We start from the raw sequence: 71,635 nt of genomic DNA on the forward strand, positions 1-71,635 counted from the left end.
CACGACCCTTTCAGGAACCTCACCAACCTGATATCCCCGGAAAAGTAAAAGTCACCATTTTAGCCTCGGAATGGGGATCAAGTAAAGGAGGACTTTCTACCTTGAACAGAGAGCTTGCCATACAATTGGCTCAATTCCCAGAGGTAGAAATCACTTTCTTTTTGCCAAGATGCAGTGAAGGGGAAAGGAATCAAGCTCTCAGTCACAATGTAAAGGTTCTTGAAGCAATACCGCATCCTGGGTTTGAAGAACTGGACTGGCTAAGCTTTCCACCAGACGATTTGCAAATTGATATAGTTGTCGGCCATGGCATAAAACTCGGTCATCAGGCACAAGTTATAAGAAAATTTAAAAACTGTCAGTGGGTGCAAATGGTCCACACAGACCCAGAGGAACTAGGAATGTTTAAAACGTATGACGAGCCAATTTCAAAGGGCGAAGAAAAGCACAAGACGGAAGTGAAACTCTGTAAAATGGCAGATCTTGTTGTAGGAGTTGGACCCAAGCTGAGTGAAGCCTTCCGTTCATATCTCCGTGGAGAAGGTAAAAATGTCATTGACTTTACCCCAGGAGTGTTTGATGAGTTTGTGGGTGTAAAACAAAGTCCTAATGAGGGAAAACATCGAAGCGTCTTGATATTTGGCCGTGGTGATGATGAAGACTTTGAATTAAAGGGATTCGATATCGCTGGAAAAGCTATTGCTAAACTGCCCAACACTCTTCTCGTGTTTGCTGGGGCCCCAGATGGAAAGTACAAGGAAATTGCAAAGAAGTTGAGTGAGTGTCATGGTGTTCCCAAAAGATCCTTGAGGGTAAGAGGGTTTGTGCAAAGCCGAGAGGATTTGAAATGCTTGTTCCAAGAGGTTGACCTTGTACTTATGCCGTCAAGAACTGAGGGCTTTGGGTTGACAGGACTAGAAGCCTTGTCAGCTGGTCTCCCTGTGCTTGTCAGCAAAAACTCAGGGTTTGGGGAAGCCCTATACAACGTGCCATTTGGCTCATCGTTTGTGATAGACTCAGAGGATCCTGAGGAGTGGGCTGCAGCCATCAAAGAAGTCTGGAATAAAGACAGGCAGGGACGTCTTGATGAGGCTGAGACCTTGCGCACTTCTTATGGAAAGAAGTATAACTGGGCCAAGCAGAGCAGAGATCTTCTCGACAAGATGACCAGCATGGTTCATGGTATGGCGTTTCAATTTTGTTGCATGTACACTGTAGCTTTTATAACTGAATTGGTTTAAAAGAAAAGTTGGAATGAAGTACTGTGTATGAGAGCCTCAAAACAAATATTGAAAAAGTGTTATTCTTAACACCTACAAGCCCAAGAATTAAACGAGATCCTGAAAGACTCGTGAAGAACGAGGTCATTTATTTTGTACAAGTTTTGGATTTTCAATGTGTTATTGATAGTAAAGTCATCCTTAGCTTTGCAGTAAACTGTTGCATTTCATTTAATGTATCATGCTTTTATGGAGGTGTGATAACCTAATTGAAAAGTTATTTCTTTACTTCTTGACCTGAAGCCATACAACAGTTTTTGTTGACATTCCTTTTCCCTTTAGGTACCTCTGAAGCTAAGACAGATCTACAGCAACTAGTTGCAGGCACAGAGTCTGTTGTAAAAGAAAATGTAACACGTCTGAACCTAGACCACTCTCAAGCGGGGCAAAGAGTGATGCCATTGGAAGCTGGACTACAGAGGTCTCAGTCTGCATCTCAAATCAGTCGTGGTAATGAAAAGTGCAATTAATCCCTTACCGTTATTGAAATATCAACTCCACTCCATGTGAGAAATTCGCTGGAACAGACCCAAAGATGAAACGCCTCAGGGTTTGTTCTCCTCGCTAATGGTCATTTGAATTTAAACGTGCAAGCCCTGGCCAGTCGTTATTACCTAGCTACTGAAGGTGACGTTGTGCATAGCTACAATTTCTTGGTAACGACGGTTTCCTCTTAAAGATATTGAAAATACGGCCTTTTAGTCTCTTCAGAGTACTTTTAGATCTCTAAAAATACATTCTGAACGTTGCTATAAAATTTGTAACTGTTCGGTCATCCAAGGGGAGCTTGAGTGTTTTAGAAATTACAAAGGCTCCAGTATTATTTTACCGAAAATTTTAGATGCAATATAACGTATTACGAAAGTGAACTCTTTTTCTAAGTCCTCTCTCCATGACATTTATGAATCCGAAAATTATAGGTTTTCTTTTTTCTACAAAAATAGCCTAACCTGGGCAGTGAAATGTGAAAAATCAAACTTAAGAAAATCGTAGGGAATTTACTAGATACGCTTCGAAAAGTGTACATGAATGGAACGTCATCTAGAAATTTTTTAGCCGTCCTCAACTATAGAAAATTCTACGCGATATTTTCGTCTCCGAACAGATACTTTACAGAAAACAGTCGTTAGGTGCCCCTGATTATTGATATCATTCCACGTTATACTGCTTAGTGATTAACATAATCACAAGAACTCTCCCAACCCTACCTATTGTGTCGTGTCGTACAGCATTACTGTAAAGACTAGAGCTTTGCGTTGAAACGGGGGAGATACACTATGGTATTGCAGGAGACTTTTGACAGCAATCATAAACTTCTCTTCGTATGGTTTAAAAGATATGAAAATGACTTGTCGTTGTTTTTCTGCAGAGTTTGCCTACTGTGAAGCAGACATCACATTTTTTGCCGCGCGTCATGATGAAGATACAAGACAATGGCTGTTTAAGGATTTTGACAAATGGTTCAGTGATCCTGGCGACTCCAGAGCGTATGTTCTCCTTGGTGACGCAGGTATCGGAAAGAGTGTGATTGCGGGAGCTCTAACACAGCGGGCAAGAAACAAAGGACATTTAGGTGCTGCTTACTTTTGCCGTCATAACGATGGAACTAGAAATAATCCCAGGTACCTTGTCGGGACTATTGCATGTCAGCTCTGTGACTGCAATAGTGAAATTTCTACCTTAGTGGGAGGGGAGGATGGTGTAAAAATGATGTTAGCTGATTCTAAGTTGGGAGTTAAGGAACTTTTTACGAAACTGTTAGAAGAGCCGTTAGGTAAGTGCACCCCTTGCCAGCAGCGCAAATTAGTCATCATTGACGCTTTGGATGAAACAGAGTACGAGTCCAGGGAAGATTTTCTTTATGTTATAAAGAAAGCTCTTCCTCGACTTCCGCAGTGGTTGTTGTTCTTCATCACCAGTCGTCCTGAAGACTCGGTACAGAGCAGATTAGAGAAGTACAAACCATGCATCCGGATTTGCGCAGGTGTTAGCGGAGAACGAGGTTTTTATAAGCAGCACGAACAAGACATTAAACTTTTTTTAAAAAAGGAAATAGATTTCTCCTACATTTCTTACTCTGTTGAGCAAGTCACAAAGAAGTGCAATGGATTGTTTTTGTATGCTTACTACATTGCAGAAGTTCTAAAAGAATCGAATTCTCACCGGGTGAGTCAGCAGACTGACCTCTTTCCCGGAGATATTGACGAATTCTTTCAGGAGAATTTCCAGCGTGTGTTTGACAAGATAGGAGCAGACCTTTACAGGAAGTTGTTTGGCTGTATCATAGCCGCTCCATCTCCCCTTCCTATATCGTTTATTTCGTATATTCTTAACAGAGAAAAGTCAAATCTTGATGAGCAGGAGGCTATCGATGCCGTGTCTCTATTTGTTGTGCGAAGTTCTGATCGGACAGTGAAATTTCTTCATAATCTGATTCCAATGTGGCTAACAGACAAGAAGAAAGCTCCACGAAGGTTGTTAATTGATAAAAAGGTCGCGGTTGAATATCTCAGAATTGTGTTTATTGAAATTCTTTCAACTGTTGTCGAAGAAACACGAGTAACACTGCCGCTCAGAGATGAGGATTTGGAAAGATTTGTCATGCACATTGCTGTTCGCTTTCTGTGTCATGTTGACCAAAATTCACTGACAAGTGTTTTTAACTGGTTAACAAATTATCGGTTCCTAGAGAAAAGGATTCATAGTGGGAGAAGTGAGATCTACCATGTTATTGAAGATTTTAAGCTTGCATCCAGCTGTCTTCCCGCCAAGGAAACACAGCAACAAAATGTTCTTCAAGAAATCTCCGTAGCTCTTGAAAGCGATTTTCATGTCCTCGTAGAATGCCCTCACCTTTTGCGATCATGCTTCCGCAACACCTTAGATGATGTCGGTGGGATTTTTTCGATCCCACAAGTATCAGCACCGTGTTTAGAGTGGAGTATTTCTAATATTAATTCCGCTACGAAAACTCTTTTTCAGTCTAATTGCTTCGCCACTTCTTCTGACAAAAAAACGTTTGCTGGCGCAAAGGATCGTTCCCTCTTTTTCTTTGATGCTTCCACACTAGAAGCATTGGGCGGACCTTTTGAATTGAGCCGAGATGTGATTCAAAGAATAAACTGTTTAGAGTTTTCACCAGACGACAAGTTTGTATTTTTTGGACGACTAGACAAATGGTTTTCTGTTGAACGAGGTTGTGTCGAGGACTTTCATCAGTTCTCTGAAAACCCTGGTCAGCATGACTGGGGTCGGATTGTTTCTAATGGGCAGCACATAGTCGTGAAAAGGAATCATTTTTCAGATCTACCAGAGACCTGTCAAACGAAAAAGTGTATAGAAGACCTTCTTTCTCTTTGGGCTCTAAAGGAGATTGACGGGGGCCCAGACAAAGAATGGACTTGCTCTTTTCTTCAGTTACCACAGATGGTAGCCGAGTTCAGTAACATGGGCATTGAAACTATTTCCTTGCTCGGACGTCTGGGTATAAATCTTTCCTGCACTCCTACTCGGTTTCATCCAATGTTTTGTGAAGAAATTGCAATGCACGGATCAAATTATCGTTCTTGTTACTTTTGTGACCAGTTAAAACAGTTAAAAGAACTAACTTTTTCAAAAGAACTAACAAATCCAAACAAAGAATCTTCTCTGGCGCCTGTGCGCCAACTTGTCATCAAACTCTACCGTTGGATATTCCGATATCAGGTTTGGAACCTAGAGACTGGAAGACCCCTGCTGCAGGATGTATTTAATCAATGTACTAAATTCAATCCATTTACCTATTTTTGTCACGTGACCAGCGCTTTTGACAAGTGGGGGAAAGAAATAGGTTGTGCTGGTGTTGATCAAGTGATGTCAGTGTGTAATATTGCCGTGGTTACTGCTATTGACACTTTCTTCAGACTAAGGGTTGATTGGTCTAAGAGGACATACGTGCGGTTGAGTGAGAGGGAGATGGAGTCGTTGAGTGAGTGTTTGGAGGAGTGGATGCTGGAGAATAGACGAAGTTTTAAATTTTTTTTCCTATTTCAGGAGCTGGGGCGGAGTTTACAGTGCACAGTGATGCGGGAGTGGCTGTTTAAGGAGACGCACGAGCAGACGCTAAAGCAGGAAGATTTGGAGGAGGAGAATAAGTTGACTGAAATGGTAGAGAAGAGGCTGAAGGAGGTCTGGAAGCGTGGATTGGAGGACTCACATGGGGAGGAGGAGAGGGCATTGGGTAAAATAGTAAAAAGGAGGCTAAAGGATATCTGGAAGAATGACTCGCATGGAGAGGGGGATCGGGGAATTTATAAAATTGTAGAGTGGGGGCTGACGGAGATCTGGAAGCTTAAGGAGGAGTTGCATGGAAAGGAGGAGAGGGAACTGAGTGAAACGGTAGAAAACAGGCTGTCGAGTATCAGGCAGCTTATGAGGCACGTTCATGGGAGTGAGGCGAGGGAACCGAGAGAAATTACGCTGACGCTGAAGGATGGCGTAAGGAAGATATTGGATAGACTACGTCCTGGCTTGTGGCAACTAATTTGGAAGTGGACTTTGCAGCTTGACCTTGAACTCTTCTGTGATTCATTCAAGCGTGATGTTTCTCTTAACTTTCCAAAAGGTTTTCTTGATCTTTTCGGCAACGAGATTTCTCATTGTCTGTCACCCAGAAAAATGTGGATGGTTAACAGCAACGAGATGGGAGAAATTCATTTGCTGCGAACAGGTTTTCAAGAACAGGATTCTTTCGATTACAGTTCCGAAAAGCAAGAATACAGAATCACCCAAGTAAAGTACCTGACCTTTACTTATGATGATCTCTATGTTGTGTATATGTCTCATGAAGATTTACTACATGCCTTATCTCTCCAGACAGGTACTATTTTCACCAGTGTGTCCGGACGTAACTGCTGTTATTTTGCAAGAGAGAGGCGAGTTGGTTATTTGTTCCGTAGCGGAACGGAAGAAAAAGTAATCTTTTTGACAAGTTTACTTAACCCTTGCAAGTTTTTTCCCGACTTACCTGGACAAGATGGAGAGCTAGGAGAGACGACTGCTGCGATATTCTCTTCAAGTGATACTGTAAAGTATATTAATTCGGAATCACTGATTACGTCGTGGCGACTGGTAGATCAGAATCTTGGCTTCTCTTTCGAACCATTTTCCGAATCAAGCTCGGTCGGATCTCGCTCGCAGGCGATCAAGATTCAGAATTGTGTTTTCTCCACGGACGGAAAATTACTTGCTTTTCAGCAACACACCCAAATAAAACAATGCCTTGTGGAGGAGTTTGAGAAGTCTCAGTGTATAGTATTTGAAGCAGACTTTAGTTTCACAGATTTGTGCCTGACATTCTCATCAGACGGTGTCTTTCTTCTTTTTAGTATCCGGGATAACTTCAGAGGTCATCTTTTCTATGTGTGGGATGTTCAAGGGAAAGTTTTGTCAAAATCATTTTCTTCGCCATCGTTGCTCTCCATCGACAGTTTTTGTCTTTCTTCGGATAACAGAAACCTCTTCTTGTGCGGCGGCGAGTATGAGATTGAGATCTGGGAGTTCGGCTTGTATCCACGCCACTTACTTGAGACAATTTGTGTGGAGAGATCTTTCAACCCAGTGAAATTCAGTCATTGCGCTGTTTCTCAAGACTCGGCGCTGTTAGTGTGTTGCCTCGGAAACGTAATCTTTGTACACAGTCTTCAGGTTGCTAATATCCACTCCTCTAAGCGTGTTCTCCATGGCCATATTGGTAAAATTGAGTTTTGCAAGTTTTTGAAAAGGAACCGTTATCTCATTTCCTATGCTGTTGATGGAATGGTTTTCCTGTGGGATATTTCTGAGTCTAAAGCTATTGGATTTGCGAGAATTGCAAAAGGGCGGGAGAAGATCCTGTGCATGGCTGTGTCACCTGATGAGGACCGGGCTGTTTGTTTTATATCCCCTAGCGGGGTATGTGTATTACATTTTTGCAATCTAAAGTGTGCTCTCCCCGAGGATTTTTTTACAGCTCAAAGAAAAGGCAGAATAAGTACAGCAGAGACAAGTCTCCTTCCGGTTGGGCAGATTCCTTCAACATCTAGCATTCCAGCTTCTCGGCTTGAGGATGATCAACATGGAGGTTTCAGAGGTCCGTTTTTGGAAGAACAGTTCTTGTTAAAGCCCGAAGATTTATTTGATTCTGATGAATCTGACGACTGTGAGGATTATGACGATTTTGACTGAACTATATGGTCAACACTATCGAAAGGCCCAACGCATGCTCAAAATGCGTATTCCCTATTATTTTCCAGGACTTATAGCCCAGTCTAAGAGAACTCGATCGTTAGCTTGTTTTGCTGCATTGCAGTGGAGTGTCAACGTAATAGCTGTAAATTCCGAATGAAAAATAATTAACGTGGTATTGGCATCATGTACGATCGCAGCTGATTACATCATAGGTCAGCGAAGTAAATAATCAAATAAGTTCTTATTGAGCTTTTCCATTTTTTATCCCTTTCCCATTTGTTGTTCTTGCCTATTAGCCCAAACCGTCATGATTAACCGACCAGTAATTAGCAGGCCATTATCTTCCACCTACACTGACTACAAATCGTTCGCTGAGGGACTGTTATAATCTCTATTATCTGCTTGAAGGACAACATTTAGTGTTACTCCGTGATGTTTCATGGTAAATCTTATCTGGACGTTAACTCTGTTTCATTCGACGATGCAATAAGGCTGAGCAAAAGCCTCCCACCAGTGTGACCCAGGTTCAAATCCCGGCGTGGACGCAGTACGTGAGGGTCTCAATGGCGTTAACCGTCAGCCGTCAAAAAAGGTTATTTTTTACCGTCAACCGTCAAAACGTTTCAAGGTAGTCCAAATCTCACTATTTCAGCTGATCTTCACGGACTTTTGGCTTCTGAAGAATCTCTTCGCTTGAAAAACCACGAGCCATGTTGTCAAAAACACCCTCTCTTTTCATTACAAGACCTTCCAACTTTGCTATATCTTAAAATATTTGGATATTTTATATGTGAAAGGCGAAGGCAACCTCCAAAACACAATTAAGTATTAATTTATACAGAAGTTAATATTTACCTTAACTCTTGAACTAAATTTTCACTAAATAACCGTCAACCGTCGAGGCTGCCACCCCACTGAGACCCTCGTACGTGGGTTGAGTTTGTTGTTGGTTCTCTTCTTTGCTCCGGGAGGTTTTTCCCCACTGAAGTACTCCGGTTTTTCGCTGTCCTCAAAAACCAACACTTCCAATTTCCTATTCGACCTGGGACTCTTGCATGGGTAAACAAATTACAATTTTGTAGTTGAAACCAGATTACTTACCTTGCGGCTGTCTTCACTATGCAGTCTCAGCATTATCACCTCTTCGTTGCCTGAACACTGATGCGCTTAATTGAGACCAATGGTACTCACTGTTTAGCCTAAAATTTGGGAATTATCGGCGAAAAATCAAATGGTACAGCACTTTTCGGGAAATTATATTCCAAAATTTCGGTGTACCTTATTTCTCGTGTTCGAAACGAGAAGTCGGAAAATTGTGTACCATTTGATCATTTCTTCTTTTCAAGTCTTCTGCGTGTACGAGGTATAAAGGTTACGTCCGCCATCTTGATAAAAAAAAAATCGGAAAACGGTTTGAATATGATAAACGCCATCCCTCTTCCGGTTGGAAAAACCCTCATCATTATCAAGCGTTCACCCCAACCGGGTCTTTGGGGCAAAATTTAAGAAAAAGGGCAAATTTGATTTGTAAAATACTAAAGAAGAAATAATACCAAGTGAAAGCAATATTGAATAGTGGATATTGCATGGTTGTGTGGAGATACGAAATTTCTCTTTCAGTGTTGAAAAGTATTTTACGAGTGAGCGCAGCAAACGAGTAAAATATTTTGCAACAAAGGGTGTTTACTTTTATACAAACATTAATGAAATACTAAACCATTTCGTCTTAGTTTTTTTGCTGCGAAAGGGGCGATTCATTGTGCAACCATAGCATCGCTGATCTTTTCATTTGTAAAGTTTAGATAACAATGTTTTTAGAGAGATTTAGAATCACGTTCACTGCGAAATAGTTTCGACAGCTTTTATCTGCCTTTTTCCCATTTTGGAGATTATCAATCTGAAGCTGAATTTTTCTGTATTCGGTGCACGTGATTCTTAACCTCTCTATTGTAACGTGTGAGGATATGTTTTTTCGCTAAAGCTCACAGGTGTACTTCATAGGTGTTTTCATAGTAAGAGGTTCTTTTAGAATGTTAGGGCGATGCTCGATATACCAAGTCAATATATGTACTAGCAGTGTCGTTCTTTTGTGGGAAGTTTATTATGTTATTTTGTAAGAGCAAGTGTCATATGGCTCTTGATAAGGGCTAGGGATAATTGTTGTGTTGTTTGTGACGTAACTCGAGACATGCTTTCACTTGGTATATGGTGCACCAGCTGACTGTTAGCACCGAAAGTTGTCGCCAGATTTTAACGGTTGCTATCTTGCTATGCGATGATTTTTCCGTCTGGTTAATAATTTTCCTAAATATACTTAGTGTCAGCAATTTTCTAAAGTAAAAACGTTTTAACTCAGCCATCTTTATTGGAATTACAAGAGCTAACTGGCCTGTGGGTAGTTCTAATAAGTCAAATCATTAGAGTTAGCTTCGACGCATGTGAAATGCTACATCTAAATATATATTTTTTTCTGATTTTCACCATTAAATCACGAATTCGAATACAAGTATATGGGGTTGAGGGAAAACAACTAGATGTAGGAAAATTTTGCAGTGAAATGTGATTAAGAGGTCCGATATTCAGTTGCTTGTTGAAGCATTTAACAGGGAAAATTAAACTTAAAAACGTTACCCGATGTTTCAAACATCATTCTCAAATTCAATTCAATATTTGTCTTTGGAGTTTTGTTAAAAAAGGAAGAAAACAATTAAAATGAAAAATGTTCTCCTCTACGAGGGTGGGTAGGATAGGTGCTAAGGTTTTAGTTCGTTACATGTAGTATCGGGTAACTCTACTCTAGCCTTATAGCCTTACAGGAATCAACAGCGTGATGTAAATGAATTTGTAATGTTTTACTAGATAATTTCGTTTAGGTATATTTGTACTCAAAAATGTTTATAGGTGGATACTATTTAGCAATAAAGCGTCCCTGTAATTTTATTAGGCATGTTAAAATAAAACTGTAAAATTATAAAAGAAATGACTCTCCGGTGTCCTGACATAAATGTTTTACTCGCTATTTTTTTACAGTTTCTCTTTGTCACTGTTAGGTTGTCTTCCCTCACTACAACGGCCAACGATCCCTTCTTCACCGCGGACTTCTGCGAGTAGAAAAGCAGCCTCGTAGTCTAATTAACAAGGTAGAATTGACTCATAAGTTTTTTAAAATGTGTTATAGCAGTCGTCACTAGCTGCCTTCGAATAAAAATTGTTGTTGTACGTTTTGAAAGCTAATAGTGTTTTTAAGTGAGAAGTTGACGTGATTAAATGAAGTCATTCATTTATCTCATAGATCACAGGTAATAACTCATTTTTTAGTGTAGAGGAGACCATTGATATTTTGAGGGGGAGGGGCTGGGTGATTTCGGAACTAAATATCCTGCAAACCGACTTCAAAGAAAAACTCTTGCATCGAATTAGTCTGATATAGTCTTACATTTAACCAAAAAATAGATCGCAGGTAGGTCTGGAAATAGATTCTTGCAGCCCTCCTCCTTGACCTGCTGTTAAAGGAGGGTTGTTTAGAGACAACACAGACAATCCCCATACAGTGCAATATTTTCAGTTTAAAGTCTGAGCGAATCATACCGTTCCGACAAGACGTAAAATGTCTCTGAAGATGACTACCATACAGGTTGTCGAAAAGTCAGTCACTGTCAACAACAACAGTCCTATTCAGGACTACCTTCACCCGGACGATCAAACTAAACCTACTTTTGAAATGACTCCTGGGTTCAAACTTTTCACACATTATTTATAAGCGTAATAAAGCCAATATTAAAGCGAAACCTGAATGCTCGGGTCATGTTTTACCTGTTATAGGAAATCCGGAAACAGACTGATCCAGCAAATGTATGTACTTATCTCTTAGTCAAGTTACATTATTTAGCAGCAGTTTATCTTACAAAAAAACTTAGTCCATTGTGTAACCAGTGTGAGAAGGTTATCAAGTCTATTTGAATAGAAACTCCTGATTCACTAAGATAAACGGTTAATGCCAATAATCACTTAGTTCTGCGGCGTACTTTTCAAATCAGCTGATGTCGTCAGTCGTTGCTTTATTTGGTTGAGTCCTTCGTTGATTCAAAGTCGTGTAATACAATGGTTGTTGGCAGTTCGTTATTCAATATGTTCATATTGCCCATAATGCACCTTGTTTACCCCCCAAATTTTTGCACAATTCAGGGGCGGATCCAGGATTTTTTTTAGGAGGGGGTGCACTCGTCTCTTGCTCTACTTCAACACCAATAAACCACATAGTTTTTTTCTTTTTGCAGAATACCAGTTGTATTAAAAAACCGCAGGTCATCTCAGGGGAGGGTGCGCACCCCCTGCACCCTCCCCCTAGATCCGCCCCTGCAATTGTCGTTTACAATTTCTGATGGGTATTACAGTCGTACAGAGAGAATTAAGTAATGATCCAGGTAAGAAGGGAAGCAATTTCTTTTGTTGTGGCGCAATACGCTTTCCTCACATAGAAATGTTTTCATTTTTACGCAGAGAGTGCATAAATCTACAAAAAGGCTGTTTACGAAAGAAATTGTATTTAAACTCCACTATTAAAGGGTGTATTTTTGTGTTAAAACATTTCGACCAATCACAAGAGTTGCAAACGATGGCCAAGAAATGTTCACAATTTTACACGATCCGCACATACGATTTCTGTGTTACTTAGACTCAGACGAGATTTTGTTATAAGGAAGTTGGATAGAAAAAAGGGATTAATGTACATGCTGCTTTGCGAAGATTGCGTAAAATCTGATCTTTAAACCAATCAGAATCATAGTAGAGACAATAGTAAAGTTAGCACCTTTTTGCATTCCACTTTTGTGTTCACTGCGTTTTGGTCCTTTCCTTCTTATCTGGACCATTACTTAACTTGAACACAATTGTTATGCAAAATCAGTTTATTATTAACGAGTAAGCAAAGTGCATTATGGGCAATGTGAAAATGGTGAATTTATGAAAAAATGCGGCAAAAAGTTAATTACATGTCATCGGAGAAATCTCTCGGTGTCGACGCAGTAGGCACAGATTACGTACAGCAGCATCAACAAAACCTTTACAACCAATGAACAAAGTTCCAAGTAGTATTCTATTGTTTGGTTCCTTTGTTTCTTTTGTGATGACGGTACGAGCCGAAAGGCCTGCCGGGAAGAAAGGAGGTTAAGCCTGGTCCTGATTGAAGAAGTAACCATAAGCATAAGCATTAGCATGCATGAGCTTGTAAGGACGGTCTTGACATAAACTAAAAAAATATAGAAACCTTGCATTCTTCTTATGCTTATGGTTATGCTACGGCCGTCCTCTTCAGAGCATAAGCTTCTTGTATGCTCATGCTTATACAGTATACTTGCGTTGTGCTTACCATTATGTTGATGCTAGCTTGTGCCTGCGTCGCCATTACCAGTGATCAGGACCAGGCTTCGAACCTCCCTTTCGAAATTACCATTACTTAGTAAGACAATTTTTGATCATGATTGAAACTTTTTTTCAAAATTAAAACAGTCGTCACCGTAGAGTTTTTTTGAAACTGTGCAAAAAGAACCCATTCGAATCATGTACGGTGGCGCTCTCTGACCAATTTCTGACCAATCATACTTACTCACTATGCGTTATGTTATAGTTATGATTATGAGAGGAGTATGAAGTACGAGACAAAACATATAACATAACAAAGGATGTTTCCATGAAAGAAGGAGAGGGGAGCGGGGAATTAACGAATATACGGGGAACGGGAAAATGAAAAATGGGAACGAAACAGAGAATTGGAAATGAAGTGACTAATTCGATCCCGCTTTAGTAACATCCCATAACCAACATAAACAATTACACTGGCAAAGGAATCAAATCACGATATTAATAGGATCAATATATATTTTCGGCTGAAAACTTCCGACTTTGGAGTCGGTCGTTCAGCAAATAGCAATAGGCTCGAGAAATAGGCCCTATATTTTGAATCTAGATGTTTGCAACATTTCAAAGTTTAATCAAAATCCCAAAATTTAAGCAACACTTTAATGTTATTATGTTATCACCTGAAGACTAGGAGTTGTTGTACTTTCGCGGGTCGATAGTAAGCTTAGTTGTAAAATATTTAAGTTGTCTTTAAAATAGCTTGTTTATCAATTCATTGTAAAAGCAACTTGAAACAGAATATACTTCCTTCTCAACCTGGGCGTCTCTTTGTCAATAAAAGTGTTATTTACAGAGTATTAGTTTTCACTAAAGTCTACTTATGTAAAGTATTACGGCTTATTTTTTTAACTATGTAAAATATTATTAGTTTCAGTATTTCATCTTTTCGAACTCAATAAAACAGCGACCGGGCAATTAAAACAGAAACTTCCTTCTCGACTGGGATTTGTATTACTGAATTCGAAATAACAATATTGGGCAATAAAAGCATTAATTACTTAAAGCCAACACCCGTCTTAGAAAAAAAAATGTGGCCTTAAACACAAAGCGCCACCAGCTGATTAAGAGCCGGATGTCCGACGCTTCATTTAGTAAAAATAAAATATGAAATACCGTATTTATTCGATTAACCGCCCTGGGCGCTTATTAAATTTTTGGACCTTGAGAGTGGGCGCATATTCGAGGTGGGCGCTTATTCGAGGCTGGGCGCTTATTATATTTTCACCATTTTCAGCAATTAGTGTAGTATTTTTATTTTGCAACAAAACACGAAAAAGTAACAAAGCAAGGTTTCTGTAAAATACTCGGAAGAAGACTCCGTCTTCGGGGAAGTCTCCTATTAGTACTTATTCCATTTCAATTTCAATCTCATTATCGCTCAACTAGGTGGGGTGGAGGTGGGCGCTAATTGAGTTTGATTGGGAGGGGGAGGGGGTTGGGTGGGCGCTTATTCGAGGCTGGGCGCTTATTAACTTTTTCTGCCTTTAGGATGGGCGCTTATTCGAGGTGGGCGCTATTTTGAGGTTGGGCGCTTATTCGAATAAATAGGGTACTTTAAAGAACAGATCACTACAAAATAGAGCACCATTAGCCACCATTGTATCCAGGCGCGGATTGAGAAAATGTTTAGATAGACAGGGTCTATAAACTCTTAAGTCACCTAATAAAGAATTGGGTTGAGGGAAATAGATAAACTACTTTTGTTCCTTTCCGTCATGTAAATAAATAAATAAATAATTCCTTTGTTTACCTTCGCCAGATTTTACAGCACTTATGCTAGTGGGCCGAGTAAATAATTAGCTAAAACAAATCATTCAAATCAAACGTAACAGGGTTAAGAATCGCAACTGGCCGGAGTCAGACCAGCTGGCTATTTACAAGCGTGGTCGGGACTACCGAGAACAAATCCAGCTATCGGTCAGGGCGGGACATGCACTTGGCCACGCTGCCTTATAACTCAGTTACGAGTGTAATTGTAAAATGGTCTGACCCGTCACAAATTGTTGAATCAATCGAGCTGTAAGGCCCTCATGTTTACAAAAAAAAAAACCTAAATAAATGTGGAATCATAATTTCAATTTTTGTTTCTTTCCCTTGCCTTAAATTCTTTGTACAGTCAAGTTACTGTTAAAGCGAAGCACAAACGTTAACCTTTATCTCCGGTTGTAGGATAAATCCCTGAAGGATTTTTTCAATAGGCCAGACGATATGCTATTCGTACTATGCTCGGTCATTATTGATCAGCATTTCAGTAGATTCGATCTTCCTTCTGGGGACGATCTGTCTACTTAAACTTGGAAAACTGAACTTAATAAAATGAAGTACCGAGAATAATGGACACCGCTCCAACAATTTTAAGGGAAACTAAGTAGAAAAAAAGACTTTGAGTTCTTAGCAATTCATCTAATGGGAACTGTTTGATGTTCAAATTTTAAACTTTTTTGAATTTTTTTTTCCCTTCGGATGCTAGTTTTGAGTTAATTAGACTAACTGTAAAAAGGATTTCAATTAAATTTCCTCTACATTTTACAATGTCAGAAAACGATCGAAGAAAGATAAGCCGAAAAGTACTGAATGACTGGTTTATTCTTATATTTACAATCTATCAGTCTACAGCATATTTGTCTATGTTTATGAGTAACAAATTTACATCAAATGGGGTCCTTTCCAACCGATGACGATGATATCTCTCTCGAATACATACACAGCATATTACATAGCAGACATAGCAAACGCATCAAAAACTCGAAATTCAGAAATTTTGCTGCATGCCTGTTAAATAACCATGATTAATTTTACACGATTTCAGTCATACAGTTTACTAGTGATGACTGTTTTTCAGTTGCCTTGAACACGCAGTGTTCTAAAATAAGCGATTCTTGTGGCCTGCCTGAGTACTTGCGCCGGGTGAGTTTCATAACCATTTGTAATCTTGCTGTTCACACAGAAACCACGGTCAAAATTTTTTTCTGTCGTTCCGGTCCTGGGTTAACTGAATTTTTGTCACTGATTAGCTAATGTATCTTTTTCAATTTCCATTTAAAATGGAAAGCAAGAAGAAAACAGTTCTGACAGCGTTAAATTGGTATATTTCCGCATGAATATGTTTTATAAGAATTTCCGTTCCTCGACTCCTCGAAAAAGGGCGTCTTCTTTAAATGCGATCTGGACCAAGAGAGTCATTCACCACTCAAAACATGGCGTGGTTTTCCTTTTCCGTCGGTGAGTGCGAAGTTATTTCACCTTTTGAAAACTGACGTTTTGCCATTTTCAAACCCCGACAAGTGCCATTTCCTATCCCTATTTTTCACCTTTTGGTATGCGACTGAATAATAAGACTCGAGAAGATTGTGCTGCAATATGGTCTCATGTTTGGAATCGATCGCGTGCCAAATCGCACATTTCAATGAACCGACCGGCTCAAATACCTCTTACATTATAACTCCTATCAAGTGAAGTCAAAGTATGAGTCAGTCCATGCAGTTCACTTTGTTAAGGCAAAGACCTATGACTGATTAACCACAAAAGCCGTAATTAGACGACAACGGATATAGAGACATGTTTGAATAGACTACTTGAAGGTTTTTTGAAGGTTGGAAAATGGGAATAGGATTATAATAAACCTGCAATGGAGGTACATGAGTGTTAACTTCCCCACAGCAAGAAAAATGAGTACGCAGGTGACTAAAAATGGCCGATAAATTCTTTTCCTCCCAACGCAAATTGGTCTCAAAGTCCGGCGCCATTTGCTTCTTCCACTTCGTTCGCCGATTTTGAAACCATGTTTTAACTTGCGTGTCAGTGAGATTAAGGCCTTTAGCCAAATTGTTTCTCTCTGTGATTGTTAAATATTTCTTGTCATGAAACTTTTGCTCCAAAGACTTCAGCTGGTTGCTTGTAAAAGCGGTTCTTCTCCTTCGTATCTTGTTAATGTAAACATTACCACGGCGCAAGGATCCTGTTTCATTTTCTCCAGCATCGTCAAGACTTTCGTTTGATGAATTATCAGCTTCGTTTTCTTCTTCTGAGGTACAGGCTAAGTTGTCTTCTGAAAGCAAAAGCGTAAACGGTCCTGTAGATTTATCAGTCTGACAAAATGAGTAATCCCTTGAAGATACCTTAGATAGCTCATTATCTCTTGTTAGATAGTGAATAACGGCAAGGAAAGGAGTTAAAAAACACTAACCTTTTCCCGTCTTCTTTCCTGATATATCAGCTCTTTGTGAGGCTGAGAAATTTGATGAGTTTTCACTTTTTTGCCCAGCGCTTCCCAAAATTGAGTCAATACTAAACGACGCCATCCACTTAAATCAACTTCGTGCGAAAGAACAGAAGGAAGGTATGTCAAACATCGACTTGCGCCGCAGCCGAGGTAATAAAATCAACAACTATCCAGAGCTGCTAAACATTGTTCTACTAATATCCGGACACGATTAATCTCTTTGACAGCCTCTAAGTATTGTCTGATAACCTTCGTATGTTTCCACTTAAAGAAACAAAGCGCCGGTAAACGTTTGGAGGTAATCTTAAACAGAGACGCACACTTGGAGTGTGACAGGTAGCTAAATATATCATCAACTGCTTGGGTGGAAAAAGCTCAAGATTCTAAAGATGATAGTGCAGTCAGTATTCTCAGCAGTGAGCTGATGCCGGTGAGAATACACCAGACTTCCTGCTAGGAATGATGACGCTCACATTATTGTGAAATTGCGTCTACTAGATTTCTTTACATATTTAAGCGAGGTCATAAGTGCAGACGGTAAAAGAGTTTTATTGTGCTTTGGTGGAGCATTTGAATGTGTTGAGACTTCGTACTAATTCAAGAAATGTCAAGCTTATTAGACCTGACAATTGCCTAATTAGCGACATCCTGCGCAAAGCCACCAAATAAAAAGCCAAATAGCGATAAATTCTCTAAATATTAAACCTCCAAAAAGGGAGGAAGGAGGAGAAAACAAGGAGAGGGCACCTTGCATGATTTTACAAAACTTGTTGGCTAGTTGTTGCAAAGGAAAAGTAGAGTATTGCACGGAACTTTTAAATAAGGCAAGAATTGTATTTTGCTATGGAAAGATAACCTGAAATAATAATACTATATCAGTACTAGGCATATGAGCTTCAATGAAAACTGTACATGTCCGCAAAGGAAGACGGAAATAGCAGGGCGTCCACAGTTCCATCCGGTCCTAGTCTTTTAGGGGGAGGGGGAGGGGGAGGGGGAGAAGTCTCATATGAAAGAGACAAGGATACTAGTTGTCTCGTTTAGCGTAACGAAATTGCAGGTTTTGTTCTCTCTTCAAGGCTGAATCGAAAGCCAATACCTTGGGTATTCAGGGATTGCGCGAAATTACAAATTACTGTATGAACTGAAACCAATCGCCGTGGGGGCCAGCTGTGTCGGTATCTGATGGCAGCATCCTAAGCGCTTTCAAAATTATCGTAGGTATTTTTTGGTTGTGTGTTTTAGTACGGTCTTTCAGTGTAGCCGGGTCAAATATAGCCTCCGCCACGCCTAGTTCAGTAGTCCTTTACTGCGGGGTTTAGTTCTAAAAGTTCCGACTAGAATCCCAGTTCCCGGTTCAAAAGGGAGTCCTCCCCCTGGGATTTGCCAGGTGGTGGGGGAGTGGGTAGAGGGTAACACAAAGCGATCCAGTCCAGCTCCCTTGCAGTTCTTTTTCCATCCCCATCTTTTTTATGCTTTGTTTTTTCTGTCCCATTCTCTTGATCGCACGGTCCCCGCTACCGTAACGCATGTAACATCTTACTATTCCACCAGGTACATCCCAGGGCATCATAGTGCCGCAGCTGGAGCCGATTGCTATTTTTAAAAAAAATATATTTTAACTGGAAAGGGTTGACTCAAAGTTGCTGGAGGCTCCCAGTAATTGACTCTTGAGTGCCGTCAGAATATGGCCTTTTCTGATAGTAACATGATGGGGTCACCATGACCATCTCTCTCAAAAACTCAACATTTTAAGTCTATGGACGAAAGACTTTGGTGTTACCATTCAAATGAAACCTCGTCTGAGGCCCTTTGTAACGGTGACATTTACTTTCCACTTATTTACAAAAAGAAATTTATGATTTCTTTTGATTTATGATCTTTTGGAACTCTTGCAAACTAAAGCTTAAGCAGGTTAAAGGGTTAACTAAATAATCTGATAGATATAAAGACGGCGCCGTCATCCACTCCACACGAAGGGCGGCTACCACTGTTAAGATGACGAATGATGTGGCACCTTTTACAAAAGAAAATCCCCCCACGAAGAATTAATTTACGGATGATCTTAAAACTATTAAATGTCCAAAAAAACTGCCTTGCACACGTAGTCGATTGAACTTTCACATTTTTGTGGTCATTACAAGATCATTAGAGGTGCCTCCATGTATGAAATGACTAAAGTCTGGTTCTATGAAGATTTCAAATGATTTGAAAATTATCACAGCTTTACAGCGCTGATTTTTTTGCATGTTAACTGTGGAAAGGGGGATTATTATTATTATTATCGTATTATACAAATAACGTAAAGTAAAATATTTTTGTTTAAGATGGACTAGGGACTTTCTCAATTTTTTAATAAGACACAATAGCGGTTAAATGACCATTTTAAAAAGAAAAGAGTTTTATACGTACTTCAAAAGCTAACGCTCTTTGTCGAAATAAAGTTATTTTTCGTGCAATAGGGCGCCACAGTGAGGCCACCAAATGTATTACCTTTCTTACTAAGTAATCCATCATAAGAGTTATTATCCCTTAACTTCCTAATCAGTAACTTTATTGGATAAGCATTATAAGGCTGAAGGCTATAGTTTATGTGTGTTAATTATCTTTAAGTTGTCTTCTCTTTCAGTGAGTTCTTATCAATAGTTAGAGTTATTCAGCTAGTTCACAAAATTCATTTGCGCAAGGAAATTTTCCAAATCAATAGGGAAACGTGGTTTGTAATGTTATCTTATTGTGAGTAGTTTGTTTAATCTCGAGCATTTGTTTACAAACGTTTATTACCCTGTGGTAAGTGGTTTTCCTGATTTATTTAAAATATACTTATAGGACAGTAAACGGTATTTGGCTGCGGCTGAAACGAGTAGCGGGCGTTACACGCAAATCCGGTTTTATTGCAAAGCTGCTTCTTGGCTTGAACATTAGGAAGATATTAGATCGTGAAAATTGTCCCGTTTCATCCCACATTATTGAAAGCTCTTCAAGGGTCAGGAAAAAACGATTAAAAATAGAATTGAACTGAATGAGTAGAATAATTCAAATACCAAGTATAAAAAAATGTTCAGAGAGTGAATTGTTTGACATCCTTGTCTCCTATTGAACTCACGCGTCTCGTTGGCTTCAAAGGAACACTGAGGGATGTTCGTTAAACTAGATTAAACAGGGCGTTTTTAAGATTTCAATAATACTCACTCACAGTTAATGTGAAGGGAAATAAGCAAATGGCTCATAAGTAAATATAGCAGTAATTAGACTTATTATCGGATTTTCCGTTCCTGATGATCTTATTGCAGAAGTTAATAATAACAGACATTAAGCAACAAGTTGTAATTGATGAACAGCAATCAACTCCACCAACGACAATCAAACACACACAAAACTTTTGTGACAATTCTTGGAAGGGTTCCTCCCCTTGTTTCACTGTTTCTGACTCGGCGGGCATAACAAAATAGATAGTAGCCTGCGAGCAAGCTCTCCTCTTTGGGCGAGCGAAGCGAGTCTCGCGAGAACGCGCGAACAAGCGGCGAAGCCGCGAGGGGCAGAGTCTCGCGCGTTCTCGCGAGACTCGCTTTGCTCGCCCAAAAGGAGAGCTTGCTCGCAGGCCAAATAGATAGTGGTGGTCATCTAAATCTCCTTATAGGGTCATATGACCCTTGGACGCGCCCAATCCTACGCCTTACACACTAGCCTGGGTTCTGGGTTCAACCTCATAACAAACATGTAAAACCGTGATTGAACATAAGGGAAATATTTTAAATGAATAATAATTAACAATTATTTCTCGAGCACGAATGGGCTCTGAGTCAATAGCCCATGAGGCCGAAGGCCATGAGGGCGAGAGAAATAATTGTTTTTAGCGAAATTCAACAAGTTGGTCAAAAATATCGAGACTAAACAACTTTAGCTAACAAAACGCGATTCAGCCGCCATTGTTTTGGTTTTCAAAGCCGTTGCTTTTTGCTACTAGTAGGTATAACATATGGCTTAGTGGTAGCTCAACCAGTCAGAACGCAGCATTGATAATAGACCACTAGTTCGATTTTACTAACATATTTTACTTTATTCAATTCTATTTTAATTGTTTTTGTTTTGTTTTTATATCTGTATGTTTTTTTATTATCGTTTATGGAGGGAATCGAGAGAACAGACCCTGCGTCCAGCTCTCTAGAGCGCGGGTGGTCTTTCATGAGAACATCCACAAAAAAACGTGTAAATAGGGGTTTGGCTGAATACATTTTGGTATTTTGAATAGGTGTTACCCTGCCTAAAACACAGAGCTAAAGCAGCTTATGAAGGTTCTCAGTTACAGCTGTAGCAACGGCAGGGTCTGTTCATAGAAGTCCCGGGAATGAATTTTAAAAAAATACGTGTTGCCACTGGAAAACTGAAGTCTCGTAAATTTGTCGTTCAAAACACTGTTCCAGAGTTGGTGTGCCCGGTCTAGTGTCTCCCCTCTGACTTAATGACTTGAGGCACCCAATTTATATTGGTCTCATTCATGGATGACGGATATTCAAACCGCTGTTTACTTGAGGTGTTTAATCTGCCTTCTATTAATTTGTTCTATGTCACCGAAAAGAACTGTTTCTGATCTAAACAGATAATGGGGATAAGTAAGAGATGGTGCGAACATAGACATCTTTCAGGTAAGCACAGAAGCACTTCTTATCATTCTTGTCTGAGACAAACATCTTTCGGCGACATTAAGACTGAAACGCTGTCAGCTTGGCTACCACAGAAACTCACCCTTTCGCAGCTGCTTTCGTGTCCTATCAATCCAGTCTTTTATGGATAGACACAAATACTAAGCTTCTATAACAACGCAATGAGGTGGTATACAAACCAGCACCCTGTAAACACCCATGGCTTCAGCGAACCATAGATACCGGAGTTCCTTTCAGTCTAAATGTGACGTTCTTTTTAACACACAAATACTTGCAGTGAGGGTGCATCTATGACATTTAGAAGCAGATATGAAGGCGAAGAACTGTGTTCAGTAATGAACAGAAATCTGTGTTTGGTTCAAGTCTGGAGGAGTAGCAGACCATGTTTGCTGCAGTTTCGGTCAGTTCGTGCTTTCAGTTTAGCCTTCCTAAGAGAAAAAACCTGCGCGTAGAAGTCTCCCATTTCATTTGAATTTTTAGAGAGTCGCGTCAGTATTCAACCCGGCCGTTTGAAGGGCGAGCCAGCTTTCTAACAGGTGCTTAACGTTTAATACAGCTGACCCGATGCAAGCCCCAAGTCAGTCTCTCTCCAAGAAGTGCAGCTAGTGCCTAGCTAGTTCTCTCTCGTTGTGACTGCGTTCAGAAGGCTGGGTACCTATATATATAAAAAGGTTTTCTGAAGTGCAGCTGAGTCCTATATTATCTCTAATTATTCAGTTTTAAATATCAGAAAGTGCCCTATTAGTGAGCTTATCTGGCAACAGTTAATAAGGAATTCCCGGGAGATTAAAGGATATAGCAGGGCACATTTTTTATTTTCTAGTCCTAGACTTCCTTATTGTAAATTCCCATAGGCGTACGGGCCGGGGGGGGGGGGGGGGGGGGGCGAGGGGGGCTGCAGCCCCCCCCCCAAATTTTGGGCAACTCAGATTTTTTGGGTAGCAAGAGAAAATTTGGGCAAAGACTGTTTTTAAAGACGTCTCTATGTTTATTTAGTTATTTTGAAGACCTGAATATTAACCTGAAGTCGGCGTAATAATCCAGTTACATTCACACGAGACAGTAATCGCCTAACATGTGATGAGTAATTTACATATTTATTTTTTTGTTATTGTTGGGCATCGTACTGCACTGCACTAGCTGGAATGGGCTGTCCATTCGTGAATTGATTAGAATAAACTTTCGCATGACTTTCTAGAATCATCTCCACTCGAAGAACAGGGTGGGTCTGAAAACGAAGGAGTGGCTGACTAATTCTCAGTTTGAATTACGAGAAGAATCTTAATTCTTTTAAAAAATCTATCGAGTGGTTTAAAATTATCCGCTAATTTGTTAAAGTAAACCGAAATGTATACAAAACCGCTAACAAGAGCGCCGCGATACATACTAATCAAATCGTTCTTTCTAGCAATCGGGCAGAGCTATCTCCACGATCTTTCACACACGTTTTTAAAACTACTATGAGGTGAAATTGCATGTCAAAAGCGCTTTGTTTCTACAGATAACGGCCAAACCTCACGATTTTCCTTTTCTTACCGTATTTCTAACGGTGAAAACTTCATCCCAAACTATCTCGATAAAGCTCTTAAGGATTTTGCTTAAACTTTGCAAACATCGAGAAGACCGTATTGGCGAAAAAAGCTCCTGTGAACGATTTTTTAAGGTTGCCAGTGCCGAGAATTTTTAATTTTGCTGAAGTAAAATAGGTAGTGGCGTGATTTCGATGCTATGACAACTCTGATGTCATTGCAACCCTGATCAAGACAAATTTTCATTTACTGTGGTGGCAATTTTCCTAATGTTTGTTTATGGCGACGTAGTTTATGCTCAAACCTAGTATTGACCCAGAAAAACTGTATCGAGCCACCTTCATACGCCAGTACGGCCTATGTTGTTGCAATAGGGTCCTCGTTTCTTTTCGACTCTTTTGTAAAAATTTGGGGCACTTGCGATAATTTTTTGGGCAAATGGTCCACCGCCCCCCCTGGCAAAAAATTTCCCGTACAAGTATAGTTTTTTTAGTCTCCACCGTTCCCTAGTTAGAACTGCTTTCTTTTCAAATTGTTCTCCAAAAATTCCAACTAAAAAAACTTTCTACACAGACTATTCTCACGGGGGGTCCATAATTCTTCATACTCAGCCTCATTCATTAATTACTGAATATTTAGAAATTTTAAACTATTAAAATTCTCTTTTAAAAGGTAGATGCGTCAAGGCGACTTTTCGTAAAATGCTCCCAGTGTAGTTCCATAGTCGTAAGTGGTAATCAACCACTGCACTTTTCGTTTACAACTACTCAATATTCGAGTCATTTCTTTGGTCGCTTGCGCGGGAAGGTTTGACTCTTATTGAAACAGAAAATAAAAGCATTTCCGGGGGCGTTCATTGTAGTATTATGAATAGCTCAGATCAGGGGCACCCAACGTCAATTTTCGGAAAACATCTGTTCGGAAGACGATTTGAGGTCTTGAATTTTCGGAACATTTGTTTTAAAATTTCTTGCTTGCCCGCCTCTCCTAGGATTTTCGAACATCTAAAAATGGTATAATTGCCCATTTTTAACGGAATTTTACCCTAAAAAAAGTCACCTAGAATTTTCGAGAGCCTTTTTTCTGGCTGAAATTTTCGAAAAGGTAAGTTTTGATCCCTATAATTTTCGGATCACTAGACTTTCAGCTAGGAAATCCGAACAGGTGAAAAATTTTTAGGGGATAAAAATCTGTCTATATTTACCGTTAAATACTAAAGTACGTTCAACAATACTATGTTTAAGTGGTTTTGAACTATATTCTCGTTGGGTGCCCCTGATAGCTTATAATAATATGTTCCGAGAAACATCCAATATCGTCCGTTTGGCGAATAAACCTTTTTAATTGAAATTCCACCAACACGAACGTCATGACTTCAGGGCAAAATTTATTATCTTGTTTTAATCTTAAAAATATTTAGATTAATGTTTATTTGCCCGTGTAGAACACAAGTTAGTTTTTGGCCCATAGTTATAGCGCAGAGATCATACACGAAAAAAAAGAGGACGCGTGAAGAATACATTGATAAAATTGCTACAGAGAGTATCGTATTGTTCGTGGGTTTGTTACATGCATGGTGTCTCCTAGTAATGAATTGTTTCTCTGTGAAACATTAACCTGGAATTATGTCCTCTGAAATAAATAAATTGAACGCGATTAGTTTTTTTGCTCATATACTCGAAAGTGTCGCCAGGTGAAAAAAAAGACCGTAAAGACTACCAAAAACCTGATTGGAGTTAAAAGGAAAAAAATACTTCACAGTGTGGGGTTAATTGATAAGGGTATATTAAAACCGAAATGCTAAAAAAAAACTTGAGCCTGTCTTTGTTAATTTTTGCACCTCTATTATAAAATTGTCTCTTTTGCTCCAAGGCAACTGCAGTAATTGGAAACGTTCCCATATAAGCAGTCAAGGCTTTTCTTATGGAAATTGACCTAAATAAAGGTGCCAAAGAAAAAAGGCGCGTTTTTGCATATCACATGCAAAATTAATATGATTCATGAGATCATAGTCCATAGGATAACTCTAGTAGCAAGATGATTCTTAGCCAAATCATCTGAAAGCGATATCAGTCAAGACCTTCATTGCTTATTGACTTGGCGTTTCCCAACAAATGGAACCTGGAACGGTGGATACTGTTCTTCTGCCTTTCTATGTTATTATTTTCATATTAGGAGTTATTGGAAATTCCTTATTGATTACAGTAGTCAGAAAACGGCGTTGCATGCACACGACTGTTAATCTGCTTTTGGCTAACGTGGCCGTGTCGGATGTGATTTCTTTGCTTTTCTGTTTACCGGGCATCGTTCTCCGCTTCTTTGAACATCCAAGAGGAAGCCTAGGAAACTTTTTATGCAAGTTTGTTAGCATGCATCTCGTTGCCGGTGTAACTTTGTTGGTCTCTGGCCTGACCTTTACTCTCATTGCTTTTGAAAGGCATAATGCTCTCCTAAGACCTATGGATTTGCGCTTGAAATTGACAAAACGACGAGTTCCTATTGCGATTTGCTTTATCTGGGGAGTTTCAATCGTACTTGTCATGCCGTTATTTGTCAAGCAGGAGTATGCGGAAAACGTTCAAGATTGTTTTATAGCTTGGCCGAGTGGCAACGCTTCAAGAGTGTATTGGTGTTTTTTAGCATCAATAGTCAGTATTTCGCTGTGTATCATGTGCATCTGTTATTTAAAGATTGTAAGAGCTCTTTATTTGGAGAAAGTTCTTCCACCGAACGATCATAGCAGAGAACAAGACATCAAAGATAAACAAAAAATCACTAAGCTTTTAATAACTATCTCTGTTTTGTTTTTGATATGCTTTTTGCCTTTTATTACCGTCTCAGCCATCCAAATCTCAACCCAGAAGGTGTTTTATAAGTTGTCGTATTTACTTGTCTACGCCAGCTGCTCGGTGAACCCAGTTGTGTATGGATTTCAAAGTGCAAATTACAGATCTGGCTTAAAAGATCTCTGGAAAGGAATATCGTTTCAGGAGCGAGAAAGATCTCTTGAGTCTTGACTATATGACAGTTGCAAATTTTATAATTGCTTCCCGCTCTTGAATAATAATCGTTTTAACCCTTGGCACTATCAACGGCGACGAATAAATTGGGTTAAACTTTCGCCTTGAACACACCAATATCGTCCAAGGGCCAAATTAAAAATTTTAGCTCGCGCGCGGAGCTGTATATAGAAACGCTGGTAGTAATTCTTATTGGAATTGGGTACACGTGATTGCGTTGTAAAATATTCAAATTACGTACTGAAGGCTTGAAATTAGAGTGAGACTGGCATTGTTAAATACACAATCAGGCACGCCAGATGCAAAGTATTGATAAACCTGCTGAATTCAAAGTTTTTTATCATGTTCTTGAGTAACAAATTTTCTAGCAGGATGTTCAATTTAGTCAAGATCGCTTGTGTATCAAGAGTTATCTAGGTGACGTCCAAGTCGCACCTGCAGCTGTTGTACATGAATGAACTTTACTTTTTAGTAAAGCCAAAAAATGAGAAACAGTTCCACTCCTGCTGAAAGACACACAATACCCCCGAGCAATACCTTAGTCAGTTTGCACTTAAAACAAGTTTTAGAAGGGCTTTTCACTTCATAAGTATGCATATTCTTTGCTGCCGCAGTTCAATCATGTTTTCGAGAGGGGCCTATGGCGTAATAACTTATCCGTTCGGACATGCAATCATATTCTCCCATCTGAAGTTAGCAGATTTTTAATAAATATCGTTGCTATCTTATCAATCCTTGATTAAGAAATTAAAATTTTATGCTCGCTGAATTAGGACCAATGAATTAAAGGATAAATATTCGGCTAGTCGTTATTTTTTCTTTATTTTGAGTAGTTATTTTCATTAAAATGAGCTCACTTTGAATAGAGCTCAGAATAGAGCTCACTTTGCCGAAGAGAGTTTGAACTAATAATATTTTCACATTCAAACCCGGTTTTCAAGTATCGTATGACTCAAATAAGCGCTCATTAAATTTCCACATCTCAAATGCGGCGCTTATTCGAGAAGAGCGCTTAATTGAGTAAACACGGTAGTGTAAAACACTTTCTCACAAGACAGCTTGACAGTAAGCCAAAGATCTATTTCGTAAAATGTTACTATAATTATGGCTCGATCTGTGTTCTTTGGTTGAATGCCGATTTGAGGGACTCAAGTGGTGTCTTGATCTAAGTAAAAAATGAGTTGATGTTAAAATCTTACACAGGCCTCATGTAAGGTAATCCAAGACAGTCTTGGAATATGGATTTCACGCTGTGGATGTCGGATTCAAAGCACTGGATTCCGTAGCCCGCGTACAGTCGTCTTCAATTTCCTTTGTGCAACAACAGGGAACGACGACGACGACGGCAGTGAAAGCGTCGCTAAAAAAATGAATTTGCGTTCTTTCAAACTTAATCGCGTCTATTTGGACCCGCTCAATATGTCAAATGCAGGCGACTTTTCCTGGAGTTGAATTCTTAAGAATTCTATTCGAGTTCAAAATTAAAGAGGTAGGAAAATTCGTCGTCGTATGTCCACGTTCTACATAAAACGTCAAATTACGAGGTTACACCTCGTAGTCGTGTAGTAAGCCTCGATTACTAGCCCCTGTTCGGGAAAATGGGCCCGCACTCATCCCCCCGAAAGAGCGGCCGTCTCTCTTCGGGGAGGATCAAAGACCGGACCCAGGAGACGGCGGAAATCGAGCCTATCGTGCAGTGGACATCAAAGAAATGTACTAAAAAGTGTGAGGCACGTGCAGAGCGGTTGTTTTGATCATTAAACCTACTGCTTTTTGTTGAAGTTGTCGTCGTCGTCGACGTCCTTGTAGTTGCTTCAGTTACATTTAATAACGGATCAACAGCATCTCCTTCTGAAAGAAGCCAACAAAATCTTGCTGAGAAGCATGACAAGCTCTCCACCTGATGGTATTATAAGCTCCCTAAGATTAATGGTAGACGTATGCACCGCGCAGGCTATGGATTCCAGATTCCAGATATTGGATTCCGGATTCTTTTTCAGTAGAACTTAGATTCCAGATTCCAATCGTTAGTCGTATTCTGGATCCTTGAAGCTGAATTCCGGATTCCAAAGCCAAGGATTCCAGATTCCACAAGCAAAAATTCACCGCATTCCGGAATCCGGATTGCCAGGTAAGAAAGGGCTGTGTACACTTCATACATGTACCATTAACTGATTTTACCTCTCGTCGTATTCTCCGCCACCAATGTCGCTTTCAACACTGATCGTCCATTTACACTGCATTTATACGAGAAATTCATTTCTTAGAAATCGGTCTAGGGATCTCTAGGTATTTTGATATAAATTACTACCATACTGAACGAACACAAATTTCAAGTTATAAATCTCAGTCTTCGGAAATGCCATGAGGTTTTCGTGTTTACATAATGAATGACTTAAATGTATTTTTAAATCGTGACGAACTGTACGGTAAACATTTGCGTTCTAATGCTAAATGGTCTCAGCTATAAAAAGCTACGCAGGACATTAACTATTTCCGTTTATAACCTCGTACTATGTTGTAAAATTTCATCATGGCTGTTTATACGTTCACACGCAGTTAATTCTTAAAGAATCTGATTTTTTGGCATTTTCCTGTTTAATTATCCCCGTCGTGGCTTCAATCAATGCGTCGGTTTTTCAAAGTAATAAAGGTAATATTATAGCGTTCGTTGACAGGCGTAAAAATTAACCATCTGTCACTGCAATTCTTCGCACTGTAATCCCAAGTTCTCGAACCCTCGTTTCTGGAAACTACAGATCATTCGAACCGGGCCATAACTGAACTTCCCTTTCCTTCTCAAACACTGTTATTTTAATCCGATTTTTCAAACCTCCTGATAGTTCACACTACTGTATACTGATTCAGTTTCTTTCCCTCCCGAAAGTTCGAATGATCGGGATTCCAATTTACAAGAACCCTCAACTTAATTCATTGACCACGTACTGCTGTGTAAATTCGTCATATTACGGTGTTGAGGCCCACTCGTATTTTTTCACATGGTTCACCCTCAACAAATTCATCTCTCCCTACAGGACACAACAACAAGAAAATAAAAATTCAAATTAGGACCGCATGCATTACATGGTAGTAAGCAATATCCCCGGCCATCGCCAGTGGTGTAGTTGCAGATTCTATACTAGGAGAAAGCTACATTTAGCCAGAAGAGGATAGCTTGAAAGACACAAACCTGCTCTGAAAGCGTCCGCGACCAGTTTATTTGGCTCACTGTCCCGCTCAGGATCTGTTGTTTTATCTAGTCTTGGGAGTGACTGCCCCAATATCGCGTTTATTGAAAACGATTCCATGTATCTGTGATTTGGACAACAATCGAACGAGTTTATATTCAACAAACAAACAAAACAAAACAAAACAAAAATCAAAAACGTTAGGAACGTTTGATTGAGCATTTTTGAGAATATCGGTTATTCCTTCTTTTCTTCAAATTTGATTTCCCGATTTTTCTGTAATAGTAAATAACGCCAGGCCTCGGGTGTGGACCGAACTGGGTAATATGAATACTAGCAAGTCTTCTCGGGTCCATTCAGTATACCTGTTACTATTTTGAAAATTATTAAGTAGCATATATCTGAGCATCTAGCTTTTTTAATATATAATTCCTTTACAAGTGGCAATTTTCCTTATAAATTGAAATTAACACGGGTTACCCCTGTCTTCAGGAAAGGCTCTAGATTTCACAAGGAAAATTATATACCAATTTTCGTTCTCTCCAACTTAAGCAAACTGTTTGAAAAAAGCCATGTTTTAACGTCTCTATAGTTATCTGGAAGAATTATAAATACTTTGCCCACTTCAGTTTGGTTTCAGGGACAAGGGTCGCTCACGCATCACTTATTTCTATCACGGAATCTTTTCACCAGTCCATTGATAATAGTGAATTTGAAAGTGACGTGTTTATAGATTTGAAAAAAGGTTTTGACTCTGTTAACCATGCACTGATTCTATTAACTAAGCTCCACTATTATAGAGTACATGAATGGTTTAAATCTTATTCATCCCAAAGAGAGCAGTTTGTATGTGTTGAATGGTCAAAACTCCTCCTTACCTGAGTGACCTGTGGTGTTCCACAAGGATCAGTTCTTCGACTACTTTAATTTATTTTTATTATATGTAAAAAATTTGCCTAATACTGTTAGCTTACTGACATTTTATTCTTGTTAGTTTGATGATAATTCTAACCTTTATTTTTCTAGTAAAAACCTAAGTAACCTTGAAAAAACACAAGTAAATCAGGAACTTAACTATAGTCTGTTGCTGAATGGATCATGAAGTACTACTCTATTAGGACTTGTAGTAACTCTAAAACTAATTTTATTCTTTTTCACTCCAATAAACGTAAGACTAATCAGTCTCTTTGCATTAAAATTGAGGATGTAAGCCATGATATTTCCACGATAAGTTGGAATCAAATGTTATGCTTAAGAAGTACTTAGAACAGTCAACTTATTTAATAGGTATACCTATTAAATTTAATAGGTATATGTAATATGTAATAATATTTTAATTTAATATGTATTATTTAATAGGTATACCTATTAAATAAGTTGATTGTTCTAAGTCTTCATTCAGCATAACATTTGATTCCAACTTATCGTGGAAATATCATGGCTTTCGAGGAGATGGCAAACCTCTTGTCTGGAGTACCCGGAGAAAAACCTCTCGGAGCAACCCACATATGGCGTCAAAGCCGGGACTTGAACCCGGGCCACATTGATGGGAGGTGAGTGCTCCACTGCGCCACCCTTGCTCCCTAACTGTACTGACATCAGAAATCAGAGCTGTCTGAACTATCCACGAAACTGCATCGGTTCAGGGTAGCGCTTATGCACGCTTACGTCAGACGAGCACATTTCACCACCACCAAGTCTAGTTTTTAAGTTGTAATGTAACATTTTGCGTAAATGAATTCCCAAGCCAACAGAGTTGAAAAGAATACCACGCACAAAGAGTGCAAAGGCAAAGAATTTTGTTTACAAGCGAGGCCTGGTGGTGAAATTTGTTCGTCTGGCGTAATTATGTATAAGAGCCAGTACTTTTTTGGTTGCTCTTTGGGTGATCAATGGAGTTTTGTAAAGTTCTCTCACCCTTTTGCCTTGCAAAAAATAATTTCATTTGCATACCGTCTTCCTTCTGTGACAAGCTTTGTCTAGCTTACCTCTTCCTGTGGTTTTAAGAGACCTTACTGCTGAAGCCCCGAAATTAAAATCGATCTGCCCAATCCCACTCCTTAGTGTAAAGTTGGTGTATCTAAAGCGGTCAATATAAATGAATAGTACATTGACTGGTCCTCGATTTATGAAAGCTACAGCGCGAACTTAATTTTTCAAATATGGCTTGATGCTTAAACGTACTGACCACTGTCAACTATTAGAGATTGCTTTACTCTGAACTGAGTATCCAATCAAAGGTAACAATAGCTTTCCTCGACTCCGGATTGGATAATCTGATCTTAAGAATGCAAATCATTAAGAATGTTAAAGCACAGAGCACGATAAAGATACTGTTTCATTGATGCCTATTTTTAAGAGACCTTTACAAGTTACTGTGGCGTTTTCCAGCGAAAATCAGAGAAAGCTTTTAAGCACACGCATTTCCTCACCGAACAACGCATCCGCCGGAAAGTGGTGATCAAGAAGTCTCTATAGAAAATGTTATTGGGGCATACTTCTTACTCAAAGTATACATTACTTTTGCGATAATAATTCAATGTCCTTTTTTCGGCTGAATGTGCATTTAAAATTTTGTAACCAAAGTTTAATTTTAAGTTATGTTGTGTGTGCACGTACTATACACCGCCATAACTGATTTTACCTTCTTTCACTTTTTTCGTTATACTCCGCCACGAATGTCGGTTTCAATACTGATCGTCCATTTACACTGTATTTACAAGATAAACATTTCTTGCAATCAGCCTAGTTATTTTGATATAAATTTAATACAACCATACAGTACTGAATGACCACAAGTTTCAGGTTATAAATCCCAGTCTTCGGAAGTGCCATAAGGTTTATGTGTTTATATAATAAATGACTTTAATGAAAGGTAAACATTTAAGTTCTAAAGCTAAATGGTCTCGGCTATAAAAAGCTACGCAGAACATTAACTATTTCTGTTTATAAACTCGTACTATGAACTTCGATTGAGTGCGAATGAACTTGTTTGTCAGTCACACAATTTGTTGTTACATTCCATCATGCATATGGCTGTTTATATCCGAGAGCAGAGAGCAGAGAGCTTAAAGAATCTGATTAGCTTCTTGGCATTTTCCTGTTTTATTATTCCGTCGTGGCTTCAATCAATGCGTCGATTTTTCAAAGTAATAAATTTAATGTCATAGCGTTCGTTGATAGGGGTAAAAATTAACTATTTGTCACTGCAATTCTCCACACTGTAATCCCGAGTTCTCGAACCCTAGGTTTCTCGAGACTACCGATCACTCGAACCGGGCGATAACGGAACTTCCTTTCCCTTGTCAAACACTGTTATTTTAACCTCCTGATAGTTCGCACTAGTGACTACTGTATACTGATTCAGTCAGTCTCCCTTCTTCCCGAAAGTTCTAATGATCGGGATTCCACTGTACATTAAGACCCTCAACTTAAGTCACCACGTACTGCTATGCAAATTCCTCATATTACGGTGTTGGGGCCCACTCGTGTTTTTTGACATGGCTCAACCACACACTTCTAACGATGACTGGCACAGAGTAGGAAGTGACCATATTATTGATTAACCATATGATAACCAAACCGAGTTGTAAATAGTTGCAAGAACATGTTGCCGTAGACATAGTTAAAGATTTGTATAGGTAGTTGATGTAAAGGACCCAGACCCAGACCCAGACCCAGACCCATGTTAAGAAAAACCTGCCTGCATATGACTATAAACTACTGAGTGTCTCCCCTCCAATCTTTAGCTGGCCTAAAGTCCGGTGCCACCTGTTTTTTCCACTTTGTTCGCCGATCCTGGAACTACGTTTTAATTTGAGTGTCTGTGCTATCGCACTTTGAAGTAATCACCGCACTTTGTAATACCTGTCGCACTTTGTAATAAAACGTATCGCATCAACAACAATAACAATAATTTTAATAATAACATTTCAGTGAACAGTTTTCAGCACCAATTTCTCAAGCTGGGGCGGAGGAAAGTAGTACTAGTAGCATGGGAACCGAAAAAACCCGGTTTCATTACCTGCGATCATATGACCAGAGATTTAACTAGATTTTAATACTAATATTTCATAGAACCAAAAAACACAAACATCGAGAACAACACAGTGCCACAATCATTATCATAATCGTACAATCATTATCATCATCATCATCATCATTATCATCATCGTCATCATCGTTATCATCGTCATCATCGTTATTAAAACTGTTATTATCTGACTATTGCATATCATTGGCCCACGTCATTGTGCCACAATGACCGCTAATTTTGTGAAAATTTCGAATGCCCCAGAACCGACACGAAACAAAATAGATTCATAATGATCAGAAAATGCGCCGTATGCTAAATGTGGCCCATCTGAAATAACAAAACTAAAAAAATGCAAACACGAAAAGCAAATCTTAAGTATGATGATACTAATTATAACAAATGATTGCATTCTCGAACGTTCATGCTCAACTTCCATCCTCGATGTAAGTTGTAACAAGGCATTTTGCGCCTTTTAATATGACACTTTTTTTAGGGCTGACATTTCCCGTTATACCCTGAGTATTAACTTTACACAGTTTTTTACAAACTTGACCTCTGCGGGTAGGCCACGAAAAGGTTCAAGATCCTTCTTTAACAATGAATGGCGTTATTGTTTAAGATAATTAATGTGTTTACCAAGAGATCGTTTACCAACCTCTTCATTTTTTCAGACACCTACCGTTTGAGTATTCTTCGCTTTGATTGAAAAATTACGGAATTGGATTTGTGAATAGATTCAACATGACTTCATGATGACATCAAAATACGTCATTGTGTCAATCACGGTTTATGCCTAGGTGCTGGAAATAAATAGTAAATTACTCTGTGTTATGGTGGCCGTTTAAAAAGTGGCATTTATATAAATAGTCATCAACACAAATTATCCTCAATAGTAATAACAATAAACAATTATCATTGTTATTGTTATTAATGTTGTTGGTGATGTCGATGATGATACTTATTATTGGGTTTACTCGTACTCCTACCATCCATTTCAAGTTTATTACAAAGTGCGACTAATTCTATTACAGAGTGCGATAGGTATTACAAAGTATGACTGAACAGTGTCTGTAAGATTAAGGTTTTAATAGCCAAGTTGTTTCTCTGGTTAAAGGAGCTGTGTCACGAAATACAGCCAAATTAGGAAATTACAAAATGCCCGTTAAATTAACCGCTTAAACTTTACAGGAAGGTTAAAATAACATAACAGAAACGACAGATGCCACGGATGAGCAAAACTGAAGAAGATCGACTTGAACTAAGGGTTTTGAAAAATGTTCAGCCCAACAGTTTTTCAAAGTTGATCCCTGCTGCTTGCAACTTCAAAAATAATGCTCAGGAGACATATTCGTTTGTCTCAGATCTCTAATGTTGTCATTTACATGTAATTTCTTTGCTTACCTTAAGTTCCATAGCGATTGAGGGCGAGTAATTGGCAAAATTAAACAAAATGATCTGGACTGCGGTGACACAGCCCCTTTAATGATTAAATACTTCTTGTCGTGGAACATTTGTTCCAAGGATTTTAAGTGGCTGCAAGTAAAAGCATTTCTTCGCCTTCGTGCTTTGTTTGCTTCTCCTTCACTATCTTATCCCTCAACAAATTCATCTCTCGCTACACAACACAACAAGAAAATTACAACCGCTTTACATGGTCGTAGGGAGTCCCCATCACCAGACTTTTTGGTGTCGCAGATTCTGTACTAGGAGAAAGCTACATTTTAGCCAGAAGAGGATAGCTTGAAAGACAGCAAACCTGCCCTGAAAGCGTCTGCGACCAGTTTATTTGGCTCACTGTCCCGCTCAGGATCTGTTGTTTTATCTAGTCTTGGGAGCGACTGCCCCAATATCGCGTTTATTGTAAACGATGCCATGTATCTGTCATGATTTGGACAACAATCGAACGAGTTTACATTCAGTAACAAACAAACCAAACAAAAATCAAAAACGCTTATGGAGCGTTTGCTTGATCATTGTTGAGAATATGGGTTATTCCTTCTTCTCTTCAAATTTGATTTCCAGATTTTTCTGTAAATTGTAAATAACCCCAGGCCTCGGGTGTGGACTGAACTGGGATAATTGAGGAGCCCTCCTGGGATAATTGAATTGGCGGAAGTCAAGATTGTGATGATGATTTTTTTAGGTCACGCGATCATGTTCCACAATACAATCCGAGTTAGCTATTCGCCATATTGATATAAAACACGCTACTTTCCCGCCGGGTAGATCATTAGTAATTGCGAGGTTTGTTCAAGTGACATTTGCTCTACGTCTCCTGCACTGATTCTTTGAGCGACTGTTCCAGGGCTTGGTTGTTCGGAAGACAGTCATTTTAACGTTAATTCATAATTTACAACAACTTAATTTCCTAAAAGTAGAAGGGAAGAAGGATGTGAAAATAGTGTCAACAGAGAATAACTTAATCCTCGTATAAAGCTGCCCCCCCCCCCCCCCCCCACCCACCTAGCTAGCTGATACAAAAACAACAAGTGCGTAAATACCGTACCAAGCACTTTCCATTTGGTATTTTGTTTGTTATCAGATACATACTGAAACATTTATCATTTTGTCTGCCTTTTTATTTCAAATCTTTCCAAAATGCTAACATTTGCCGCTACACACCGCGAAATGACAAAGAAGTCGAAGAATCAGCTTCAATTAGTAAAAACGATTGTTCAAAGGGTAAGGATATGAGGTACTCCAGGAACTACAAGAAATCCTAATTTTTTGTTCTGAATGCACAATTGAAAATGAATGAATTTAATTAAAATGGCCGGTTTGAATATAAGCTTAAGCTTAAATAGAAGACAAAATAGCTCCGATAAAAAGCACAACTTAATCTTATCCCTCGTTCTGTTTTTCCCCTTCTGCTGTTGTTTTTCACTCTGGTCGGTTGCTATGGCTTCTCCCATACCTCTCAAAACTGAGAGTTTTAGGCCATACACAAAAGTAGAATGCATCGAAAGTGACGAAACTTGGCAGGGATGAAGGTTGATAAATTACCTGTTAATTGTTTTTTTTTTCATCCCATGTGACTACTATTTGGCCGTCATTATATAAATGATGTCCAAATTCGGCATCAGAATAAAAATTCAGGAAAGAAATGGTCAAAACTTTACTAAATTAGTTTTCTCATAGAATTCTATGATTTCTGGTGAAAACCCCTTCTCAATCGGATAAACAGACGTAAAGTTACAGCTAATTAAAGAAATTCAATCCAAATCCAAATGACCATATATGGTCAGAATTAGGGGTATTTTAAGCGCGAGAAAAATGAATGTATTGGCGCAGGAGCAAGGACACAAACTTACATAAAATCAAAATTGTAGTTTTTTATTCTTAGTGTATGTGGTGCTATGACGCGGTTTTTGTCACGAAAAACGTAATTATGACGTCACAATGACGTATTTCGTGAACATATAGGGTCATTTGGCGGTAAATTTGATTTTCTTAATTAGCTGTAACTTCACACCATTTTATCGGTTTGAGGTGGGGTTTTCACTACAAATATTCTTTCTGTATAGCAAATATGTCTATAATGTTTTGAACACTGCTTTTCAAATTTTTAATGTTGTCACAAATAATAGGTGTCACTTATGACGTCATACTTTCAAGAAACGTCAAAAATACCTTTACAATGTTAAACATTTAAAGAAAATTTTTCTCTAATTAAGATGTCCTAATGTCTTGCTTCATTTGGAATATAAACTACTCCTCTGTGAGCCAAAATTGAATTTAATAAGTTGCGGGAGGAAATGCCCTACAACCGACCATCGTGTTTCCGGCTCTCTACAGTTTTCTTCCTCCACAGCAAAACAAACGAAAGTATTTCGAAAAACCTTTTTCGCTGAATGTCTGCGAAGCGGCTCTGCAAGCTGCAAGCGCCTATAAAAGGCTGGAATTTTGGTGCAAAACTTGTACTCACACACCTCCGTGGCTTCTGATTGGACGTATCATTTTTCTCACTCGTGAAAACCATCATTTGCTGGTCTGATTGGCTAGAACTCATTTGCGTATGAAAATTTACGACATAGCTTTTTGGAGAGTATTTCTAAGTGTGTATATAATAATAAACAGTTTTTAATAATCATTATTATCATTGAACTGTACACAGTTTTTATTAATTTTATTTTATTACTGACATATTCTTAGATTTTTAAATTGTAGATTGATATTTTATCAAGATTGTATCTTAGTGTTTTTGTTTTACTTTTATCGTTATTTTTGTTTGTAGCAATACCTGTAAAATAGCGATACTTGCAATACTGTAATGAGCTAAAAAGCGTATTGGACCACATCAATATAGTCCGTGGGCCAGCGAGTAAAACCCTCCCCCCACCCCTAGGGGAATTTTGCAGACATATACCGTTTGAAAGCTTAGGGCAAGGAGATTCCAAGTCAGGTTGTTTGCAGTTGTTAAGTTGCTGTACGTGACTGTACGGTGGCATGTCTTTCTGGAGTGAAATATAGCCACAGAGTACCCACGCCATGGGTTTTAAAGAAAAATTATCAAAAAAATAAAGCAATGAATAAAGCAACGTGAAATTGTGTCTTTTTACTTACCTCTGTCATCTCTACAGAAATTTGCATCAGGGCACCGTAACAGGAACTAAACGAGGATACTGTGCATGTCATAAGTTTTAATAGGACAAAACCAAATACTGTTTTCTGAATACGATAAGTGATTTCATCCTATCTTCTTTTTTTTTTTGCGCTATGTTTTTCGAAATGACATTTTTCCTGTTTTGTATGAGAAGATTACAGTTTTACCCATAATTTGATTTGTTTCCCGCGTGAATCCCAAGTCTGTGTGATAATTCATATGCGAGATATTCGGAAAAATGTTTATAAGGCTTTTAATGGAGACGTTATGTTGGTGTCCCTTTGAGGGGCACAAATATTGCCGCCGGAAACAGAAACATCTGGGTTTTTTGGTTTTCCTACTTAATGTTATGAGTGAATTCATTACTCGAGGAACTCATAAAGATGAAAGTAATATTTATTCTAACACAAGGAATGTTTAGATAGCAAAATCTTAAAAATTCAGTAACGTTTTTAATCTACATAAGAGCTTTCCCGACCGGCCAGCTAAATGCCGCATCCCTCAAAAGCCTGGAAATTCAGGTGTCTTCTATCGCAAAACGAAAAACCCCTTGGAACCTAAAATTTCTGTAAATATAGGGTTTTAGGCGCTGTAAAACCTCATGAAAGTAGAAACTCAGAAAAATCGATAGTTTCTTAGCTTGAATTTTGGCGGACGTCATATGAAAACCCTACACAGCCGTTGAAACTGAAACTTCATGAGATAGTCCCATATCGACCCGACGCCGATAGAAAACTCAAAAAGACAAACAAAGGACAAAAGGTAAGCGATATTCATTGAAAAAAAATGATAGTAACGATTTTAATTTTACCATGAGAATGACATATTTTCCCCTTACATCAGGGCGCTCACTTATAGAGCTTGGGCTACCTGTGTATATGCTACCAAAATTAGACGCGTTGTTAAGATTAACTAACTAGGCTTGAATTTACCATTAAAATACCTTCTGTAAGCTTAGATTGTCTATCTAACAGGTTTTTAACGTAACGGGGGCGTTCTGATTTGTTTCCCTGTTTGCTTTATTCATTGCTTTATTTTTTTGATAATTTTTCTTTAAAACCCATGCCGTGGGTACTCTATGGTATTTCACTCAAGAACGAAATGCTACCGTATAGTCACGTATCACTCGCTGGCCAACGGACTAATAAAAGGTTAGTTACTTACTTACTTTTAAGGTCATGGCTTTCGACGATATGGAAAAACTGGAGTACTAGCAGAAAAAACCTCTCGGAGCAAACTCAACTCAGATTGGGCGTCGAAGCTGGGATTTGAACCCGGGCCAAATTGGTGGTAGGCGAGTGCTCTCATCACTACGCTACCCCTTGCTCCTCAACTGTACTGAAATTAGAGCTCTCTGCACTATCCACGAAACTGAGTTTAGAATAGACCTTATGCATACGATGCATGTTTACGTCAGGCGAGCACATTTCACCTCCAAGACTCGTTTTCAAATTGTAATGTTAATGTTGTAAAGTTCACTAAATGAATTCTCAAGGCAGTTTAGTTAAAAAGAATACCAACGCACAAAGAGTGCACATGCGAAGACGTTTGTGGTCAAGGGACTTTTGTAAAGTTCTTTCACCTTTTCCCTGGCAAAAAAGAATTTGCATTATTACTGTCTTCTCCGTGACAAGCCTAGCTTACTTCCTCTGTGGTTTTAGGAGACCTTTCTGTTGAAGCCCCGAAGTTAAACTGCCCATTCCCACTCCTTTGTGTAAAAGTTATTTGTCCTCGATTTATGGCAGCTACAGCGTGAACTTAGTTTCTTATGGCTCAATGCTTAAACGTATGACCACTGTCAACTATCAGAGATCGCTTTCTCTGAACCGAGTAGGCACTGAATCAAAAGGTAACTATAGCTTTCCTTGGCTCCGGATTCGATAATCTGGCTTAAGAGTGCAAATCAATTAAAGATGTTTAAGCAAGATAAAGATACTGTTCCATTGATGCCTATTTTTAAGAGACCTTTACAAGTTACTGTGGCGTTTTCCGCGGAAATATGTCCTTAGTTACTGACTTTAGCACTGATAGGAAAATCTGGCAAAAAAATGCGAATGAACTTAATTTGAGTTGTCACACCATGTCTCGAGCACACCGCCGCGAACCATCAACGACCTGTGCAGAGAATCTGAGTAAGAGAGTAGAAATTAATTCAACTCCACGCATTTTAGGCATCGTAATGATGAACAGTAAGGACTTTTAGATTTTTTAGACTTTTAGATATTTCGAGCAACATCAATTTGCCGTCTGTCTTCTTTGAATATCTACAAAAGTTAAAACTACCTAGCGCACAATAACGAACAACGACCAATTAGCTGTGTCTTCATTCAATGACATAGAAGTATTATGATTTGGTGGGAAGGAAAGGGATTAAGCCATCTTTTGCACATTTTTAATTCTATTGGTACTTCCCCTACAAGCTATACCCCCCAAGGCGTCACGCGGAAGATTTTGCAGATTTCAGGCAGTCATTAAGCTGTGCTTGTAAAGAACTTCGTTTAATATGGACATCGACCATCAAATACTGCACATGTAACAAGCTATTAGCCATACGATACAATCAGAATTGTCAACAGGGATAAATCTTTGCCTTTTTTACTGAAACTCATTGGGTTTTTACATTAAGTCAGAACGTCAGCTTCTTCCTAGAGGCGTGCTACAAAGGAAACAGGAAACCTATGTACTCGGGCAAGCGCATTCCATTGGAAATGTTGATTAAATCTTCCAACGACTGGGCGAGGAAGAACTTGAGAAAAGTTTTAGGCTTCAAAAGTTTAGAGCAAGTTTGAGAATCTCTAACTTACCTCAACCAACAAAGACTATCACCCTACGACCCTATACCTCTGAGCTCTCGCAGACATCACACGCGAACTTCGCTAGTGGTCGCGAGCTGGCTGCATTTACAGGCTAAGGCTTTATATCCTGGATTTCTGGTATAATCTGAGAAAATAGGAGAAAGCTTTAAAGCACACGTATTTTCTCACCGAACCATGCATCGGTTAATTACCTGAAAGTGTTTGAACAGTGAGCTATCGGAGGGAGAGGGATAGTGATTCAAATCTTTGAGGACAAAAGGGTGAACAAGAAGTCTTATTGAAAAAATTTATTAGGGCATATTTTTTACTTCAAGTATACATTATTTTGCGATAATAATTCAATGTCCTTTTTTCGGCTGAACGTGCTTTTACAATTTTGTACCCAAAGTTTAATTTTAAGATATGATCAATGTGTGTACACTACATACATGTACCATTAACTAATTTTACCTCTCGTCGTATTCTCCGCAACGAATGTCGCTTCAACAGTGATCGTCCATTTACACTGCATTTACACGATAAACATTTCTTAGAAATCGGTGTAGGGATCTCTAGGTATTTTGATATAAATTACAGACAGCCATACTGAATGAACACAAGTTTCAAGTCATAATTATCAATCTTCGGAAATGCCATGAGGTTTACGTGTTTATATAATGGATGACTTTAATGTAGTTTTAAGCGAAAGGATATCGTGACGAACTGCAAGGTAAACATTTGAGTTCTAAAGCCAAATGGTCTCGGCTATAAAAAGTTACGCAGAACATTAACTATTTCCGTTTATAACCTCGTACTATGAACTTCGATTGAGTGCGAATGAACTTGTTTGTCATCCAAAATTTGTTGTTATATTCCATCATGGCTGTTTATATGTTTACACGCAGTTAATTCTTAAAGAATCTGATTAGCTTCTTGGCATTTTCCTGTTTAATTAGTAGTGGCTTCAATGAATGCGTCGATTTTTCAAAGTAATAAACTAAGGTAACATTATAGCGTTCGTTGACAGGGTAAAATTAACCCTTTAACACTGCAATTCTCCACACTGTAATCCCGAGTTCTCGAACCCTCGTTTCTCGAAACTCCCGATCATTCGAACCGGGCAATAACTGAACTTCCCTTTCCTTGTCAAACACACATTAATCCGATTTTTCAAACCTCATGATAGTTTGCACTACTGTATATTGATTCAGTTTCTTTTCCTCCCGAAAGTTCGAATGATCGGGATTCCAATGTACAAGAACCCTCAGCTTAAGTCATTGACCACGTACTGCTGTGTAAATTCGTCATATTACGGTGTTGGGGCCCAGTCGTGTTTTTTCACATGGTTCACCCACACACTTCAGTTGACTTGACTTTTTGTTGTTCTAACGTTGACTGGCGCAGAGTAGGAAGTGACCACATTATTGATTAACCATATGATAACCAAACTGAGTTGCGAATGGTTGCATGGACATGTTTCCATAGACAACTTGAAGATTCGACGAAGGGCAAAATCTACGTAAGTTATAGTTTTGTATAGGTAGTTGATGTAAGGGCACTGCCAATTCTCGGCCAGCCCCATAATAAGGAAAACCTGCCTGCATGTGACCAAATATAGAGTTTCTTTCCTCCCAACGTAAGCTGGCCTCAAAGTCGGGCGCCATCTGTTTTTTCCACTTTGTTCTCCGATTCTGGAACCACGTTTTAATTTGAGTGTCTGTAAGATTAAGGTTTTTAGCCAAGTTGTTTCGCTCGTTGATGGTTAAATATTTCTTGTCGTGGAACATTTGTTCCAAGGATTTTAACTGGCTGCTAGTAAAAGCAGTTCTTCGCCTTCGTACTTTGTTGAAATGAAGATCATCGCGGCCTGGGGAGCCGCTAATTTCTTCCTCCCTTTCATTTTGCCCCTCAACAAATTCATCTCCCGCTACATGACACAACAACAAGAAAATAAAAATTCAAATTAGAACCGCATTACATAGTCGTAAGCAATATCCCCGGCCATCGCCAGTGGTGTAGTTACAGATTCTATACTAGGAGAAAGCTACATTTAGCCAGAAGAGGATAGCTTGAAAGACACAAACCTGCTCTGAAAGCGTCCGCGACCAGTTTATTTGGCTCACTGTCCCGCTCAGGATCTGTTGTTTTATCTAGTCTTGGGAGCGACTGCCCCAATATCGCGTTTATTGTAAACGATGCCATGTATCTGTGATTTGGACAACAATCGAACGAGTTTATATTAACGCCCACACGGCAATTCAAGCTTCAATAACGATTCCAAGCTGCTAAATATTATTACACCACATCCGGACTTGATTAATCTGTTTGACAGCCAATTAAGATAATAAATGGTGATCGTCCACTCTTTACAAAGGGGCGGTAAACGTTTGAAACAGTATAAGGGAAAGTAAAGGGTTTTGTCAGTTTTGACAAAATGCTAATTAGATCATTAAATTTTTGGCTGGCTTTTATAGTATAAGCACGACTCTATAATGGTAAGCAGATCACCGATAAGTATAATAAATTTCCGTTGGTAAAAGATTCTTCGCCAAAAAAATGATTCGACATCAGTCTTAGGAATCTTATCATGTAAAGAAGAGAAGGGGGAATTGGACATTTCTCCTGAAATTGTTGGTTTCTTTTCACTTGCGTGGAACTCTGCTAGTCTCTCAAGAACACGACGAAGACATTTGAAAATATATAAATCAGCCGTCGAAAAATACGTGCATGATTCATTACATACCACGACGGTTTAGGCAAGACCAGACAATTTCACAACAGCTTTGTTCCATGTTATTCTTTCATTTTCAGACGAAAACAAGTTAAACAGAAAACATGATTCATGTAAAATGTATCGTTGTTTCAGATCAGAAGATTATAAGCCAAGTACGCTACGCTGCTTTATTTTTCTCCGCCTAACACGTGTCGTCTGAGTTCTTGTGAACTTATAAGGGCTTTTGTTGAAATGCACGGAAATGTCTTGAACAGAAACCCTGATTCTTGCTTTATATGCCTGGAGCTCGGTTTTTTAATTCTTAAAAAAAATTCTAGTTGTGCTTTTACAGCCAGGTTTCAATATATGTCACATGAGTGAGTGTGACAAACAAATTCCCTCTTTTTCTGGCTATCGTCTGCCCTGTTCTGACAGGGCTGTTGAAATATTAAGAGCTTATTAAGATAACAGTTCCCCTGCAAAGGGTTAATTTGAAAAATACTTTGTGGAAATATAACAGCGAAATAAGACACGCTGATAATACCACACTCAGTCAGTTCTACCCCATGCTGATGGAATGAGTTTACTTCGAAGCCCGTTTCAAGTGTTAAGTAAGCAATATAAAACTAAGAGAAGTTAAGGCTAAGGATGAAAAGTGCTATTGACAACATAAAAGGAATGAATGTAACCATCTTTGAAGAGAAACATTAAGGAATTTATATTTAAACCTTGCTAATTCGATCACTCATATCGCTGGGAATCCAATTTCTTCATATTAAACTTTCTTTTTTGGTCCCAGCAAGAATTGCCGTACGTGGCGTGTTGTCCGCCTTGGCTCGGTATGGCATCCTTAACCCTTTTAAATAATTCATTAGATTATCCGCATTTCCTGGCCGAGGTTCTAATAATACTTATTCATATGTTTGTTTTCTATTCGTTTTACTTCAGCTGTTTTCTTGAAACAGTCGTTATTAAACCGTTTGAAAACCTAAAGGAAAGCCAAGTTGTTAACTCTGTAGACCTCATTCTTGGAATGAGGCGCTAGCTGTGATTGCGCACGGTTGTTGAATACTTTCACCTCGCGTATTTGTTTACAGGTCTTTGTTCGCCGAGCGATCAAGTGGTTTATTGAGAGGTTTAATAACGCATTTAGCGGTGGAAAACGATAGCTATTAGTCTGGTAATCATCAGCTGATGGATTAAGGACAAGAGTATTTTTTAAGGAATGTATATCTCCTGGAAATGGCGGACTCTCATTGGGTGATCACCTGGAGGAGAAGCCGGGGAGAGGGGGCTCCTATTCGTGACATCGTATTTTCGGGGACAAAATTCAGTCAATAATCGGGATATTATAGTCGGATGATTTTTCTATTTTGGTCCATACTGTAGTGATTATGTTTCCAATACCTTGGCTATTTGGTGAAATACTCAGATGATGCGTGCTCTTCTTCAGGAAGACAAAACATGCTAGGAACAAAATAAAAACTTGTTCGCTATAACGAGATTTCGTTATATCGAGGTTCTTTTTCAGATATTTTACTATTATTGGGTAAAGAAAATCGTTCGCAATATATAGAGGTTCGTTTTATCGAGGTTCCACTGAAGTCTTCGAGCAGTCTCTTATTCATCTCTTTTGAGTCACAGACACTCTCATATAGCCTGCGTCGTAATTAAACCCCGATTAATAACTTAACCTAGGTTTAGTTTTGTCTGTGTCGCAGGCTACTATCAGATCGACAGCAATGATTTGACAAAATTTTAGTTTTTCGCTCGCTGCGCGTGGCTCTGAGGAAAGGAGGGCGACCTCTTGCTGTCTAGAAACATACAATCGATTGTACGAAAACTGCAATTTAAGTCGAAGTCAAACCCGCGTGCTGTAGGCATTAGACACCTCCCGGTGGGTCGTTACTCCTCATAGAATGTGCGGAGAAGCACGGCACATGGATGAACTGCGGATAACCAAGGAGTTTTTTGCTGACATATAACTTTACCACTAAAGGTTTTGTTTTAATGACGGCAAGCTACCTTCTGGGTCCAGTTGTTGTCCGTACTTGACTGGAATTAAGTCGTGGTCTGCGGAGAACAGATGCGTCATCCCAGTTATCCTTATCAACCCGGAAGGAGTTTGTTTTAACCGGTATTTAAGTTCGTTGTTACTAGACTGAACAGAGAGATCGATATATTGACAAGATAAGTATAAAGTATTATGAAGGTTATTTAAATCAATATATTGCAAGGAGGGAGGAACAACATGCTAGGACTCAAATTTTCCTCATTCAGTGTCGGGATTTCTTCTCCTTCTTCATTCCGGGAATTAAAAGCAAGTCTCTACAAACGTTGTGATCATTTGTAATGTTAATTAAGTTAAATCATGATCAGATTGAAATGATCTTGTCGCCAGCGTCGACATCGAGTACTCGCAACGCATCCTCTTATAGAGGGTATAGGAGGATGACAGTATTCCCACAACGTTAGCTATTAATAGAGTTTTATTGATTTCAAAAGAATTAACTAATTTTTATCGACGTGCTAGACTATGCATTGCCTACCTCTTTGGTTAAAAGAAACTATAAATCCATTACTTTGCTACCTACAGTGACGAACTAAAGCAGAAGGATTGAAACAGACTTAATATGTTGATGCTGTAGCTATGCTGTTCAGTTTCGTCTTAATGAGGGTGCCATTGTAAAAATTCCAGAGAAAAACCCGTCCTCGCTACCCTGTGAGCAGAGTTTTCTCTCTTGCATTGCTTTTAGTATTTGCGTGGCTTATCTGTCGCGTTGTTACGAGAAACCTCTGCTCCTAGGGTACGTCTTCACTAAAGAAAAAGAAAATAGAACAAACTGAGATCGCGCTGAAATCCTATTACTATCAAAGTCGTGACAACTCAATTGCATTGAATCCATATTTTGCGGGCAGGAGAGAAACTGAAGCCGGGTACGGTTTTGATTTAGTAGATTTCTCGTCGCGACTGCTTTGACCTACTGTTTTCTTTATGTAATACTGAATGAGTCCGGAAGTTGCTCAAATCGTTGGGCAGTTTATCACTTTGCAAAACAGAACTAAAATGTCATTGATTAGCTAGAACATTTTGTTATAAAGAAAGTCTAAAAAAAAAAAAAAGGTTCACTAGCCTCCATGTCAAGCGTGGTTTCGCTACAGAGATACATGGCTGTGTTACTTGTATATATATTTCGCAAGTGTCCATGATGAAGGTTCTGATGACTGTACTATACGTATAGTACGGTAAACACCCTCATATAAGAACAAATGGTTTAAAAACATCAGGCTGAAATTTGGCCCGTAAAGCACCATATATATAAGAACTAGTTCAGCCTGATAGATAAAACATATTCTTATGTAATAAGGGAGAGGGTGTCAGAATAAGAAAGAGAAATATTTGAAAAATGTTGAAACTAATGTTGCAATTCTACTCGTTGTAAATGTCAACTACAGTAGTTTACTACTGTGACTGTTTTTTATTTTACTTATTGATTTACTGATTTATTTACTTACTCATTTATTTAAAATGAAATATACTAACTAAACCTCTGGTAACATATTAAGTGTAGTATTTCTGAAACAAAGTTTAAGAACATATTAAGAACATCTTCAGGCTGATTTTTCACTAAGCAACCGAGTAATAAGAACTTGATCAGCCTGAACCCCAAATCACGTGTTCTTTTATGCGGGTGTTTACTGCAGCTGTACAACAATACTTATCATTGTGTAACGGAAAATAAAGGTAAAGACGACAAACTAGCTATAAAAGGGCGTAGTGTTGTTTCATTCACCGGCAAACTGCAGATAAAAATTCGTCAGTGATGTTGCACTTCACTGACTTAATATGCGTTTTCCGATGCGTTTTCCTCTTTGTTTAACGGTTTTGACACATGAATATCCACCAAAAAACAACAACAAAAGATAGTTTCTGATAAACCAGCAATTGTTCTTTCAAGCCTTCATAGAAGGACAACCAGGGCAATCAATTGTTCGTGTACATCACCGTGTACCCACTCACGGTTTCAGATGACAACTCAGTAGCTGCATGAGCTGCATAAAATACGTTTCTTACTGGAATCAAACCCTTCAACAATCACAAAAACTCAGTTTTTATTGTACAATCAAAGACGACTATATCTCCTCGCCGTACCTAGTTTTAACAAGAAAAAAACATTCGAGAAAAGCATTAGTTAGATTTAGAATAAGTACTCATCAACTTAGAATTGAAACAGGTAGATACGAAAAAATCCCTCGCAATGAAAGGATATGTTACTTTTGTACAAGTAACAAAATTGAAGATAAAAATCATTTCTTACTAGATTGTAAGGCTTATTCTCAGATCAGAGACATATTTTTCTCCAAGCTAGAAAATAAAATACCTGACTTCAAATCGCTTTCACACGATACTTTAATATCTCTTCTTATGAATTCTTCTGATTATTTAATTAACTGTCAATAGAGTACTAAAGTGATGACGTCATAAAAATGACATTTCTGAAATTATGGGATTTGTCAGGATATTCTGAAAGAACAATGTCCAAGAGGCCTACTTGCCAAAAATGAGCATTTTGCGGCAAATTGTCTCTGAGATCGTAGCCCAGTTATACTCAGAAAACTCCATACAAACCCTTCTAATTTTTTTTGGGGTCGACCCAAAAAAAATTTAGAAGGGTTTGTATGGAGTTTCGTAAGCATAACTGGGCTACGATCTCAGAGACAATTTGCCCCCAAATGCTCATTTTTGGCAAGTAGGCCTTGTGGACATTGTTCTTTCAGAATATCGTGACAAATCCCATAATTTCAGAAATTTCATTTTTATGACGTCACACTTTAGTACTCTATTAGTTTCATTTATCTCGCAATGCTTTGAATTAAGAACCAAATTAGTATCAATGAATGAATGAATGAGAACTGTAACGATTTGTAATGTTTTGCACGTACTAATTAGTTGAATTAGTACTTAAATTTAGACTAATAGCTTTTGCAATACTGTAATTCCTTTATGGTCATGCAATTAAAGCATTTGGTGTTGTTGCATGATGGAGGTTTAAACTAATAAAGAAGTCGTAAATACTGAAATTTCAACGACTCTAATTATGGGTGGCTCCTTTTCTGAGAGACAGCGTTTATTTCATTTGGCGATTTAGAGGATGAACGCTGGAGGTACTGACGCTATTGCGAAGAGTAAGGAAAATCTGATTATTTGATGAGATTTTATATCACGTTTATTCATAGTCCCGACTTAGTCGACTTAAACCATATACAACTACCGTGATGGCAAACCATTGACTCCTTTACTCTGGCAACGCCAAGTAGTTTTGGAACATAGCTAGCTTAAAATCAGATCTCAAGTACTAACTTCTCGGTATCGAAGATCATTTCCCGAAAGTTTTCTGATGCCACCGTACTGCACCGTTTAAATAAAAGAGATAAGTTACTTTGTATTTTAGTTTTTGTTACCATTTCAAGGTGAGATAAACTAAGGTTAGGAGACTCGGTGGCGTAAAAAGATTGTAAAGACAACACCGCATAAGTTTCAATATATATCAGTATCATTACAGCAGCGCGGTTGACGTGAATTCTGTTCAAAGCTGCGGAAGTATAACATACCGGCCTCTCTCACGTCCCATTCGCTTCTCTAAGGGCGTTCCTCACGCAACCTAGCAGAGAAGGAGGATGTGGCGATTAATTCAACAAAGAATGTTAGACTTTTGATAACTAAAGATAGTTTATGACGTCCACCTCTCTGTTGGACACGATCAGATCATGATCATACCTTTTCATGTAATGAGCAAGCTGCCAAGATTATGAAGGGAATTCTATGCTCCCTCGCACAGTTATCAAATGAAATTATGTCTTTTTGTATTTGTGTATTGTTATCTCGTTTGTAATCTTTACATTTTTTGTGGTCCTGTCTTCAAATACTTGCCGTGATGTCCTTAGCTTTAAGCTCTTTTCCATCGTTATTGAAACTGCACCGCAGTGGCCGGGGTCACGCCTAGTGGAACCTGCTTGTGTGTTGGAAGACAACTTAATGCGCGTAAACTGTGTTACTTGTTATATTCGGGATTGACCACAAACATGTGAAACCTCTCCCCGTGGTAATCTCTTCCCGTGGTATCTGCAAAGCCTTGGTGGTCTATTAGGTACCGGCATCTGAGCCAAAATGTCCTCTTACATTCGGACATAAAATTAAGTCCATTGTTATAGATGGCCTGGTGAAGCTAAAATGAAAGACGACTTCATCCCGGAATCCAACATTTATACCCAAAGAAAAGCTAAGCTAGTTTACCCCTCGGCCGGCTGCCCTTCCGAAGACTTCCGAACGTTGCCGAAAATGTCCGAAGATGTGCCAAAGATTGAGCACTTCCGAAGCTAATTAAAAGACGACAGTTCTAGCGTACTTTGATTTTGTTAGAACACAAAAAAGGACACAAAGTCGTCATTTAACGCCTTTTTGGATTGAATTTTCATTATTTATCAGGCGTTAAAGAACAGTTTGGCCGGATTTGTGAGTCAGGCGTGCGAAATTGTCCTTAATGCGTGAGATTGATGTCTTTAGTCCAAAGGCGTGAGACTCACGCATAATGCGTGAGAGCTGGCAGGTATACGTTTGGTACCATTACTAACTGCCTCGTGGAAAGTCGCAGAAAAGAGTCAGAAAACGACTTGGCGTCAGAAGAACGGCAAGGACAACCTGTGAGTATTGGACTCGTTTAAGGTCACTGTCCGCATTCTATAGAATGTACCCCCGTTAAGGCAAGGTAAGGTCGATAGTTTTTGTCGAAATTAGTTTGACCCAGGAACTAATTAAAGTGTCTTTTTCATTATTCGCTTTATTTTGGTATGGAATCCAAAGATTGAACTATGTAGTAGGAGGTCAATCAAAGGCCTCACGTAGTCTTGTATACCTGACTCATCTCATGTCATGTTTAGTATGAGAACTCAATTAGATTATGTGATAGCCAATTAAGATAAAGCTGCTACAGACTGACATTTTGACAACAAATATGAAAGGAGCTAACTTCATCAAAATTGGATCATGGAGATGATGAAGTTCAAAAAGTGGTTATTTACGTATCCGGAAGTGTATGTTTTTTTTTTTTTTTAAAGCCTTTCATCTATTAGCTTTCTGTAATATACTCAATTAGAAAGTGAACGTGTTTTAGTTAATGTCTTGGCTTCTCATTTTTTTAACGAAGTAAATGCAACGAACTTGAGTTAATATAATTCGTGAACTGGTGGTCACTGATCCATTTATAAGAAGTCTTAAGGATTCCAGCTTCCGTTATTGGCAACATTTGCATGATATATTAAGATTATTGTTTGACCCAGTCGTGAAAAAGCCCAACAGAGTAAACACCGTGGTCAATGGAGAGGCGGCGATTATTTTGATAACGCAACCGGAACACGTACGACTGAGCAGGATGATAATCTCAATGGGCTGTTACTTGCAATCATCTAATGATTATTGTCGTTTTTCTGACAGTTGTGCTCATCATCTTTTTCAACAGGACAGCAAGAAATGCCCACACAACAACAGACCTTACAAAATAGCGAGACTGGGGGTGGAAAGGGGGGGGGGGGGGGGGGAAGGAGCTGGATTAAAAACTAAATATAAAGGGACGCGCAGACTTAAAATAAATAAACACTCAGTCACTCCTTTGATCACATTTGAAAACGCTTTCAAGGGAATATGAGCTACTTCCAGCTAATCTCCTTAAAAGGATTCTTGCAAACAAAGAGGTGATTTGTTGGCAAAGTACAGAGAGGTAATAGTGCATTTACAAGAATCGATTGTCGTCATATGAGTTAGATATCTTTTATGGATGTCAATGGACAGACCAGAGAACAGAAAAAGATATTTGCCTGTTCGTGTATTTGAGGGCTATAATGTCCTTGCGGTAGTTTACAAGCCCTCTTGTTCGTCACCACTCTCCCTCCTCTGAACAGTATATAAAGCAGACTTTGAATTTTCCAAGTCTAAAACTGTTATCAATTTTGTTTCTTCCATGTTTAAGGACAAGACTGGATTAACACATGTCGTCTTGTTCAGTTATATACACCTTTTTATTCTTTTTTTTAATTTATCCGATTCATGTACCTAAATCATGCAATTTGGCGTGTGAATTGGCGGCTAAAACGTCTAAAACGGATCAGGTGCTTTCGATCCGGGGTTCAATAACTGCAAACCACTATTACAATCAAACGAGCCGACCTGCTATAAAGGATCATAAAGCTTACACCAAAATCGAATTTCTTGCAAAGAATTAATCTCTTTTAAAGGGGAACAAAGCGCCAAGCATTCCTTGAAGTTGTCAAGTTGTTTATTCGGTCGCTAATACCTTGTAGTGTAAATAAACTACTTTTTATATCATCTTTATGTTTTCCGTCTTTGCCTTAAGCGCAGCAAGCTTACGGAAGGGTAAGTTATTTTTACATTATTTTGTCGATGCACGTTGGTTGAGGTCGTAAGGTTAGGGCAAAACCACCTGTTTGACGATGCCGACACATTTTGATAATTATGGTGCGTCATTGGATGAGGACGCGCATGACATGATATGATGAGTTAGAATAGAGGACGGCCATTTAGACCCAAAGGATGACACCGGCCCTCCGAAAGTCCAGCTCACTGATTAATTATTCATTCAGAATATTCTCTAGCTCATAACATCCTTACCTCTACATCGAATTTTTTTCAAAACGTTTGCCAGTTCCTCAGCGCAGTGTTATGGATTTTAGTACGTGAACGCCGGGAGCGTTTTTTTTTTCTTGCAGTTATTCGTCAAAAGGGCTGTTGACATCATTCGAATGTTTGCTATTTCTGCTATATCTTTGAGCCAGTATAAACCGGATTCAGGTATTTCGTCTTCTCACAACGTGTGAAATCTCCGCCACTGTTCCCGTGCTGGCCGCTGTCTTTGCGTGACGAGCTTCGTCTATCTGTTATTTGACGATTGACGTCAATCGTCAGCCTTATCGTATTATGATCAGTACCCACTTAATCAGTACCAGGTGATTCTGAAGAAACAGAAGGGGTATCTAAGTCAATCAGAAATGGAGAAATATTCTGATTGAATAGGTTGGAGTTGCAGTGGGGTTGGGTTCGGATTCTGTTATGCCACGCCGATTGAGAGTGGCACATTCCAGTGTTACGAGAGAGTTCTGCGCGGGATTATGCAACATCCTGGCATAAGTGATGATTATCTGAGCGGACTGTAAATAAGAATAGTCACTGACTGGAAGTTATAAAAACATCCGTTAAATGTTTACTCTTGACGCCATGCTTAATGATCATTGCCGTCATATCATAAAATAGGCCCTTTTGGCACTAATCCGGATTAGTTAGACTTTCGTCTTTACTAAATTATTATTTTGGGGAAGGAAATCTGAATTTTTGGAAGACATTCTCAAGGGTTAGTAAATTTGAAAACGCTGACTTGTGACTCTTTTAATCACGTGGACGGCGGAAAGCAAAAGGTATTTTGAGATTTTTGACTGAAAATGCTGATATCATGTAACGGCCATATTACCTTTGACCTCAAATATAATGTGCGCTTGCTTTCAGGAGAAGCCCTAAGTCTTAGACAATTTTGAGATCCGGGTGGTATTGCAGATAGTATTTCCAGATATCTCGTACGTTTTGTTAACACAAAGTCTTAATAAGACAGTTTTAATACTTAATTAAAAAAGTTCAGTGAAAGATTGGCCTGTTCATAGTAAACCTTATACAATGGATGAGCGGCCTATATTTTCACAAAACTAACCCTTGCGGAATTGGGCCAATATCAGTGGCCAATATGGCTTCCTGCATGAGTCTTTCAAGTGACGCCTACATAGTCTGCGAGCATCTCACCGCCCACCATTTTCCCCGAGAGCGTGCCCCAAGGCTACTGCGGATGATACCGAGCGGCTAATACATCATATGTGACAGAAATATGAGAGCCCTTAGGCGTACAGTTACCCAGCAATCGAGGAACTGGACCATTATGAAGCACTTGGGTTTTCAGGTAGATTTTTATATATTGAACAATGAATGAATGAGGCTGAATATCTTATGAAAAATTATGAAGAACAAGCCGAGGGTGTTATCCGTCGAGGCCGTAGGCGAATTCAATAATTGTTTTATTATTCATTGAAAAATAATTTCAAGTTTAAAAACATATAGAGCTAAAACAAGGTTACCTGCATCGATGTTAAGTTTATCTTCGATAGTTTACGTTTAGGTTTGTCCAGCTCCGCAAATATTCTCTAAATAGCAGATGTCGCCCTCCGAGTTGTCTTCTTGCTGTTTTTGCTATGTTTTTAGCCATTATTTCGCCTAGTTCCAGCTGTAGTTCTTACTCTTGAAACGAGTGAAGTGTCCGCCATTTTAGTTTTTACAACGAAAACAACTCAATCTCGCCCCCAGGTCTTCTCGGTTAACGATGCATTAACCTGTAGAAGGCTGCATTTTTGACGTCACTTCCTCGTTAAACACAAAATTCTTCCAAATTTGGTCATCAGTAACTGGTTACGGTGAATTATGCGTGTGCTTTTAGCCAATCAGAATTAGGGAAATATTTTGAATGAACAATAAATATCAGGAGCCCATTTGTAATTAGTAGCTTCCTAAGCTAAGCAGGCGTTTTTAGTGGATTTCCTCCCTCCCCCTAAAAATACGGCCTGCAAGAGAGGCTCTTTGTTTGAGTACCTCGGTATCGTTTTCCGAACATTGCCTAGTCCCTGTAAGGCGTTTTCCCAGTCCCTCTTGGTCAATTCGTTTCGTTGACGTATCCGAGGCGAACGGACAGGAAACGCCCCCCCCCCCCCCCCCCCCACATTTTCGCATGGACTACGTGACCCGAAACGCCTTGATCGCGAGGAAAAATGAGGCCTAGGGACAAGGTAATTCCGAACAATCACTTCAAACGCATCGGAAACTTTTTCAAGGCAGGGACCCTTTTCCCGAAAGAACCGGTAATTTTTGGGGCCCGAATTCAAGTTTTCAAATCAAAGTCTAAGGCTAAAAAGAGCGGTTCCTAGCTAACTCCCTAACCAGACCATATTTTGTTTTGGTAGATTGGATTTATCATGTTAACGGATCGATTTGTTGCCTGCGATTTGTGTTTCTAAATGAAAACAACAATACCTTTCGGGCACGTTAATTGGGCTGATTTAGCAACAGAACGGGAACGTCAGCAGACAACGGCGCGCGCAAATCAAACAACTAGCTTGACCATTGGCAGAGCGGCAAATTAGGCACCGGAAGTCGTGTTTAGTCCTTTCCGCGCGTTTTCCCGTCGCCAACTAACGTTCCCGTCCTGTTGCTAATGAGCCTTGGCTAATAGTGATGTCGGGACTTTCGATAAACGGTCCCCCGTGGTCGAGAAAAAAGGTTCTCTTTTTGCCCCATTTAAGGGAGTCCGGATTCCGGTATCCTTGAAACGATTTTCCTCGTGGGATATAGATCTGGAATCCTGGGCTTTGGAATCCAAAGTACAGTTCAAGGAATCCCAGACTGGAATCCAGAATCCAAGTTCCACTGACAAAGACTGGAGTCTAGTACCTGGAATCCGGAATCCACATGGTGTAGAATCCAGAATCCAAGACTGTTAAGTCTTGGATTCTCTTACATTACAGGGGCGAGTCTTTTCTGGCCCTTCTCTCGATCATTTCGTTAAAATTTAAAAATTGACACCCGAAAACCGAAACTCAATCCCTGAAACAGTTAACACAAGAAACTCAAGACTCTCTTGACGTGATTCTCTTGAAATCAACAGAGAAACCGTCTTCGTTTTGATAAAAATCCCTTTCAAGAACAGGGAAAGAAAGACACAGATTCACAGGTAAAGGATTTCGGTTTCATTTTATTGAAATATATAAGATAAACCGCACAAGCTCGTGCAATATATAAGGCGTAAATGTGGTGATCATGAGTCTGAAACTTTAGAACCATCAGCTGTCGAATCAGGTTAGGACGTAATTTCTGTAAAGAACTTCCTCAATGCAAAGAACAAGCCCTGTTGTTGCTCGCATGTGACGTCGGGCATCTCGAGGCATCGGCGACTTATTAGTAGTTTGTGATTTATGATTTCTCTTCACAAGTCTGTTTTTAGAACCATTTCCTTGTATTATAGCTCTGTTAATTGAGTTCGCTTTGGTTGATGACTAGCAGGTGACTGTACTCTGGTCTAAACGAGTACCCCTTAGCCTAAATGCCCTGAGGGCCTATATATAAGATGGCTAACGTCACGATTTTTCCAACAATTAACTTCTTTTGTCTTTTATACTATATCATGTTTTATTTTAAGACCACCATAAAAATGGGCAAAGTGGCAAATGTTGGTTTTAGAACAACTGACGGACAAGTTTGCTCAGTTCACTTTTTCAAACAAGCCTCTACTGTTAATCTTACTGGCGATTGTGGTAACAAATGTCTCTTTTCTCAAGGAGATTCGGAAATTTAGAATTTATTTACTTAACCATTTTACCGCAACAGCGCGTGGCGTCAATTACTTTAGGTCTGCCATGGGCCCTTCCCCCATGAGAGATAGACCACCTCACCGAGGACTACGTCGGCTACTCTTTACGAACGGTGGATAGGTTCTGTAACGTCCCACATAATTTGTATTTGCAAGGGTTGTGAGACAGGACCTTATCCGAGAATTGGACTAGAACTGTGTCTAACCATTTGCAGATGTCTTTACAAAGGCATCACTTTCTCCTCCGGTTATTTAGATATAAGACTTTGGTTGCTGGTCTATCCGGGATTTGAACCAGTGGCCTCCCGCCCGGCCCGCTCGGTAAACCGGCGTTTATCCAATTGAGCTAACAGGGCCGTAACACTGAACAAAATTTATAATTACAATCAGAATCCTTTTCATAATAAACCTGTGGTCTTCTAAGTGCCCGTTTTCCTTGTATCGCTACTATTGTAGTATTTGGTGAGTATTTAACAAAGGGAGGAGGGTGGGGTGGGGACGCTTATTCGAGAGGGACGCTTGTTTTATATTATGGCTTAGGCAAGGGTGGGCGCTTATTCGAAGAAGACGGCCGTATTAGAACGCGAGCGCTTATTCGAGGAAATACATTACAACAATTTGAACAGACTCCTGGAAGTATTATACCCGAAACTATTGCCGATGAACATCGGCTGGGCTGCAAGGTGCTTTAGTTCCCCTCGATTTTTCCAAACGCAAGTTTTCCATTTGTCTGTTACTAACTTCAACACGTTTCGTTTAACCACCCAAACGGTGTCTAAAATATGACTAACATATCAAAGTTCATAAGGCAAGTTTTTATCGGTGATTTAGTTATACTATGTTACGTTAAAGCAGGAGCCTATGATAAGGGCTCCTTGTTCAAATTCTTTTTAATCATCTTTCATCTTATAATTGATTTTGGCGAGATGACATATATTCGTAGTGGAACATCATACCAATTGATATTCCCTTTATCTGTTACGTTTCCTAGAAGAAATACCAATGGAATGCTAATTATAAACTGACTGTCACTTATTGAAGATCTTTGCTTAATCAAATTTTTAAATCTAGGACAAACGTGGGGCGGGGGTGAGGGGTGGTTTAGCACGTTAGACTTACCTTGGTCCCTCGGTGAAATTCTAAGGTTTCTGTCCTAGCCATAACAGTACGTGCTATTTCCTTGCTCAACATTTGTCTCTCCCTACCCAAAGATGTACAAATGGGTACGTACCAATGACGTATTTATCTGTTTTAAGGGGGAATCAGTGAGTATATTTTAAATCTAGGACAAACGTGGGGCGGGGGTGAGGGGTGGTTTAGCACGTTAGACTTACCTCGGTCCCTCGGTGAAATTCTAAGGTTTCTGTCCTAGCCATAACAGTACGTGCTATTTCCTTGCTCAACATTTGTCTCTCCCTACCCAAAGATGTACAAATGGGTACGTACCAATGACGTATTTATCTGTTTTAAGGGGGAAACAGTGAGTATATGTTCTTCCTTATACTCCCATACGGCTCTTGTCCCATATGCATAAATAGGCACTTCCGCGTTATTAGGCTCGATTACCAGCCGCTAGCTGTTCGGGAAAATGAGCCCGCACTAGACCGAACCCGGGAGAAGACAGTAATCGAGCATACACGTAATGTGATAGAGCCAAGCTTTGAAGAGAGCACAATCTAAATGATTCACTCTCGAGCCAAGCAAAGACATGATGTGTCTCACCCTTGTTCCCAATGGTCCACGACAAGTTCGGATTAGAGGTGACGTCACTGCATGGTCATGCTCGTTGGGAGGAGTGGAGAGGAGAAGTGTGACATCACGTCACCATGGCAGCAAAATTTCTGGATCTCAACAATTTTTTACTGCAATTTGCATTGTCGAACGATGGAAGAAAAGTATGGGCTGGAAAAGCTCTACTTTTTAAAAAGGGAGATTAATATTTCGGCTAACAAAATTAGCCTTCCTCAGGGCCAGAGCTATACCGAGAGAAAATATCTTTTGACGGCCATTTTACGCTTTGCGTGGACCTCTGCATTCAAACAGTTTTTCCTATTTAAGTCATTCAGTGCAAAATCTGCAATGAGAATGACAACGACAAGGTGGCATGGAGTGACATGACGATTTCGTGTTTTATCATTTAATGCTTTTTCTGAAATTTTTAAGGCTCCTAAATTCGGCATAGGATTTTTAGGGTTAATTTTGGGTCCAGGGATTTATTTGAATTTTGTTGGAAGCCTACTGGGACTTTATTGGGTTATGATTTATGCCTCCATTCGATCATTCCCGTCTCTTAAAGTTCGGAGTACCCCCCTTGGGCTAAGCAACATTGGAGGCGTATGGAAGGGAGAGGGTGAGGTAGCCGGTGGGGGGAGGGGGAGGGGGCTATGTGACCGTTAAGTTAGGTGTCCTTGATGGAGTCCCCCTTTTTGACCCTTTCAATCTTCCACCGAGTCAAAAATAAATGCAAGGGTTGAAGTTTTAACTTCCAGTCTGCGGATCAAAACTAACGGTTTAATTTCGCAATTGGTGACATTTTTACACAATGGAATTTGGAATTATATTATAAATTCGATTTTGGTCATACCTAGGAACGTTGGTCGTAACTTGCGGTTGATATTATTTTTGAAAATGTAATTGCAGACTTAAGGGAAGACATTTTTATTGATGAAGCCGGAGCATGATGAGAATATTATGAAAATTGACAATGCCTGTCTTACAATTTTACGAAAATGTTCCCTTCTTAGTGATATCACTGCAGCTCCTTATAATTTTAAGGCTGGATTTCACAATCATTCAAGCAATCGCATCCCTTTTGTTCCAACTCATGAACCACAAAAAGACCCCAGCTATCCTTGTATAAACATCGAGAATTTATGGTAATTGAAAACATATTAGTTAAATTGCTGTATAACAGCGAATAAAGCCGTTTGAAAGAGATGGCACTGAGCTTAACGTAGCAGGCGGTGGGAGTAACTAGAGCTTGATCAAAGGACCAAGGAATTTGCCATCCTGTGAGATAAAGGAAAACGCTGTTTACCGACTTTTAAGTGATTAAAAGTAGACATTGTACGGCTTTTAACTATGAGTCGTATTAGAGGAAAAGCAAACAAACATTAAATTTGAATTATCTTCATATTTTTGAACATTTTCTAAGAAGCGATTGAAAAGTGCCACGCGCAATCACTTGTTTATTTTACTTACACATGACTATTTTATTACTCCATTTAAAGTCGTGACTTCTCACGTGAAAATATAAAAACCCAAAAGGCACAAGGTTTTGGGATTTATTTACCTAAATACTGCTCTGAAGGAATATGCTATACCCATTATGATTCCTTACATACTTTAGCCATTTAGAAAACTTATACATTTGTTAAAATAGAGTATTAAATGTCGCCAAGTACCATTTTTACTACCCGATTGTCAAGTAAGTACCCCAGGTGTAATACCGATTAACGTTTGATAGTGAGACATCTGTCTTTTTATTTGCCTAAATCGATTCGATTTTTATGGTTTCCTGTGAGGATTATAAATATTCGAACAGAAAAAATAATTGGAAGATGTAGGGTACGGTAGATTTTAAAACAAATCTGCGACCCGCAAGAAAGACTCGTTTGTAACATCTGTCTCGTTGTATTGAATTGAAAGTCTTTTTTACAGTCATTTTCTTCCCCATTTTGCAAACCTTTGCCGCTTAAGCGCCGACGTTTTATTAGTGAATAGGAAATCTCAATAGGAACCATTTAGGTATTTCCGCAAATAAATTAACAGCACATTTAAGTTTCAATGTAAATTAAAGTTTCAGCACTTTGAGCCATTTGTCACAGAAACCAAGCTGGTCACCACAATAACGCTTTGTAATGAGATAGTCTTATCGCGGGATAAACGCCGCTTAGCCTAGCGATCCTGGCCTAGTGATGCTGATAAATTTTTGATAAAAATTCTAAATCTATGCGAATGATGCCTGTGTCAGGTGACCGCCCACAACTTTCAGTGCTTAGCCTTATCTAAGGATCTAGTCGTGTTTAAAGAAAGTTGCCTTTATCTGATCGTTTGTTTCAACTTTGGCTCGCTGTTAAAACATGTGGCTTTTGTGTGATTTCCTCGTGAAAGATTGGCCCCCGGGCTAGCTTAATGGCTGGATTTGTTTGTCGTGGGGTAATATGCATCTCTACAAGAATGTCCTCAATCAAGTTGGTCTGTTAGCGATGTAAAAGAGAGTTGAAGGTATATACAGGAACTATAGAGTTCTTCACTGTCCTGTTTATAATTAGCTCTCTGAGATTTTGGAACGCGTTTGTTATTGAATGTCCCCATCCGATTTGACCATCCTTTGGCTCCAGGATATAATTGAGCATAAATATAGTCGGAATATTTTCACAGCAAGATATTTTCCGTGATATTAGATCATATATATTTTTATTTTGTGCAATGTGCGTTCAATTATTTCGCCAATCAACTTGAGGAAATCTTGAGCAAAATACTCAAGCCAGTCAACTTTTCATTTTAAACGGAGTAACACTGTTTGACTAGAGTACGAAGTACACGCAGGTAAGAAAAATAATGTTAACGTGTTAATGGGAAAGCACTTATCTTATCCCCTAATATCCAATCACACGATATCATTATCTTTTGAAACTAAGATTAAATTGTCGTCAACAACAAGAGTACGTCGTTAAACTGTCAAGGGTCGATGGTTTGAGCTGGCCCAAAAGTTAAAGTGACTTTATCATCTTCAGCATGTCATAAATTACACTGGAGGAACTGACCGAATTGAGCCCAGAGTTCAACAGTGGTAAAACGTCCTTTAGAGCTTTTAAAGCGGGTTCGGTCTACGCGTTGTAGCTCGTTGTCTTCAAATGGAGCTTAAGTGGGAGGGAATGAATCTCAGATGAGACAAGAGGGAACTGTTTTTTTTATCAGCTCGACTTTATCGATAATATCAGGTCTTGTTTCCTGATATTAAATATTGGATTTAAGGATACAGGTTATGATTAGATAAACTGAGTTCAGTGACGTTTCTATTAGTGATGAATCAACAGATGTAGGTATAAACCTCCGCGTTCCTCTTACCACAGCTGATTCGTTGCCTTTACTGTATTCTCATTGTGGCCAATGGTAAAACCGTGAAGAAAACAGTTTCAAAATTAAACCATGATAATATTACGTAATGGCTTCCTATTAGCGATACCATAAGATTTCGTCCAAAGACTCGAGACCTATAGAGGTGAACTAAATTCTGTGTAACCCAGGCATTTCAAGGAAATGGCACTATATAAATATAAAGTTATTGTTATAATTGTTACTTTTATTCCCTTCTTTTTTACTAAAAAGAAAACATTTATTGCTTAGTGTGCTTTAACTGAATATTAACATCTACTGAAAATCAGCGTTGTAACATTTCTATGCCATTACCACTAAAATGCGGTAAATTCCGATTGATGAAGAAATCGTTACTTTCACGTTTTAGTGCTCAGCCTTAAGATAATGGAACAAGCCAATTCCGCAAATTTCACCATCGCTGCATTGCTGGGTTCAGCCAGGCCTCAGCAAGCACTTATTAGGGACGCGGATGCGATTCATGAGAGGCTTCACGAAGCACAGCGTAATCGTCTTCATTCACTGATGGGAAGCGATGAAGAAGAAGACCAGGAGTCGCAAATCCCAGGTAACATTTCTGTTTATAGTGTTTAGGATCGACAAATACTAATAGGAAAATAGCGCTTAACAACCCTGACTGTCTGCATGTAACCTTGTAAAAAGTTGCCTTTTCGAGGCCAGTTTTCATTTCTCCAGAGACGTAACTACAACTGAGGAACTCAACGGCATGTCAGTACGAGCTATTACAACCAGTAGTTTGGAGATTGTTACCAAAAAAAATTACACCTGACGACGTCGCCACAAATAACTGATTTCTTTAATTGTGTAGTAGGAATTCATTTATCAAAGTGTACTAAACATTTTGGTAGCTAACTAAACATATGTTTTTCAGTGATCTTGACGGAACCGGTAGGCGAGGTTTTGCAACGAAACACACCTTATAAGAAAAAACGTACTCTTGAATTATTAGGCTTTCTCAAATCCAGCCAATTTACCCAACTAATAATTTCTTTTTATATTACTTTATAATATCAACTGAAAAGAAATTTGTCTACTAAGATACAGAGCGTATTATGTGTTTGTGGAAGAAAGTGCGGGATTGAGGGTGTGGGCCGATGCAGTTTTAAATTTGCTTTTTTTTGAACTAATGTCCCACTCACACCAACTAAACATGTTTAATTAAAGCAGGTTTTAAAAAATGAAAAACGTGCACTGAAAACATTTACACACAGGATTCAAATGAACTTAACCATGCACATAATGCAGTTTTTCTACATAATTTGTAATAGCCAAAAGTCAGTAGCAGCTTTTACGAGGGAAATTGTTCAGTTAAAACTGTGTTTAACTACACAGCTTTTTAACATGTTTAAATGGGGTATAACACAGCAACATGACTTATGAAAATACCTTGCATTTCTAGCGACATATTTTTGAAAAAATAACAAAATGGCTTTGATCATGAAAACATAAATTTAAGTTCTGTAATAATAGCAACAAAAGAAATCTCGACGCCGTTTTCTGAAGCCGTCAACTGCGGTTATCGGTCTACAATAACGGCTCTGAAAGTTAGAGTAATTACTTACCGTTATTGATAACCGTATTATTCAACAGTATTATATAAAATTGTAAAGCTATTTGGAAAAACTACAAAGATTGGTAACTGCTAGTGATCTCCACACCGTCCGTATGAAAAGGGTGTGGTTGGAAGTGTTGGAATGGCATCTATTTGTTAAATTTTCTTTCATCTCTAACTAACCTTTTAACCAGCAGCTTAGCTATTTAAAAAGTTGAACTGTTTTTCTTTATGAATTTAATGATTTATTAATGTCTAAAAACCCAGTCAACGGTCCTGAATAACACTGCAAATTAACATCACGGTATTTCTTTAGAATACATTTTAGCCCCAGTATAGTCTGTCCACTAATCATCTATGAATCGTCCACCCTTAAAACGATTTCAGCAGGGACTTTTTACGACCTAACAATGTTCAAATTCATTTTATCTCAGTGACTAATAATCGAGCAGTGGCATCCAAAGGAGAAAACACTCGCGACTCAAAAACGGCAAGAAAGCCACCGAAAACAAGACGAAAGAGGACAGCATTTACAAGTTTTCAGCTGAAATGCCTGGAAGAAAAGTTTATGATGAACAAATATCTGACAATTGCCGAGAGAGACATGTTAGCAAAATCACTTCAACTCAGTAACAAGCAAGTAAAAACTTGGTTTCAAAATCGTCGAACAAAGTGGAAGCGAGAAAACGTTGGAGAAGCGATACATTTGGCTTATGAAATACAGAGAAGTGGTATTGGACCTTACCACCCTCCTTGGGTTCCCTTATGTCATTGCCCACCCCCACCCCCACCAGTGTACAGAATAAACACTATGTACCCGTGCCCTACTCCAACTTTTATTCCACCTCATGGAACACCATAAATCAAAATTACAAATGCATCTTTGGTTTTGTCTAACAGTTGAGGCTTGATTTAGCTGCAATTGTATTCTCACGGTACAGACAAGCCAGTGGCAAAGGAACTGGTTCTATCAATGAGGGCTGGCCAGTTCAACTCCTGCACTTTCTCACGGTCATAAAATGTAAATCATATTTTGCAGATAGCTATTTGAAAACTGAACGATCCGGCCTCCCGATTAATAGCGTGAGAACCGTAGTCTACTGAGGACAGAATTTAGGGTGTTGTGATAAATAGCTATTAATTACTGTCAGAACATAAGCTCTTTTGCTTTGCCGCCAATAGGGATATAAAATCCAATTGCACGAAACACATGCATAGAATAAGAAATGTGCTTCTGTGTGTTCTCAGCTCAATGTGGGAACGTGGGTCTCAGTGTTATTAAATCAACCGCAGATATGCTATTTTCATGGTTAGTTTTTGAAAAGTAGACCAACCCTTACAATGGGGAGACTGACTATAGAACTTAGACTTAGATAATTGGTCAGCCAAGGGTTTGCATGGGGTATAGGTATATACTGAGCTCTTTTTAATCGGGTATACAGTTGTTTTTACATTACACAAACTCAGTTAAGTAATGAACTGGACTTATTCTAATGATTTTTCGCATGAGCTTATTGGCGAAGGCACGAGCGAATGTATAACTGGTAGTCATATCAACTAGTTGCAAATATTTTGTCATAGTTACATTACAGATAGTATAAAGTAGGCTGTTAAAATTGATACTGTAGCAAATTCCTCAAGTTTTGTGCGTGGTAAATGTGACAGTAACGAGGCTCTTTAACCCTTTAAGGACGCTGTAATTGGAATCGCGCTAAATTAAACAAAAGCGGTGTTTGCTTGCTTTGGTCAAACCGCAGTTGTGGAAAGATAAATGGATATCTTGCTCATAAATGGCAAGTATTAATAGCAGATAAACGTCAGTGTCATAAACAACTTTGACACTTTAAAAAATAGATTTTTATCCCCTGGAAAGGGATTTACCAGCTGGGTAGCAAGAACTTGGGTACTTCACTACCTAACTGGGCCAAGAGACACGGAAATCCGATTAATAAACCGAAAAAGGAACCAATATGGGTTCCTATCCTCTGACCGAAATCCTTTTCAAATAAAATCTTTCCTCTTTTAACTGTGCTAAGTGTCAGTTTTCTTTCCTTTTTGGACTCGAGGCAGCGTCATTGATTACCGGCTCTTCAGGCTTGGTAATACTTGCTGCTTTTCTTTTGAGGGAGCAATGGCAGCTACATATTTAATTGAATGGTAATTTCGCCTAATTCCTCCTCGGCAGGTTGTTTTAAAACATCTTCAGTTTCATGCAGTCGATATCCATAGTGATTAGATCCTTAAGGTCGACAAATATCGTCATATGAATTGCACCTTATACCGGATATCAATAACTCACTAAAAAGGAAATTGCAAAGAAAAAAGGTAGCAAAACTAAAAGAGTAAAAAAAGTTTGTTTAAGAGGCTTTTGTCGCTGAGATATTGCTGTTGAAGGATAATTCCGTGCTGTCATTACCTAGTGCCAGTCTCCCTTATTAGAGCCTATACCCGGCCGACCCATACACAAATGCTCCTGTAGATCGAGTGACGAGCTTCATGCACGCATCAAGACTTGACAAAACTGACCCAACCCTTTTAATTTTCACTCCATGTGCATCCTCGTCTTTCGTAGCATTACAGACCATGAGACAAAGGTTCAATGCCTAACATAGTCTTTCATTGTGAAAGGTTTGAACCCAGGAGTCATTTCATAAGCAGGTTGAGTACGATCGTCCGGGTGAAAATAGTCCTGAATAGGACTGTTGTTGTTGCCAGTAACTGACGTTTCCACAACCTGTGCGGTACTCATGCACCTCAAAAAAAAAACTGAAACATTATTTTTCTGGAATTCAATACAAGACACGTTTTCGCTTTTAAAAAAGAATTAGCATAGCCCCTTTAAAATCGCCCCCTCGATGAAAACGGACCGATGTAAATAATCTCAAAAAACAGCAGAAACCATATACCTTCACACAATAAACCTGTAAGTTCATTTTACTCGCTGCATGTGGTCACAATAATTGTAGACACCTTGTTCTTTGGAACGGATTTGATGTTAAAGAGAACAAGCGATATGGGTAGACATTAACATGCCCTGAAGGCTACTCCCCGTATAATGGCCCAAACTGGGAGGTTCCGCCAGAAAGGGGTATCTGTTTTCCTTTTTCAGGCTCCAGGTATATGAAAGGGTAGGGACTTCACTTGTAGAAGTACATGAAAGGGTAGAGAAATCTGTCGTTTTGGTCTGTAAAAAGGTGCAAAAGGGTTAGCAGATGAATTTTGTCTCTGAATGAGTCGAGAAAGCGTTCTGGTTTTGTGATTAATTAATATTTTACAGACGGTGCATTTACAGCAGTTAAGGGATGCAAAGTTGTAAACTACTGTAAGTATGTGAAATGACTGCCATTCGTTGATAGAGGGTGAACGAAAGGGTTACCTTTTTGGAAAGGGTTAGGGGTTGGATCTCGGGGCGGAGCCTCCCCTTATAAGACTATTTTTAGTTCCCAAATTCATGTCCTTGCCCTTATGTCCTCTTGGCGTCAATCGCGAAAAGATATTTACTTTCAGGTTGGTGGATGAAATCCTACGCACGCATAATATTCAGATGAATCCTCTTACTCGCGCCCGATGACCTCTGGCCCTTCGGCCCTCCCAATACGTGTTTCGTGAACATCAGATCCGTTCCAAGAACCGTGCTACCAGGATTGTGGCCACACCAGCGGATATTCAACTCTATTGGAGTTGGCCGGTTTTAATGGAGTAGTTTTGTGGTTTTGTGTTTGGTGGTGTTGTTGTTATTGTCACGTTTTGTTTTGTTTTGTTCACATTCAATTTCCATGAAGGCTGATTTTTTAGTACTTTATTTCTACCTTTAAGATGGGATTTTACATTGTTAAGTTGAGCTCCCTTGGTTCTCAGTGTAACGTGTCCCTATCTGGTTAAGCCAGTTTGCGTAACACGGCACGTGAATCAAAATTTATTAAAGGGGCAAGAACTTTCGTTAAATTGTGCTGGCGCTAGAATCATGAGCACAACTAAAAATGAATTGGCCGGACGATAAACGTGTGACCATCAGCTTGTTTCGTTTGATCGATATGAAGTTAGCAATTTCCATTCTCTCTTAGAAACTACACTCTAGTAGTGAGTGTACGTATAGGAAACACGCGCCAACTGCTGAGCTAAATTTGAAATTTCTCGACCACTTTCCACATTTTACACTTCAGGAGAATTAAACGTTAACGTATGAAATTTCATTCTCAAGACTGATTATACAGCCCAGCACCTATCCAACAGATCCATCTCTGATTGGCTCACTGCGCGGGAACAACAGAACACACGACATAAGGCTGTTTTCAAAAAAAAATGTCATGTTTGCGTTATGTACAGTACTATTTCGCACCGATATGAAACACTACTTGGTTATTTCAGTAGCTATAGTCAACTAACCTTTGAGCCCCTCTGCGGGTATTTTCATTATGACCTGAAAAGGTATAGTGTGCTATCTACCTTCGATTCGTCCGCGGATGTTTTCAAAGTATCAAGCATGCAGACGAGAAACAAAGCGGGGACAAAACAGACCAGTCATAGGGTTGCTTTGTACACTTGGGTAGGGAAACACCCCTAGCAAGGCACCACGGACTAACTAGAGAGCCGCTTTGGAACGGCAGTGCTCAGGTCAACTGTACTCGAATCAGATTTTCCTTGTCTGATTTTAGGGAAGGAGAACGTAACAGGGTTTTCTAAGCATGCGCTCAGCAGTCTTGCTCAGCACGGTTAAATGTAACAAAATATTATGTTCTGGTCTTTTGCAGCCAAACGCATTCATTACCAGGGCCCTTCCCTCAGAACGACGATAGCGAGGGCAGCGAAAACGTCACTTTTAAAATGAACGCGTTTTTTCAAACTTTGTCGCGTTTATTCATATTCGCTGAAAATATCAAATGTAGGCGAATTTCCCTTTGAGGAGTTGATTTCATGGGGACTTGTACTGTGTTCAGGAAGGTTTAGAAAAAGAATGAAAAATTCGTTCGAATATTTACGCCCCCTATAACAGGTTAAATTTGGCATTTTCAAGTCGTAGTCGTGCAGAGAATGCAACAAAAAGGCGTGATGCACCCCCGGGGAATGCACCCGAAGCTGTTGGTTTGCTAACCTAAACCTATAGATGGCTTTCACAGTGACGTCATCAACTTGTAAAGCCAAAATAGCGAAATTTTAAGAATTCTTATTTACACTAGGTTGAAGATTAACAAAAATCAAATCTTTGTACAAGTTTTCATTCCCGTAGCATGTTTCATTTCGAAAATACAGCAACTTGAACTTCCGAGTTTTCACAGTGCGTGACACCAAAATAGGAATGCTGACTCGTTGAAAAAAAGTATCTCCTCTTGATTTTCAGCAGTCAGCTGAGCAGTATAACCATTCCAAGTATTAGAGGATATTTTATGCGCACGTATGCTAATTCTCGAGTGAAAAGAAGGAGCTTTTATACAAAAAGTGTACTCCATTGTTGATTTTCCGCGGCCACATTGGTGCGCCAAATCTGTGCACCAATATGGCGTCTCCATACAAAGCTCTACAAAGGTGCGGGAAACGTTTCGGCAAATATAATTCTGAAACTGTGAGCCACAAAGACCTAAGACTTTGACAAATTGTTTAAAAATTAGTCTTTCATAACATTTCATTTTCTTCACTTCTGCCACTGGACAGTTTCCAATTTATTTTGTTGTTGCGTGACAGTGAAAACGATCTATTGTTTTTTTGACGTTCTTGTCGCCGTTGCCAGCTCCCAAAGAGAGGGGTCGGAAAAGGTCCAGCATCAGCAAGGTCACTCTTCCCAACAGACACCCACAAAACTTAGGTGCAATAAATTAGCGATGCATGGAATGTGACTTCAAAGGTTAACCCTCGGACGTACACGCACATTCATACCCCCACCGTGGTACAAGGGGGGGGAGGGGAGGTGGAACCCTTCCCCAGAGTTTTTAATTTGTTGCAGTATTTCGAAACGATTTTGCCTTAAGTAGAAAGCCTTTGATCTTCCGCCAACAAGACGAGGTATATTTTATGGTGGTGGCGCTGCTGGAGGTCTGTGACGTCACCAACAATGGTAGCCATCTTGGCTACCATCTTGGATTTTACCAAGAATTAGAAATCAGGTTAAAATCGCGATAAATGGTCATCCACAAGCTTTTACTTTTATTGTTGAAAAAAGTTGAAAAAACATGCATTTTCAATCAAAAATGGCTTGACCACCTGCTACTTATGACGTTATGTCTCGTAACCATAGTAAATAACCATCACTAAACTTGTCTCAAAACGTGCGCGAAGGAACCCTCCTTGTACCCCTTCCACTCCTCGTACGTCCAAGGGTTAAGTTGTGACATAAGTAATACAATGGAACCTCGATACAACAAAGTTCTCGGTAAAACGAAGGGAAGACGAAGGCAATTTTCTTTACCTCACTAACATTCACACAAGCTATACTTTTAGTCGTAGCGATTTTTCTCGCCGATGCAGATATTCTTACGTGAAAATGTGCTTATCCGACTTGCGTCTTCTATAAATTCATCTATTCCAGTGAGCTGACAGGGTAGTTAACTAGAAGCCTCTCAAGAAGAAACACCACTTTGCAAACTACGAGCCTTTAAAACAATAGATTCTTGAGTTGAAGTAAAGGAAACATTCCATGAAATAGTTCATGAATAACGCAAAAAGTTTTACTTAATATCCTGAACCTAAGGATTTTTGTTCACTTTGCAGCGCGTACATGGAGCGGGATCAAGAAAGCAAAAAATTAAAGCCAAAAGCCGAATGGAGTTCTCCCGAAATTTCGTGAGGGAATAAGCCATGGTGCCATTTTCACGGGATTTAATGAAGGAATAGAAATTCGTTACATTGTCTGGTCCGTTAGAAAATTTTAAAGAAATGAGCTATTAGGGATTAAAACAAGACCGGAAAGGTGCCAAAGGACCTCCAGGTGCAAATATGACGGTTAACGATTTCAGGATATGTCCCGCGTGATTGGCTCCCAGCCCAAAGGGTTCTTCAATCCGGCCACTCATTACGGGAACAAGTTAATCAGCTTATCCCAATCTCAAACATAAGGTGTGTTTCTTTAGGCGAATTAAAAAACACATTTTTGATCCTAGATTTGTCAGCTTTCGAAATTCGAAATTAGATCATATATAAACTCCTTAACATTTCGCAAACGGTTGCAATATGCGGTCTCTCAAGAAATGGTGTGATTACGGTTTTATAAGATGGCATACTGGTGTAGAGAATGATCCGGCGATTCCTAACGGTAAGGCGCATAAATAGGGATCATAATAAAGCGCGTAAGAGTTGAAAATTATGCAGCAGTTGCATCTAGTCATCCCTCAGTTCAGCTTTGACATGCCGTTCCGAAGCCAAATTCGTATGTCAAGGGACAGTACAGCTCTTGAGTCAATCATCTTGGACGGCTTCTATGCTTTCTATGGTACCCCGCTTACCCTGGTTCAGCGGAGTAACTTCGGATCCTTTGCATGTGAATAAAACAGGATAGATCTGGATTTGGATTCTTTGGATTTCAAATCCAGCGAATCCTTTTTGCCGAAAAAAGATCCAAAAATACGGATTTGGATTTGCCTAAAGAAGACCTCGTAAGGTCTAAAATCCGTTTTTGGATTCGTCGAAACTAGAAAGCACCCAAAAGGTGACTTATACATAAGTTCTAGATTCATTCATCTTCGGAGAAATTGTGGAAGACAGTGACTGTGAGTAACAAAGAGCACGGTCAAAATTAAGGCACCAGGCAAGGTTGGAGAAAATGTGAGCCACTTTTATTAACAACGATCTTTTTTCTACATCATCACTGGATTACCTGTTATTTACAAAAAGAATTCTCAATGTCTCATCGTAAAATCCCTAGATCCTGTATTGTCAGTGCAATGTCAAATTTTGTCCCCCTTTTTCCATTCGAAAATCTCGCCGAGTCTTGTCATTGAAATAAGCCGACGATAATGCAAAACCCTACTTGGGCAAGTCAAGAATAGTACGTTGGTTAGCAGCGCTCTGGCTAGACTGAGTAGCAGGCACTTGCTCGCTCGCGCGCCCGGTTCTTTCTTACGCCCACTTCTACTTGCAAGCTCAGGCTACCGGCTACGCTCTGGCTGAATTATTATTTTAAAGGTACAACAATTTGCAGCCGTACTTGTCGAGTTTTTTTACCAAAACTAGAGTGCTGCATCCGCCTTGTCCCAACAGACTGGGGATCAGTCGGGGTAAACTGACATTGAATGAAATCACTCACTAATGGTTAAGGTAAGATCGATCGTATTCCAGAACAGAAGCATAGGGAGATTGGTAGATAAGTTTTATGTAGGACAAGCTGTAAAGCCAGCGGGGTGAGCCTTTTTTAAAGCCGTTAAAAAGGGCAAACGGCTTTTTTCTAAAGCCCAATAAATTTTTATAGCTGAATTCTTCCTTTATGTCGATTTATGGATTTAGGAGTCGCTGGAATGTAACTTGTAACACACCTGACCATTGTATGTCATGCGGCGCTAAAGATGTTACATTGTCTTAACTTAATGCCAAAAAATTATAATGGGATTTCAGAGTTAATTCCACTTGCTTGAAATCATTAACATTGTCCATATGAAGCTCTAACTCGTTTACAAACTATAGTTGAATATCTCCCTGCAGACACTTCAACGGACACCTCCCTATTACGAACAGTCACTCGTGAAACTGGGGGGGGGGGGTACTTTAGGAATTTCTGGGTAAGGAAGTGCCGCTGGGACCCTGGAACCCTTAACCTATACCAGAGCTAATTCAGCTGAATTTTGCTACCCTATACTAGAGTAAACTCCCCAAATCCCCCCTATCCTAGAGTAGTTG

General features: G+C 39.2%; 7 protein-coding genes across 7 annotated transcripts in view; 4 read left to right on the forward strand and 3 right to left on the reverse strand.

Annotated features, from left to right (window-relative positions):
- LOC140937091 (D-inositol 3-phosphate glycosyltransferase-like) overlaps positions 1–1,315 on the forward strand; it is a 1,363-nt gene extending 48 nt beyond the window's left edge. Inside the window, exon 1 of the mRNA XM_073386624.1 lies at positions 1–1,315. This exon is cut by the window's left edge and continues 48 nt beyond it. Within this exon, the coding sequence (XP_073242725.1) occupies positions 1–1,241 (1,241 nt within the window). The 3' untranslated portion in view covers positions 1,242–1,315.
- Positions 1,316–1,573: 258 nt separating this feature from the next.
- LOC140938186 (uncharacterized) lies at positions 1,574–9,372 on the forward strand. Its single transcript, XM_073387706.1, has 2 exons — positions 1,574–1,730; positions 2,650–9,372. Exons 1-2 carry the CDS (start codon positions 1,676–1,678, stop codon positions 7,482–7,484), a joined length of 4,890 nt encoding a protein of 1,629 aa, XP_073243807.1. The 5' UTR covers positions 1,574–1,675; the 3' UTR covers positions 7,485–9,372.
- A 6,101-nt stretch (positions 9,373–15,473) lies between these two features.
- Positions 15,474–17,206, reverse strand: LOC140938758 (homeobox protein ceh-30-like). Its single transcript, XM_073388286.1, has 2 exons — positions 17,092–17,206; positions 15,474–16,953 (listed from the first exon to the last, which is right to left on the reverse strand). The coding sequence occupies exons 1-2, from the start codon at positions 17,204–17,206 to the stop codon at positions 16,421–16,423; spliced, it is 648 nt and encodes a 215-aa protein (XP_073244387.1). The 3' UTR covers positions 15,474–16,420.
- An 8,104-nt stretch (positions 17,207–25,310) lies between these two features.
- On the forward strand, positions 25,311–26,604 carry LOC140938757 (QRFP-like peptide receptor). The gene has a single exon (XM_073388285.1). The coding sequence runs from the start codon at positions 25,435–25,437 to the stop codon at positions 26,335–26,337; it is 903 nt and encodes a 300-aa protein (XP_073244386.1). The 5' UTR covers positions 25,311–25,434; the 3' UTR covers positions 26,338–26,604.
- Positions 26,605–33,248: 6,644 nt separating this feature from the next.
- Positions 33,249–35,438, reverse strand: LOC140938188 (homeobox protein ceh-30-like). Its single transcript, XM_073387707.1, is given in 3 exon segments — positions 33,249–33,365; positions 35,022–35,152; positions 35,321–35,438. Coding segments are annotated over 3 exon segments (366 nt in total).
- Positions 35,439–41,263: 5,825 nt separating this feature from the next.
- Positions 41,264–43,171, reverse strand: LOC140938189 (homeobox protein ceh-30-like). Its single transcript, XM_073387708.1, has 2 exons — positions 42,997–43,171; positions 41,264–42,914 (listed from the first exon to the last, which is right to left on the reverse strand). Exons 1-2 carry the CDS (start codon positions 43,162–43,164, stop codon positions 42,384–42,386), a joined length of 699 nt encoding a protein of 232 aa, XP_073243809.1. The 5' UTR covers positions 43,165–43,171; the 3' UTR covers positions 41,264–42,383.
- Positions 43,172–61,629: 18,458 nt separating this feature from the next.
- LOC140937777 (uncharacterized) lies at positions 61,630–63,838 on the forward strand. Its single transcript, XM_073387347.1, has 2 exons — positions 61,630–61,810; positions 63,250–63,838. Exons 1-2 carry the CDS (start codon positions 61,630–61,632, stop codon positions 63,675–63,677), a joined length of 609 nt encoding a protein of 202 aa, XP_073243448.1. The 3' UTR covers positions 63,678–63,838.
- Positions 63,839–71,635: the final 7,797 nt, after the last annotated feature.

Source organism: Porites lutea, chromosome 5 (assembly GCF_958299795.1).
Source record: "Porites lutea chromosome 5, jaPorLute2.1, whole genome shotgun sequence".
Taxonomy (NCBI): domain Eukaryota; kingdom Metazoa; phylum Cnidaria; class Anthozoa; order Scleractinia; family Poritidae; genus Porites; species Porites lutea.

Coding starts and splice junctions, on each gene's coding strand:
- LOC140938186 (XM_073387706.1), top strand. CDS start 1,676: ATGCCATTGGAAGCTGGACTACAGAGGTCTCAGTCTGCATCTCAAATC. Junction 1,731..2,649: donor TGCATCTCAAATCAGTCGTG/GTAATGAAAAGT, acceptor GTTTTTCTGCAG/AGTTTGCCTACTGTGAAGCA.
- LOC140938758 (XM_073388286.1), bottom strand. CDS start 17,206: ATGGCGTCGTTTAGTATTGACTCAATTTTGGGAAGCGCTGGGCAAAAA. Junction 16,954..17,091: donor AGGAAAGAAGACGGGAAAAG/GTTAGTGTTTTT, acceptor TTTTGCTTTCAG/AAGACAACTTAGCCTGTACC.
- LOC140938757 (XM_073388285.1), top strand. CDS start 25,435: ATGGAACCTGGAACGGTGGATACTGTTCTTCTGCCTTTCTATGTTATT.
- LOC140938189 (XM_073387708.1), bottom strand. CDS start 43,164: ATGGCATCGTTTACAATAAACGCGATATTGGGGCAGTCGCTCCCAAGA. Junction 42,915..42,996: donor CTAAATGTAGCTTTCTCCTA/GTATAGAATCTG, acceptor ATTTGAATTTTT/ATTTTCTTGTTGTTGTGTCA.
- LOC140937777 (XM_073387347.1), top strand. CDS start 61,630: ATGGAACAAGCCAATTCCGCAAATTTCACCATCGCTGCATTGCTGGGT. Junction 61,811..63,249: donor CCAGGAGTCGCAAATCCCAG/GTAACATTTCTG, acceptor ATTTTATCTCAG/TGACTAATAATCGAGCAGTG.